General features: G+C 41.7%; 1 long non-coding RNA gene across 2 annotated transcripts; it reads right to left on the bottom strand.

Moving 5' to 3' along the window:
- Window positions 1-3,656: 3,656 nt before the first annotated feature.
- On the bottom strand, window positions 3,657-55,069 carry LOC148779037 (uncharacterized). 2 transcript variants are annotated; one of them, XR_016047730.1, is made up of 4 exons: window positions 54,832-55,069; window positions 54,438-54,736; window positions 4,223-4,257; window positions 3,657-4,018 (listed from the first exon to the last, which is right to left on the bottom strand). It is a non-coding gene; the product is annotated as an uncharacterized LOC148779037 (long non-coding RNA). The 2 variants fall into 2 exon arrangements; XR_016047731.1 differs by lacking the exon at window positions 4,223-4,257.
- Window positions 55,070-55,271: the final 202 nt, after the last annotated feature.

Here is a 55,271-nt window from a genome sequence, read left to right as displayed (position 1 = left end):
ACGAATCAAAAGATATAAGCCTCAAAAGTTTCAAGGTCCAAAATAACCAAATTACCCCTGGATCCAGCTAGAACGCCTCGCACGACACGTCACTCCTCGTGCCGAGCCACACGAGGCTCCGTGCCTCGCGTGTCGCACACTTAATGGGCCCAAATGCAACCTGGTTGACCATGGACGTGTTTTGACTACGAATTTTTTATCAAAAAATCTGAAAAAATAAAGAAAATAATCTAATCCTTGTTGGCTATATGGCCTTTCAAGGCCTTAAATCCAAAAATCTTTCGCTCAGTGGGAGTATGAGAGAGAGTGAGTTTGGGTACTTGGAGAACTAGGACCCAAATTCAAATACCTTGAGTTACATGAGGCAATAAGTGTTTCACGATTAGAGAGAAAGATCTCTCGAGGATGTGTAGGGGTCACCTTCAAGTCAGGGCTATATTAATTAGTATGCCTCATGGTTGGTTTGATTGGGCTAGGGCTAAAAGAAGCCAAAGAGTAGGAAAGAACCTCAGTATTTTTCGAGTATAAGCATTGTGTGGAATGGTCATGACTTATGAGACATAAGTTTATACCAAGACACAAGACCACTCCACGTCATGTGCGCTTGCAATCGCATGGGAAGTCACCCTTCTAAAGTTTGATCCAACTAAGAAGAGCTATTGCACATGTGGTTTGAGATGACCCCTGCATTTAAGCACTTATGGGTCCCATGGGGTGCATTGCAAATATGATGTAAAACTTGATTACGGTGACTTTGATGTGACCAAATTATGGTCACTGCCATAGACTATGGAATATAAACATTGGGTCATCTTGAAATAAAGTGGAGCACCGTTCTAGACTAGCGCAATAGAGTACTCTAATACATAATATTAAGCCTAGAGATCTCATTTACCGTTGTCCCAGTTTATTTTGATGAGAAAAATGTATTCATGATGAAAAATCAATTAGGGATTTTTTTTGGAGTTCTTGAGAAATTTTTTATTTTTTTTAAATTAAACAAGCTCCCATTTTATATATTGTTTGGGAAAAATTCCAAATAAAGACATCTTGGTGGGGTCCATGTGGCACCCACGTAGCCATAGGGTGGCCACATGGCACCCCCCCCCCCCCCCCCCCCACAGCCCTACCTATTGATGATGTCAACACTAAGGGGCTTGGTCCTCTTTTGGAATTTGTGAGATTGTTCTTTTATGTTATATAGTTTTCAATTAAAAACATTTGTTTTATAAGTTATTTAATCAATTTTGTCACGTGTTTTTTCACACATCTGATCTTGGTGTCATGTGTGCAAGGCTAAGGCTAATCAACATATTATGATTCCAAGCCTAACCCATGGGAGAATTTGAGGCTTTTTATGTGGCTACATCTCATTGGCCAAGTACACGAGAACTTTATAAAATGCCACTTTTCAATCGGCTAAGCTATAAGATATTTTTCTTATAACGATATATTTTTCATATAACCCTACAGGACTAGTGAGAAAATATTTTATGGGACAAGAACCTTATGGTAAAATGGCTACCCTAGGGTTTTTCATGGAGTGATAAAGATATGGAAATCGCATTCACTTATCTTGATGGTTAGATGTGGATGTGTGGCAAGGATCCATGTCTTCTTTTGTGCCACAAATGAAAAGTATCAAAGGTGTAGATTACTTCACTCACAACCACTTTACTATAGATACATAAGTTAGATTCATTAAACCCTAACCCTACATAATTGCAACTCTTAGGGGCCGTTTGGATACCTGGAAATATATTGTCTGTGAAATATATTACTGCCGTAATACATTACTTGCAAATGGATTGTTATTATTTGGGTCGTATTTAGATGCAACTTGAGAAATACATTGTTACTATTTTGCTATGTATGGAAGAAATATGGGAAATGCATTACCAACATTTTATTATTTCTTTCTTTTTTGTTAACAAAATTCCACAGAAATGCGAAATTAAAGTTATCATCACACTATTCCAAAAAGATTTTCTAATAATAACATCATCACTATTCCAAAAAGATTTTCTAATAATAACATGTACCATACTAAAGTCATGATGACACCATTTCCTACTTATTTTGTATGTCTTTGCTACTTACATGGAATCACATGTCTTCTAACATGATTAGACTTTGGTTTCAACATGATAAGTCATTGGAATAATATGATTAGAATAACATGATTTTATTGTGATAAACCTTATTTTTATTTATTTTCTATAGAAGTCTTTAAAATGTCTCTCTATATAATTTCAAATAAACAATAAATTTATGATACCAAATTCAAAATCTTTATAGTACAAGTTAAAAAATGGGAAGAAGTTTGGTTAGTAAACTAGAAGGTTTGGTAATTGCAGTAGAAAATTTTGAGGCATTGAAAGAGATTAAAGAGGTATCTTATTTCAATTGAGCTTTTACTAATCTCTTATGGGAATTATATTGTATGAACTTTTTTATTATGAGTGTGTAGGGCTTACCAGGGCTCTCCTGCTTTTCTCTTTTCAGATTAGTAGTAGCGACTCTCATGTTTCTCTCTCTTCAGGTTAGGAGCTGAAAGGAAAAAGCCAGATTAAAGAGAGAGGGAGCAACTTATGCAAACCCATTATTAGGGCTTAAGGGAGAGAGGGGGCGGGTTTAGAGAGGAAAGGAGCACATATTCAACCCAGTTATTATGGCTCAACCAGAGGGAGAGTAGGGCTTAAGATATGGCTCAAGAAGAGAGAGTAGACGTACCAGTGAATGAAGAAATAAGTTAATTAGACGAGTTTGAGAGAGAGAAAATGGCAGCTTACTATTTTTTTTATATGGGGATAGGGAAGAGAGAGAAGTGGGTAAAAGATTTCCCAAAGATTACCTGTTAAGGCTCGTAATAGATTTTTCATCCCTCAGTGATATTTTTTTTTGGGAAATATCGGGTAATCTCTTTTCATTTCCTTATTATTAAAGTGTACCCTGAAAATGTCATATTTCCGTATAATATATTGTCATGTAATAGATTTTCAAGTAAGTAAAAAAAAGAGAAAAAGATAAAGATATCCACACCCCTGCTTTGTATTTTAACCTTTGAGTTTCAACGCTTGAAGTGCAAGCTTCCATGGAGTTCCCATCTTCATATGGTGACTAACAAGTTACAGACTTTACACTTTGATGTAACCATATGGTTCATTTTCCTTTCATTTTGAGTGTTATCTTCTTCATATTTTGGCCGATGTAATTCTCAAATCTCAGTGCTTTCTTCATGCCATTAGCTTAAGTTTCCATGATTTTTTATGATCATATTAAATTATGCCATATCCCCTTCCATTTGTATATTTCAGATTAAAGTCTCATCTCCTAAACACCATTTCTTTCATGACTTTTTCTGCAATTTAGAGTGAATATATTAGATATATCAGTGAACATTTCATCCTCTTTGAAAATCCTACTAGCATAAGTATTTGAAAATTTGTTATATGATACACTACACCATGGCCACATTGTTGGATATATGTGAATCCATATTTCCAATAGGATAATTTGCGCTTTTATGAAGTTCCTATTTTTATGGGTGAAAAGCCTTAGATTTTAGGAAAGGCATTTACATGACACTTCGATTCCTTAATGGGCCGTTTGGATACCTGACAATCTATTACATGGAAACATATCACAAGGAAATATAAGATTTACCATGTTTGGGTACACTTCAATAATAAGAAAATAGAAATAAATTACACAATATTTCCTCAAAAAAACGTCAAATCTATTATGCAAATACGTCAAATCTATTACGCGTAGAATGACTGTGAAATCCATTACATGCTTAACAGGTAATCTAACTACGCATGTGTCTTACCCAAAAAAAATCCTCTATCTCCCATGATTCTCCCTCTCTCTTGTGCCATCCATTATCCCGCGATTCTCCCTCTTTTGTGTACATCCTCCCGCCATGCCATCCATTCTCCCACGATTCTCCCTCTCCTGTGTACATCCATTTCTGCTCCACTTATATGTGTTTCCACCCGCATCTATTTCTACACTCCTGTGCACATCCATTTATACATCCCTTTATCCCCAATTTAAGTTGTAACCCCCATATGAAGGGCTCAGCTTTCATATCAAAACAAAAATAATAAAAATAATAATTGGTAATCAATGAGAAATTACCCAACACGATCATAATAAAAAATTTCACCCAACATAATCCTCATAAGATATCAGTAGAAGCTCAATTGAAATAAGATACCTCTTTAGTCTCCTCCAATGCCTCAGAATTTTGAGCTGCAATATCAAACCTTATAGTTTACTAATCAAACTTCTTCTCATTTTTTACTAATCAAACTTTTTCTCATTTTTTAACTTGTACCATAATGATTTTGAATTTGGTATCATAAATTTATTGTTTATTTGAAATTATACAGAGAGACATTTGAAAGACTTCTATAAAAAATAAATAAAAATAAGGCTTATCACAATAAAATCATGTTATCCCAATCATATTATTCCTATGACTTATCAGGTTGAAACTAAAGTCTAATCATGTTAGAAGACATGTGATTCCATGTAAATGCCAAAGGCATGCAAAATAAGTAGGAAATAATGTCAGGATGACTTTAGAATAGTAAAAGTTACTATCAGAAAATCCTTTTGGAATGATAATGATATTATTATTAGAAAATCTTTTTGGAATAGTGTGATTATGACTTTAATTCTGCATGTAAGTGGAATTTTGTGACAAAAAAGAAAGAAATGATAGTTTATAGGCAAGTGTTGGTAAAATATTGGTAATGCATTTCCCATATTTCTTCTAGACATAGCCAAACAGTAGCAGCGTATTTCCCAGGTTGCATCTAAATACTATCCAAACATTAACAATCCATTCTAGGTAATGTATTACGACAGTAATATATTTCACAGACAATATATTTTCAGGTATCTAAACGACCCCTAAAGGATTCCTAATATCATAGGTATGAAATCTTTATGGTGCTCTCACGTGACCATGGTGAAGGAAAATATGAGTTCTAAATTCATATGGAGATTTATAGTTATCATATGGAAGATTTGGATTGGCCTCATGTGTAAACTCTTATGGGTCTCGTGGGTTATCTATAAAAGCTATGGTTTTGTAGAGAGAGAAGATATGTGGGAAAGGAAAAATCAGGAGAGAAAAGGTTAGATCTTGAGTCCTTAGGTGAGATTCTAGTGAGGGAAATACTTTGTTTTTAGGCTTGAGAGAGACTCATGTAAAATAGTGAGAGTTTGAGATATAAGAATCAAGATGTTCAATGGAGGCATATGCACCATCTCAGGTGTCGTACATGTTCCAAGTCTCAGAAGGAGCCTTTTGTCCTTGAGAAAATTTGATGAGTAAGGTTTAAAATTTACATGTGAAAATAAATGTCTAAAAATTTCAAAAGGAGCACTAGTGGTTGCGAAAGGAGAGTTAGCAGGCAATCAGTACAAACTTGTTGGTGAAACAATTTTGGGAGAGGCCAATATTGTAGAGGTGGACTCTGCCGTGATGTGGCATGCATGTTTGGGTCATATGTGTGAGCGTGGACTCAATGGTGCTTATCGATAAAAACCTTCTCCCTAGTTTAAAATATTTTAATTTTGATTTTTGTGAGTCATGCTTACGTAGAAAGCAAAGCAAATTGTATTTTATTTTATCCACCACTAAAAGTATGGATATTTTGAAATTGATTAATTCATTCACATGGGAATCACTTGTTGTTTCTATAGGGGTGTTATATATTTTGTCACTTTTATTTTAAGAAACGTGTGGGTTTATATGCTAAAAAATAAATATGATGCCGTCAGTTGTTTCCAAAAATTTAAGGCCTTAGTAGAAAACCAGAAAGGTAAGAACATCAAATGTCCAAGAATTGATAATGCGGAGAATCTTGGTCTGGTGAATCTAATAATTTTTGTAGTGAGCATGGTATTGTTAGGCAAATGACAGTTCTTAGAACATCTAAGCAAAATGGTGTTGCAGAGGGAATGGATTGCACCATTATGAAGCATACCAAGTATATGTTCAATATTGTGCGGTTAGAGCAATGTTTTTGGGCAGAAGCAGTTCATATAGCTTGTTTCGTAATCAATAGGTCTCCCAATTTTGCTATTGAAGAGGTTTGGATAGATAAACTTGCTGATTATACTTTTCTTCGTGCTTTTGGTTGTGATGCATATTCTTTGATTCCAAAGGAGAAAAGATCTGAGTTGGATAAAAAATCCAAGAAGTGTGTTTTTCTTGAATGTGTTGATGGTACAATGGGTGTAGGATCATATTGACCACAAGGTTATAATTAGCCGAGATGTTATTTTCAATGAAATTTCATGCAGAAAAAGAAAGATGAGCCAAATGCAAAAACTATTGAGGTCGAATGCACCCATGATAACCAACGAGATAGTGGTCAGGGCCAAGAACCTACATTGTCCAAGAGCTTGAAGAATATTTAGGTGATCTTGAATTAAGAAGATCTGATAAAACTAAAAAGGCTCATGTGAGGCTTAACAATTATGTCTTATCCTATACTTGCCTAACAGAGGAGGGTGAGTCAATTTATTTTCTTGAGGCATGTAAGTTCATTGAAGTCGGTTAATAAAGAAGATCTATGGAAGAAGAGATAGAGGCCCTGCAAAAAAATAAAACATGGGATCTTGTCGAACTACCAGAGAAGCGAAAGACAATTGCTTGCAAGTGGGTCTTCCAAAAGAAAAAAGGTCCTAATAAAACTATTGAAAGGAACAGAGCTAGATTGGTTGTGAAAGGGTATGCTCATAAATCACATATTGATTTTGATGAGATTGTTTCTCCTGTTGTGTGCATGTCCACTATTAGAGTTGTTTTGACTACAACTGCTATTCTTGATTTATAGTTGGAATAATTAGATGTGAAAACTGTATTTTTGCATGGTGACTTAAAGAAAAAATTTATATAACCCAACCTGAGGGTTTTATTGAGAAAGATAAAGAGAATTTGGTGTGTAGGGTCAACAAATCGTTGTATGGGTTGAAATAGGAGCCCAGGTGTTGGTACAAACAATTTGACTCTTTCATGTTGAGCTTGAATTTTTGTAGATGCGAAGCTAACCATTGCGCCTATTTTCATGGCTATGGTGATGGACGTTTTATTATCTTGTTATTATATGTCAATGATATAATTGTTGCAGGACCAAACAAACAGAATATTTCAACACTTAAAGCACAATTGGCTAGGTAATTTGAGATGAAAGAATTGGGGGCGGTTAACCAAATTCTTGGGATGAGTGTACTTATAAGGATAGGAAGAAAAGGAAAATTTGATTAACTCAAAAGAGTTATGTGGAGAGAGTTCTACGACGCTTCAATATGCAGAATGCCAAACCAGTTAGTACCCCATTTCTTATGCATATGAAGCTGTCTTCGAAACAAATTCCTAGCATCGAAGTAGAGAAGACACAGATGTTTCGAGTACCGTACTCATATGCAGTAGGGAGTCTCATGTTTGCCATGGTCAACACCAGACCTGACATAGTACAAGCAATGGGAGTTGTGAGAAAATATATGGCCAATCCTGGTCATGATCACTAGATCGTTGTGAAATGGATCCTTCGATATTTGAAGGAATTTGCAATGCTGGTATTTGTTACAATGGAATGGATTTGAAAGTCACTGGTTTTGTTTATTCAGATTTTACAAGTGACTTGGATAAATGAAGGTCTACTACTGGATATATTTTTTCTTTGGGAGGTGGTGCAGTTAGTTGGTTATCAAGGTTGCAATCTATGGTGGCATTGTCTTCTATAGAAGCTGAGTATATGCCACTTACTCATGCATCTAAAGAAGCAATTTGGCTAAACAGGTTACTTGGCGAGTTTTGAGTTGTACAAGAAGGTATACCGTTTTATTGTGATAACCAGAGTACCTGGTTTTTAGTAAGCAATCCAGCCTTCTGTAATAAGACTAAACATATTGATGTTTGGTATCATTTTATCCGTAATGTGGTAGAAGATAAAAAAGTATTATTGCAGAAAATTCATACTAATGACAATCCAGCAGATATGTTGACTAAGCCCATTGGGAAAGGAAAATTCACTTGGTGCAGAACTTCCTTGGGGCTTGTGGTTACTTGATGATTAGTAACCGGTGGGCAACAATTTTTGGGAGAAAACTAGTCACAATAAAAACATGTCTTCAAGTGGGAGAATTTTGTATATATGCGAATGCATATTTCCAATAGGATAGTTTTCACTTTTATAAAGTTCCTAATTTTATGGGTGAAAATCCTTAGATTTGGGAAAGGCGTTTACATGACACTTAGCTTCCTTAAAGGTTTTCTAATATCATGGGTATGAAATCTTTATGGTCTTCTCACGCTATCATGGTGGAGGAAAATATGAGTTCTAAATTCATATGTAGATTTATGGTTATCCTATGGAAGATTTGGATTGGCCTCACTTGTAGCCTCTTATGGGTCTCTTGAGTTCTCTATAAAAATCATGGTTTTGTAGAGAGAGAAGATATGTGAGCGAGAAAAAATCCAGAGAGAAAAATGTTACTTCTTTAGTATTTGGGTGGGTATTCTAGTGAGAAAAAGACCCAGATTTTGGGCTTTAGAGAGAGAGAGCATGTAATCCTTTGTCTTCTCCATGTTTACATGGTGTTTTGTTATTAGTGGAAGAGAGATATGCTGCCCCATGCTTATCGAACCACGTTAATCTTTGTGTCTCTTTTCTTTTTCTTTTTTGTACTATTTTTCTTTCGCTAGTTTTACTTAACCTTGCTTTTCATCCTCTACACAGATATATGTTTCTTGTCTAAGTCGATTGGTCTCCATCTCTTCGATTGTTTTGATCTTTAAAACTCAACATCTCTCTTTCTCGCTCTCTATCTCTCTCTCTCCCTCACACACACACACATTTTGAACATTTCTAAGTAGTAAGAATGCATGATTCTATAGTTAGAGTGAAGTAAACCCTTGAGTTTTTCAAGCCATCCATGCTTTATAATATGAAGTTTCTGAAAGATCTAACTCGTGATCTGGACATTAAGGGTTTAATTGTTGGCTTCCCTTTACATTTTTGGCACTCCATTCACCATGGTTTTAATTTCATATGAGTTGTGAGTCATTAAGTTTTGAATTCATATTGATCATGATGTATGTTTGATGATGGCAAAGTTACAAGTGGAGTCTATGAAGTTCTTATGTAAAATGACATAGTTTGCTTGTTTATGTATCAAGCGTTTTAAGATTTTATATTAGGGATACCATTGAGTTATAATATTGAATTTTCAAGTGATATTAAGGGCTCGTTTGGATCCTAGGGTAAACAAAACCATGTTTTGGATCATAACATGGTTATGCAAAACCTGGTTATGCCAAAACATGGTTATTGAGAAATGACTGTTTGGATAGCTTGTAGATAATACATAGGTTATGCAAATCCTTTGGGCCATCTATTTGTGTAACATGGGTTTACACTATTTAAGACACATTTGGTAGGTATGAAAAATTTTCAGGCAAAATATTTTCATGTGAATATTACGTTACACGTATTTGGTATGCAACAATATATATTAAAAAATTTCCCATTATAAAATTTTTAACCAAAACTTTAAGGAGAGAAATTATATCAAATTTTAGAGGAAAAAAATACCTAAAATTTTTTGAGATAATTTCTCTCTCTAAATTTTTGTTAAGTCATTTCTCTCTCTAAAACTTTATATAGTTTCACTCTCTAAAGTTTATACAGTTTCACTCTTTATACTATCTCTCTAATACTTGAAATTTAATGTAATTTCTCTTTATAATTTTTGAGGTAGTTCTTTTTCTAAAAAGTTTTAAGTTGTTTCTCTCTCTAAATTTTGATGTAGTTTCTCTCTCTTAAACTTAAAATTTGATATAGTTTCTCTCTCTAAAAATCATAAGATAGTTACTATCTAAAAAGTTTCTGTTGTTCATCTCACAAAAATTTTAAGATACTTTTTCTTTCTAAAACTTGATATTTTGAGAAGTTCTTCTCACTAAAAATTTTTAGATATTTCTCTTTCTAAAAAAATTTAAGTGGTTTTTCTCTCTAAAATTTGATATTGTATCACTCTGTAAAATTTTACAATAATTTCTCTCTAAAACTTGAAATTTGAGATAATTTCTTTTTCTAAAAAATTTCAGGTAATTTTTCTCTAAAATTTGATATAGTTTCTTTCTCTAAAATTTTAAGATTTATTTTCTCTTAAAAAATTGAAAATTTAGATAGTTTCTCTCTCTAAAAATTTTAGATAGTTTCTCTCTCTAAAGATTTTGGGAGTTTCTTTCTCTTAAAATTTGAGATACTTTCTCTATCTAAAACCTAAAATTTGAGATACTTTCTCCCTCTAAAATTTTTGAGATAGTTTCTCTCTCTAAAAATTCTCAAGTAACTTCTCTCTCTAAAATTGGATTAGTTGCTCTCTCTAAAGTTTTAAGATACTTTCTCTCTCTACAAATTCAAATTTGATACAATATTAATTTCTAAAATTCTTGAAATAGTTTATCTATAAAAAATTCAGGTAGTTTAGCGCTCTAGAATTTGATATATGTTATCCCTCTAAAATTTTAATATACTTTATTCATCTAAAATTTATATTTAATATAATTTATCTCTCTAAATTTTTTTAGAAAGGTTCTCTCTCTAAATTGTTTTACGCAATTTCTCTCTAAAATGTAATATAGTTTCTCTCTCTAAAATTTTAAAATACTTTCTCTCTTTGAAATTTAGAAGTGTTTTAAAAGCAATCTACATAGATTGTGATGCTGGCACTACCAGTGGACTAAAAAAAATCACATTTAAAAAGATCTGTATCGTTTCTGAGGACATATTTTGAGTGACCGCACATTCTCTACTTTTTCATAAATTTAACTCGGTTTTGCAAAGATTCAAGTTGATCTCTCTCTAAGATCGGCACATATCGGAGCGTAGCTAGTGTGACGCCTACTGTGGGTCCCTTGAGCTTCTAAACCTATGAAATTTTTCTTTAAAAACACTTCTTGAAATTTTACAATAGCTTTTTTTGGAAAAACATAAAATTCAGAGGGTAAAAAACACCAAGAAATCCACAAGAGAGCCCCATTTTTTTTATCCGAGGCTCACTACTTTGCCCGAGACACCCCGTATTGTGGTAGTTGCATAAGGCAACATTTGTCGTGCAGCCAGACACGGCCCGTGTCGCACTGTACGGACTACCCAAAAACAATTTTGGCAAATTCTCCCCACTTTTGGTGATTTTTGGCACTTTCTTATTCTCTATTTTTGTTTTTTGTAAAATAAAAAAAAAGGAAAAGGATAACAAAAATAGGATTTTCTTAGATTTCTTGTTGTTTATTTTATCAAATTTTGGTTTGCCTTATAGGTCTGCCTTGGATTTCTTCCTTTATCCTATCAAGACAAATATTTATATTTTACTGAAAGATAATTAAATAAAATAAGATAGTTTTGAAAATATTTCTTCTTATTAGATTCTATCTTCTCTTTTTAGAACTTATCTTCTTCTTTTTCTCCATAAAAAAGATGGACCTTTTTTCTCTCAATCTTTATCTTATTTAGAAACACCGTTATCTTCTGTAGAAGCATCTTTATTGTGTTTAGAGGCTTCTTTATCTTCTTTAGAAACATCTTTATCTCTTTTTTCAAAATACATCTTTATCTTATTTTCAAAGGCTTTAAGACTAAGTGGTATACCGATAAAGGTTTGGAAGTGCATGGTAGATATTGGCATTGACTGGCTGACGAAGTTGTTTAATAAGGTGATGAGAACAGAAAAAATGTCAGATGAATGAAAGAAAAGTATTGTGGTACCTATATACAATAACAAAAGAGACATACAAAATTGTGAGAACTATCGGGGGGATCAACCTTATAAGTCATACTATGAAGGTTTGGGAGAGAGTTATTGAACAATGCCTAAGGCATGAAACTAAGTGTATATGAAAATCAATTTGGTTTTATGCAAGGAAGGTCAACAACTGAGGCTATTTTCCTACTCAAGCAACTGATTTAGAAGTTTAGGGTGACTGGAAAAGACTTCCACATGATCTTTATTAATCTAGAGAAAGCTTATGATAGAGTGCCTCGAGATTTGATTTGGCAGGTGTTAGAAAAGAAAAAAGTTTCTAGATACTACATTGACTTGGTGAAAGATATATGATGGAGCGCTAACCAGTTTAAGAACAAATAGTGGAGAGACAAGTGAGTTTTCAATGACAATAGTTCTACATCAAGGGTCAAAATTGAGCTTGTAACTCTTTGTCTTAGTCATAGCTGACTTAACTAAGCACCTATAGGATGAGGTACCGTGGTGTATGTTGCTTGCAGATGATATAATTTTGATCAATGAGACCCGAAACAGTGTGAACACAAAATTAGCACTTTGGAAGGATGCTCTAGAATTCAAAGGTTTTAAAATTAGCCAGACTAAGACAGAGTATATGGAATGCAAGTTTAGTAATAATCGGAGTAGAGAAGAGGAAGTAGTTAAAATTGAAGGTTAGGAAGTACAAAAAATACCATACTTTCGATACTTTAAGTCAATAATCTAGGAAAATGGTGATATTGAAGATGTCACATACAGAATTAGAGCTGTGTGAGCAAAGTGAAGATGTGTAACTGGAATTTTATGTAATTGTTGTATACCAATGAAGCTGAAGAGCAAGTTCTATAGGACAGCTATGAGACCAGCTTAGATTTATGGAGATGAATGTTGGGTGGACAAAAAATAATATACCATAAAATGAATGTAGCAGAGATGAGGATGTTGGGATGGATGAATGACAAGACAAGAAGGGATAAAATTAAAAATGATTCCATTTGAGAGAATTTAAGAGTGGCACAAATAGGCGATAAGTTGGAAGAGAGTAGACTTAGGTGGGCTGGCCAAGTGTGGCGCTGACCAAGTACCATACCTATTAGGAGGTGCAAGTTAGTTCAAGTGAAAGGGCTTAAAAGGATAAGGGGTAGGACTAAAAGGACGTGGTTGGAAGTAGTTCAATAAGATATGGGAACTTAGAGCCTCACTGTGGATATGGCCTTTAATAGAGTAGAATGACGAACCAAAATTTGTGTAGCCTATCGCAATTAATTAGAAAAAGGTTATGATGAAGATGATGATCTAATTTTCTCAAATATACCAAAAAAGATAAATTCAAAAAATATTTTCGCGCATCTTTAGATTAGACCTTATCCTTTTTACCTTTGACCATATCTTGCTAGACTAGATCTTCTCTTTATTCATGCTTATCTTGCATTAGTGATTATGTTGTCTTTGAATGAGCCTCTTGATCACAGACTACATGCACACACATTACTGAGTTGATTTTCCACACTTACCACACGCTTCAAACAAACCAAAATCTTCAAAATTTCAAAATGTCCTATACCGACCAGGAGTCGTGCCAGAACCTAGCTTCGGACGTAGGGCATTGGGGTTATTCAGCATTGCAGCAATGCACCTCTCTGGGGAAACTCGATCATGAATGCAAACTCACTTCTAAGTAAGGACCGACTTCTCGTAGTTATTGTAGCTAAACTGTATGTGGTCTCCTATATCATCCTAACTCATTTAAGCTTTTTATTTAGTTATGAATGCCACTTAGCCAAACCTACCCATAGTAAGTAACAATGCGTCAAAAAAACTGGATGGGCCTCGATCTCATTGGAATCAGATGACCGCGTGAGGATACAGATGTGTGAGTCTGGCTCACGATCGTTCCCTCGAGAACCGCAATGTATGAGGTGCATATGCGAATATATATCAACTAATAAGAGAGGATTATGGGGTGTGAGGTGGGACTTACCTCACAATGGGTTCGTGACTCGCTCAGGCGTTTTGTATGTACCCTCTTAGATCACGATGGAAAGCCCCCTATCCTGAGGCTGGTTCAGCTCTAGTCCCCTTGCTCGCACTCTATGGCTCATGAACACACACACATAAGGTTGTCAGAAAAGTGGGTCAGAAGACCCTGACTTGCCATTAGAGATATATATATGTAAAACGATGGGGTGATATGAGACTGTTTGTCAGTTTGGCAGCCTTTTGGAGCCATCTTGTCAAACGGTATCATATGAGTAAACAAATAAATAAATAACATGAAGTGGGTGAAATTATAGTAGAAGAGATGGTGTGGGGGTTGAAGCAATAGAGAGTTAGGGAGAAAAGAAGGAGGAGTTTATAAGAGATGGGAGAAAAGGGTTTTAAGAGAGGAGGGAAGGGGAAAAGAGAATGAGGTAGAAAGAGAGAAGAAGAAGGACGAGAGAGAAAACAAGAAAGAGAGTGAGAGAAATCAAGAGGAAGAGAGAGAAGAAGAGAAAGAGGGAGAGCAAGAGAGAGATTGAGAGGAGGAGGAGAGAGAGAGCGAGAGAAAATGAGAGAGAGGAGGCGAGAGAAGAAGAGAGAGGCAGAGAGAAGAAGAGAGAGAGGAAGACAAAGAAATCGAGAGAGAGAGGAGAAAGAACGTGAAAAATCGAGCGAGAGAGGAAGGAGAGGGCAAGAGAGAAAGAGAGAGAGATCAAGAGGAGGAGAGAGAGGAAGGGAGAGCAAGAGAAATCGGAAGGAAAAAGAGAGAGCAAGAGAGAAAAAGAGCAAGAGAGAGATTGAGAGGAGGAGAGAGAAGCCGAGAGAAAGAGGGGTGGGTCATTGTTGAAGTAGAGAGAAAGAGAGTGAGAGTGAAGGAAGAATAGAAGGGGAGGGGTGGGCCAACAGCTTAACCATAGACTCGGTAGAGAGAGAGTGAGAGAGAGGGAAAAAGAGAGGGTGAGGGGTGGGTCAGTGGCTTAACTGTCGGCTCGATAGAGAGAGAGAGAAAGAAAAGAGGGTGAAGGTGAGAGCTGCCTGCTCGAAAGGGAGAGTGAAGGACAGAAGAAAAAGGAGGGGGGCTAAGGTGAGGAGCCGCCGGCTCGAACAAGCGAGAGAGAGAAAGAGAGAGAGAGAGATAGAGAGAAGAAAAAAAGGGGGTGAAGGTGAGGAGTCAACAGCATGGCTGCCGTCTCGAACGAGAGAGAGAGAGAAGGGAAGTAGAGAGAGAAAAGGGGAGAAAAGAGATAGAGAGATAAGAAAGAGAGAAGAGAAGGTGGGCCGACGGTGAGTCATGTGAGAGAGAGAAGAGAGAGAAAAAAGAGAAAGAGGAAGAAAGAATGAGAGAAAGAAGGGAGAAAAGAGAGAGTAGAGAGAGGAGAGAGAGAGGGAGAGAGAAGAGAGAGAGGGATGGAGAGAAAGAGAGAAATAAAAGAGAGAGAAGAGAAGGTGGGCTGATGGATTAGCCACCGGTAAGGTTAGTTGTGAGAGAGAAGAGAGAGAAGAGAGAGAAGAAAGAGAGAAAGAGAACGATGAAGAAAGAGAGAGAAAGAGGGGAGAGAAGGGAGAGATGAGAGAGAGAAATGAGAGAAGAGAAGTTGGGTCGGTCGCTAGTAAGAGAGGGAGAGAGAAGGGAGAAAGAAGAAAGAGAGAAAGAGGAAGAAAGAGAGACAAAGATGGGAGAAAAGAGAGAGAGAAGAGAGGAGAGGGGAGGAGAAAAGAGAGAGAAGAGAGAAGAAAAGGTAGGCCGACGGCTTATCCATTAGCCCAGTTAGCCATGAGAGAGACAGAAAGAGAAAGAGGAAGAAAGAGAGAGAAAGAAAGGAGAGAAGAGAGAGAGGAGAGAAGGGGTTGAAGGCTTAGCCGTCGGCCCGGTTAGTCATGAGAGAGGGAGACGGAGAGGAGGAGGGAGAAAGAAGAAAGAGAGAGAAAGAGAAAGAGGAAGAAAGAGAGAAAGATGGGAGAAAAGAGAGAGGAGAGAGAGGGGAAGGAGAGAGAGGGAGAGAGGGAAAGGGGAGAGAGAGAAAAGAAGGCGAGCCGATAGCTTAGCTGCCATCCCAGTTAACCGTGGGGGAGAGAGAAGAAAGAGAGAGAAAGAGAAAGAGGAAGAATGAGAGATAAAGAGGGGAGAGAAGAAAGAGGAGAAAGGAGAGAGAAGAGAGAGGAGAAAAAGAGAGAAAGGATAGAGAAGAGAGAGGGAAGGAGAGAAAGAGAGAGAAAGGGGAGGGAAGAGAAAGAGGGAGAGAGAGAAAAGAAAGAGAGAAGAGAAAAGGCAGGCTAATGGCTTAGCAGCCGGCCCGCTTTGCCTTGAAAGAGAGATAGAGAAGAGAGAGAAAAGAAAGAACGAAAAAAGAGGAGAGAAAAGAAAGGGAGGAGAAAGAAAGGAGAGAGAAGAGAATGCGGCTCGACGACTAAGGTTAACAGTGAGAGAGAGAGAAGAGAGAAGAAAAAGAGAAGAGAGAAAAAAAAGAGAAGAAAGTGGGGAGAAAACAAAGGGAGGAGAGAGAGAGAGAGAGGAGAGAGAAGAGAGAAGCGAAGGAAAGAGTAAGGGGTTACCTAGTAGGGTCCTTGGACCAGACCGGTAGCTAGGTTGAGAGTGAAGAGTTCCAGGTGAGAAGTGAGGGATTCCAAGTGGTAAGTGAGAAGTTCTAGAGGTAGTGGTTTATGGGCAAAGTTTTCTCTCTCCTCTCTTTGGGTGAAAGGGGTAGAGAAAAAAATTGCAAACCAAGAGAAACTCAATTGACTTTTTAGCTTAAGGGCCAAGTCTCATTAATCTCTCATCCCCCTCATTTGAACTTAGGGTTACAAATTATTTTATAGCACCTCCTTGAAACAAGGGTGAATGCTCAAAACTAACCTAAATTGTTAAAAGATACATTTTCTATTATTTTAATTTGAATCCCAGTTTTAGGGAAAAATAATCATTTTGGGCCCATCCACAATCTCAAAAATGGTAAGATGGTCCCCAAACAGAGGCCATAGGCGATAGTGGTCATTTGGGGAAGTTTCGGGTCATTCCGACAAAAAGAATACCGCGAAAGTGATGGTATCGGCAAGGCGATCATTTTGACATATCGTTTTATCCTTTTATCGAAGTGTTGAGCTCTTAGCAAACTCTATCAAAAGATGGGGAATTTGTGATCTTAGATCTCGGATCTTATCCATTCCTTGGCGTTTTAAGTCTATCTTTCCATCGTGAAACGACGGGGAAGTCGTCACGATCGTTTGGTGACCAGAATGGCTTGATTTGGTGACCGGACCGCCACTTTTCGAATTAGGGAAGTTGTCAGAATATGGATTTCGATCACCGCAAAATACCTTTTCTTGCAACATGGAAATACAGCCTTTTTAATCACTTATCACGTATGATTTTTACTTTGGATCAAAGCCCTCGACATCACGATCGCAATGGACTAGTTTTCAAGTTGATCTAAGGTTGGGGCTTTGTGATATAACCATTTGATTGAAGAGATATCCTTTTTGTAAAAGTCTGCAACACATGAGTTTTCTCAAGCAATTTCTCTATAAGATTTCTTACGTCTAGAGTCGCACCATGGGCCCTGCCATATATCAAAACGTGCGTGCCGATGAGGCGAATATCCTCCTGAAATTTGAGCTTGATCTGACTTAGGATGAAAGAGTTATGGGCTTCAAACGTGATACTGAAATCATATTACACAGTTTTCATCAATGGCAACTGGTTCACCGAGGGTGCACCAGAATAACAGGTTACCGTTTTTGGGTAAGTTGGTCACATAATTGTCTAGAAGTGTTTGAATGAGCTGAAATTTGATATCTGAGGGTTTTCAGACCTCTTGAATCCAATGGAAGTGGTTTGGTATTCATCTGAAGATCTGGGGATAGGGCTATTGTTATAAGGTGAATTTTCAGCATGTAAGAGGTCGAATCTGCAAACTGGTCTTGTCTCTGATCGACCTTATTGTCGTCGGATCGCGACGAAACTTGGTGGGTATTCTTAGGGATTCAAGTGCTACCTCCACGTGCTTTTTGGGACCTATCGATTGCCTTTCAAAAGTTTGCTCCATATCAGGGTTTATTTCATTAGTGCTTCTGTGGTCCGCGGGCATTTTGGTACTTGTGGGACTAGGCAGTGATTGGTTTCCTCCTTATTCGTATCGAGGATAAAAGTGTCGAAAAATACCCTAAAACAACTTGCCCTGCCGAATGTTGTGCTTCGAGAGAAGCGAGAAAGACAACATTTGAAATCCAAATTGGTCCTCTGGCTTTCGTTTTTCTTCTCAGCCATTGGCATCAGCACGACTGACAAAGGGGGAATCATGCAAGCTTCTTCGCTAGGAGATGACCGAGGTTCTTCAACATCTGGGGGCCATGTTGAAGGGCTTGTAGACCCAGGGGTGTCAAGACTTTGAGGGGGAGATGAGAATTGAACTACTGGTGGGGCCCTTGCTTAAGGGCTTTCTTTCCACTTCAGGAGTCCTTCTTTTTTGTTCCAACAACTGGGGGCCTTGCTTAAGGGCTTGTTGACCCAATTAGTCAGAATCAGGGTTTGTCTGCAGTTGGGGGCCTTATTTAAGAGCTTCCTTCCCAACTAACCAGTCTTTCTTTTTTGTCTTTTGATGGGGGCCTTGCTTAAGGGCTTTCTTCCCACTTCAAGAGATGCTTGTGCTTTGGATAGATAGTCGAGGGCCTTAATTGGGCCAGGGTTTGGAGTTTATTTGATAGGTGGGGTGCCTCTTGGGGCCCCAGTCTATCGGATCCAATCAGGGGCTTTTTGTCGGCCATCATTAAAAGTCTGGACCATCGATAGGTGGGGATTTTGGCGAGGCGGTCTCTTTGGGGCTTGAAGCCCCAGTCTTACCGGGTCTAGTCAGGGGCTTTTTGTTGGTCATCCTGAAAAATCTAGACCATTAGCAACTGGGAACCTTAGGGAGACTGGTACCTTGGATGTCAATAGAGGTATTGGTCTGGCTTGACAGTCAATTGCATTTTGAGAGCATCTTCGACTGGTCTGCTTAACTTTCTTGTTTTTGGTGAGATTTTGAAAATGAACTCTTCATGGAGCTCCAGCTTGCCATCTTGTTGATTCTTCTGACTTTTGGGTTCTTCTCATGGATTGACTCATACTGTCAGAATTTTCTTAAGCTCTTTTTTGTTCCAGTAGCAGGGTACCCTCTTATGGGGGGGGAGGCGAGCGCTGCATCAACATGCTTATTGATTCAAATGGCCTTTCGGGTTTTCACTTGAACAGAGGGGTCAGCAGAGGCATAGAACGGTTTTCACCAACTTTCTTCTTTTATTAGGCTCTTTTACTCGTGACTTCATGGTCACGCACGCCTTCTTTTCTTTTTTTACTCACGGTGCCCTTTTAGGTTTTCACCGAGCCTGGTTTTCTTCTTTGCAGAACACTCTTACTCATGGTTTCGTGACCATGCCCGTCTGTCATTTTTACTCATGGTGCCCTTTCGGGTTTTCACTATGCTCATTTTTCTTGTTTGAGCATGTTTGTAAAATCGAACCGGAATAGTTAATCGGACATGGGCCTGGAAGCGGTTTAACCGGCATAACCGGTAAACCAGTCGATTCAACCGCTCTAACCGGGTAAATCCCGGGTGGTCAAAAAAGTGTTGAAAAAAAGAAAAAAAAAATCTACTAAAATATAAAAAGCATATAAATAATGATTAAAACAAAACGCATTCAAGTGATGTTGAAAATTAATGAAAAAAATGGATTTTAGCCTATTTTATATTTTTCAAGGGCTATTTTTAAAATTTTTTAAAGAAGATGGGAAAATATGAAAGTGAGTATTAATGACCAAAACAATATTTAATCATTACCATAATGTGAAGAATATTTTAAAATGCATTACAAATTAAATTCTTTATTTTTGCCAATTTATATACATTTTTTTGAATTTTTTTTTTTTTAAATACCAGTTGATCACCCGAACTGCCCGAAACCGGAACTGGTTAATGACCGGTTTCGATCTAACCAAGTGGTTAGCTGTTAGATCAGGCGATTTTGCAAACATATATTTTTACCATGGTTACATGACCATATATGCTCATGTCTATTTATTTTATTTATATATATATATGTGGGTGATGGATGATGATGGAGGTGAACAGTGGTTTTGAGGGTGAAGATTGGGCAATTGGGTTAGTAACACTCATGATAATTTTAAATGAGGCTCAAAACATGGTAAGGGTTTGTTGAGGATTAAAGTGAGTTTGAAGCTGTTTGACTCACTGAGGAATGTAGTGAATTTTTATGAGAGATGAATGGGATGGTGATGGAGGGTGCAACTCACTGGGGAATAGAGTGAGTCTTCATGAATGATGGAGAGTTGATGGTGGGTTATGAAAGGTACGACTCACTAGGGACGATGTGAGCTCTTATGGGGGATGCATGGAGTGAGCATGGGATGATTCGACTCACTAGGGGTGGTGGTTTTGGTATTTTTAGGGGATACATGAGGATGACAGCTTGGGATAAATATTTAATGGGATGTTTGATGGTGTTTGGGAATTGGGATGTAATGGTAAGAGTGTAAAAATGTGTGAGATGAACGGGCATGTTAATGAGAGGGTGTTGAGAGGGGAGAGAAAGAAATACACAAACGAGGAGAGAAGTGCGTGCGTGTGAGAGAAAAGGTAAGTGTGTGAAGAAAGGAAGAGAGAAAGGTATTCACACATGTGAAAGGGGGAGGTAAGCGTACACATGCGAAAGCGAGAGAGAGAGAGGCACACAGGTGCGAGAGGGGGTGGGAGTGTGGGGGCTTGGGCCGGGGCAAGAGCCCACCTTAGCCCGTGTATGAAGAGGGGAGAGAGCGCATGCGATGGTGCACGAGAGAGAGGGTCCCGGGCCCAGGTTTGGGTGTAAGGCTTAGCCCGGCCCATTGAAGAAGAGGGGGGATGCACACCCGCGTGGAGGCGAGCATGAGAGAGAGGGTCTTGGGCTCTGGCATCAGACCTAGCTCGGCCCATTTGTGTCAAGGGAGAGGAGGAGAGAGAAAATAGGGTACATTGGGCCCGAAGGCTCGATTTGGCTGACGGATGGGGCCTTTCTTGCTCGACGAATTTTTCTGCACGTCCAAGCATCGGTTTTGTCTGATTCTGATGTCGTTTGACCCAAATTAACCATTTTGCCACTCCCCAAATTTTGATTTAAAGAAGCACCTTTAAGGGCAAAGATGTCTTTTGGTTTAATCCCTTTCCCAACTGCCGTTTTTCTTTTCTTGAAATGACCAAAAAGTGGTCATGGACTGGATTGGGATATAGGATTTATGGGGGGTTATGGAGGAAAGGTTAAAAAGGACCTTTTTTAAAGTGGGTATATAAGAGTGGGAGGGGGTTACTTTTGTCATTCTCTCATTTTAAAAATTGAAGTGAGAGAAAGTGGGGAGCCTTTTAGAGTGAGAAAGTGGGGTTTTTAAGCATGATTTAATGACGGGGACATCTGGCACTCGGGAGCTTGGTGAGCCCATTCTCTTCCGTAAATTTTTTGTCCTTCCATCCATCCTTCCTTAGCTTTTTATATGCCTTTTATTTTAACATTTGAGCATATATATTTTTGTGCTCTTTTAAGCATCTTAGCATCCCTTTGAGTATTTTTAACACTTAATTAGCACTTTTAATGCTTTTTGGGAATTTTGAGTGCTTTTTAAGTATTTCAAGTGCTTTTTTAACCTTTTAAGCACTTAATTAGCACTTTTAATGCTTTTTAGGTATTTTAAGTGCTTTTTAAGCGTTTTAAGCACTTTTTTAGCATTTTAGGTGCTATTCAAGTATTTTAAGCACTTTTTAAGTATTTTTTATACTTTTGAAGTACTTTTAACACTTCTTTGTCTTTTTTGATGCTTTTTTAGCATTTTCACTTGGATTTCGCCTGAACGAAAGGAGGCTCTACTGAGGTCCGTCTGGCTAGGTACGTCCCATAGTTCAGTTCCTGAGTATCCTCATGCCTTGAATTCTTTGGGCACCATTTTTATCAAAAGTCCGGTTTACAGGGGAGGTGCTGCTGAATTTTTGCCAAGCCATGTGTCTTCCTTCTTCTGATCTCTCCACGAGCCTTTGTGTATCCCCGAGTCATTTGTAACTTTGGTTTTTCTCGGTGTTTCTTCAGATGATGTGCCCCAAAGTAGGAATCCCCCTCGATTGGGTGAGCTTGGGACTGACTCTTTTATCGATGCCAGTCTTCTAAGAGCGGAGGCTCTATGGCTCACAAAGCATGCTCGTGCTTTACAATGGCCCCAGCGTGTCACTTTTGCTAGTGAAAGTAGTTGTTTTCTTGTCCAAGAAAATGAGGATGGGGAGTCTATTACTCGAGAAGAGAGAATCCCAATATTCCTCTTCCTGCATCGCGATTTGGCTTCTAGCGAGGATCTCCCCACCCTCGGGAAGCACATGGCCAAAACAACGTCGTTAATTTGGTCTCATGACAGACTTTGGCTGCAAAGGGAGCACCAATTTGTGAGGGGGTATAATCCTTGGACTCTTGAGGTGCTTCACGTTTGTGAGGATGTCCTTAGGCTTTCTTCTTTGCTCGCAGCGGTACAAAGTTCTGCAGGATACTTCGATCGCTGTCCGACCACCATGAAGACCCTTTTAGAGACTTGGAGTCATGTTAGCAATTCATGGCTCTTTGGTCATAGTGAGGGAGGCTGCTCTTGGACTTGTACTTTGTCGGTGGCCTACCTATGATGGGGGCTATGTATGATGAGTTTGTCTCGTAAAACTCAGTCATTTTTGGAAAAGAGCCATTGGGGGGTGAAACACCTCCCCTCGGCCTCCGAGAGATATTTGAGATCTACCAACTTCTTAGCTTACAGACCACTGATGGGCAAGTGAGCTTTGCTCGCTGGATCCGATTCTTTTATGGAGAGCACCTAGATGCTATTGAGCTCGAGTACTACGTTTTGGGTGGCAAAGGGAAAGAAAGCGCTAAAGTCGTTCGCACAACTTTCGTTCGTCAGTCTGTGATAGACGACGTTTATCTTATCACATACTTGCCTCTTTTCATATGCAAGTTTGCCCTTCCCGAGTCTAGCGATGTGATCCACCTAGGTCGTTTCTTCGTGGCCTGTGACATGGTGAGAGGGCGCTAGTATGCCTTGGCACAACCAGTGTTGTGCAGTATTTACCATGGCCTTGGGTCGATCTCTCGGGGGAAACCACACAGGGGAGGAGATGGGCTAGGGTTAGTAGGGACAGAGGCCTTCCCAAGGCATTTCAGGACAGCATTTCCAGTCCATTATCTGTTCGGCTGTCTTTCTGCGTACTTTCGTAGTACATACATGGTGAATGCCACTTTGTCCGGGACCATGTGCACTCAGCTTGTGAAGATTGCAGGTTAGAAGGCCAAATTCCAAACCCCTTGTCACGCATGAAGCCTTTTTGGAGGGGACTCATTCTTCACCTGTCGGAACCCGTTTCCTGTGGGTGGTTACATTGATCATGCTTTTCTTGACCAACTGGGTCATGAGTTAAATGGTGCCTCGACAGGTATCCCTGAATTGATGTTCCTTTTGAGTATAAGGGGGTGCATTTTGCCTTTTTGAACACTGTTTGGCTCAAAATTGGAGGCGTATTATCCTCACCGCTTTGCACGGTAACAAGGGCTAGACCAGGGGTGCCCATTCCCTATTATGTTTGAGAAGCGGTATGGAAAATAGGGTTTGAAGAGGAAGAAAGATGACTTAGGGACTTGCCGAGAGGTCTGGAAGGCAGTGCATGCAAGAACAGCTTGCGCAACCTGTCTTGATCTTAAGGAGGTGAACAAATTTGTTGTTCCCCATTATGGCAGGATGGGCCAAGCTAAAGAGGTTTACTGACATTGGAGGAGGATTACCAACAACTGGTACTAGCAAGTCAATCATCCTTAGGAGGGGGACAACAACACCTGGTGACATGACACCAAGCAGGGTAGGAATTTCAGGCTGCTTGCCTTCCAGAGGCCTTTCGAATTGGAGTACCCCCGTGACTGGGAGCAGCTTAGAGTCCCGCGTGCAATGGTGGTAGATGAGAGTCCCCACAAGTACTCGCACTTAAAGAGAGGACAGGGACCCTCTTTGATGACCTTTGCTCAATCTTTGAACAGAGACAGGGCAAAAAGGTTTGCAGTCTGGAAGGACGCCCGATCCAAGATTACAATCCCCTCATTGATACTAGCCCTCACTTTGCACTCGACACCGGCTTTCGCTATGATTGTGCTTCAGAAGGGAGAAGAAGAAGGGAAAGAAGCCAATGACTTCAGATGTGTCTGGGTTCGAGCATGCACAAGAGCCTTCTGCTCGACGAAAAAGTGTCAGATTGACTAGGTCAGCTCTTGGGTCCCAACGTTTGGCTAGTCTTTCTCTCCCAGCCTCGATTGAGACTGATGGCATGACCACGACTGTCGGGGAACACGCTGATTTTGTGTCAGATGTCACCTCTCAAGTTGTGATCCCGGTGCATGAGCGGCAACCGCTGCACCTAGTTCCTCTCAGAGGGCCAGCTTCGACTTGGGCTCCTTCTAGAAAGAGTCTGTAGAGTTGATGTGACCATTGATGATGGCATGGATGGCATTACAGGGGAGGGCCTTGATTACGACACCATGCTTGAGTCACCCATGGTCGCTTCTCACTTTGACACCACCGAAGTAGCTGAGGCCTTGGTCTTTTTGGCCTCCAACGTTGAGTCCCTCTCAGAGCCGGATGGGTCTTTAGGAGTGGGTATTGATGACATGCCTTTAGATATGGCTGATGCCTTTGCCACTTTTCCTTCGACTGAAGTGACTTCAGCTTTGAGCTCATCAACAATCAGCCCACCTTTTAATGGAAAGTCAGCCATGATCATGGGCATGCTACGGTTAGGTCTTCAATCATTGAAGGGGCGACCCCTTGCAGAACTCAGTCTTGGGATTGCCAATCTTTGTGTTGTGTTGCTGCCCTAAGTACTTTAGACTGTGAGAAGTCTTTACTCACTTTTGCAATCTTTTGTGCGAGCTGGAGAATTGGCGAGTAGAGGCCTTGAGAAAAGAGTCAGAGGCGAGTGAGCTACGAGGAGCTTAACTGGCCTCGTTGAAGGCCTCTCTTGCGCAGCATCGTGAGCAAGTAGATGTATACATCAAAAGGAAGGTTGCTCTGATATATCAAAAGTTCGACTTCAACAAGCAAGGGACAACCCATTTGACTAAGATGAGGGCCTTGAAGGTGGAGATACTGAGGATGACAGAAGAGTTCAGTGAGCTAAAGAGAGAAGTGGACCGGTTGAGAGCAAAGAGCCAGGTTTTATCTAACGAGCTGACCGGACTCAGTCGCACCCTCGAGTCTGAGACTACCTCCTTGTCACAGGTCACCCAAGCAGTGATTGATCTCAGGGAACGTGCGCAGAAGGATGTTGTGCACTTTGAGGCAGCAAGAGCAAAATCAGCAAGGTCGTTGATCGTTTATAAGGGCGCTCTTCTTCCCACCTTTCTTTTACTGCATTTCGCCCTTACTTGTATATGGATCTTGACAGGATACATGAAATGAAATACCACTTTTTTCTTATGCTTTAATCCACCTTTTCTAATTTTTGTGGTTTGCATTCTTTTTCCCTCAGTTGTTGTCTCTTTGAGAATGGTGAGCTATTGAGAGCCTCTTATGTGAACACGTTCACCCCCCACGTGTCTTTGACTTAAACACCCTTTCGGGTTTTCGTTCAAGCCCTTAGAGTGTGCTCCATTTCTGGTTTTTGCAAAGCCCAATGAGATTTTTTTTTTTTTTGTGGAACTTTTTCCCATGGATTTTACACCATACTTGCCATTTTCTTATTTTTTCTCATGATGTCCTTTCCGATTTTACTCACGATAACTGATAATGCTACAGTGCCCCGTCATTTTTTGCTTTCTTTTCTTTTGACTTTCTTACCCATGACACCCTCTCGGGTTTTCGTCATGTCCGTCTTTCGAGGAAGCAACTTTTAGGTTCATGCTGCCGGGACCGTAATAGTAGTTTGTTTTAAGGTCATACACCAAGACCTGAGGGCATGTTTTAAGGTCTTGCCTTCGAGATCGTAATCGTAGTATGCAAGGGTCAATGAGAATCTAGCTTAGAGAGGGAAGGTTCAGAAGGTGGAGGTGAAGTGTTTTTGGGTGACTCGTGGAGGATCAACTTGAGAGAGTCGAAGTTCATGAAGTGAAGGGGATGTGGGTGAAGGTTCAAAAGATGGTGGTGATGAATTGGGAAGGGCCACCATACTGATTGTATGACAAACTTCATATTGTTGGGCAGAGGAGTGAGCAATCTGGTATATATGATCCCTATTCTCACGTCATGTTGAGCAGTAGCTACCTCAATGGCTTTGAATGGAGCAATCATCCCTTTGCCACCTTTTAGTGCTTGATTGGTCTTGGGCTCATAATCCATCTTCCTCATGATTTGATCGGCTTTGTGACTATAGAGACCCCATTCTTACAGCACCTTAGCATCTTTGTAGGGAGGTCTTTAGTGGCCCCAACCACCTCAGGATTTTGGGTCTCTGAAACGAACCTCAACAAAAGCTTCGAAGCTGTAAGTTTCAAGGGGACCTCCTCTACCTTAGTCTTTCCTTTTCTAATGACTTCAGGTTGACCAAGGAGTTCTTGAGCTTGCTTCCTTAGATTAACAATGGTGGCCTGCTCTAAGTGGGCGAACTGAGGAAGAAGAGTGTTACTAAGAGCTAGAGCTGGTGATGAGGGAGTCCCAGTTGTAACCGGGTGAATCAGATCCCCTCTGGTCAAGGAATTTGGAATGTGCAAGACTTTTTAAGAATCGCACATGTAAGCTGACCTTTGCGTAAGGTAAGTGTTGTCCTCCCCTCTTAAATAGGTTGGGATGTGTAAGACCTTGTGGTCGGCTTGGCTAGCCTCAATGGTTCGGCGTGATGGTTCTGCCTTTAGGAGGGGAATGGGAATATGCAAGACTTTTTGATAGTCTGGTGTGTAAGTGACCCTAAGTGCTAGAATGTCAATGTCCACGACTTCCTCATGCTTTGTAGCAGGTTCCGGTTCTGTTTTCACTATGTGTGACTCTGGAATCGGGAGAATGGGGGATGAGATTTACCCCTCATGGTATTCGGGTGGCTCTTCCAAGGGAGAGTAGGGGACATTTACATGAATTGAAGTTAGAGGGAGTATCCTACCATTCCTCTCCTGCCTTTGGGACCTATCAAGGAGCGCTCTTTCTACATCCTCTACATTATCATGAGAAGGCCCCTCCGCATTTTTTGCAGGATCAGCTCCTACGGGTGTCACAGGCTCTTGAGGTGACTCTAGGTTGGAAAAGTAGTACTTTGCATCTGCATAATGGATTTCAGCTATGGGAAAAGGTCATTTATCAACATAAAATGCATATTGCCTCCCTTCCCAGCTGTACATGAAGCATTGGTATAGTGTGGATAGCACCACCCCTTGATGATGCATCCAGGGACGACCAAGTAAGATGCTATATGAGGTATCTGTCTCAATCACAAGGAACTGGGCATAGTCGTTCAAGACATCGATTTTGAGATGGAGACAGATATTGCTAGTTGGCTTCTCCCCTGACTGATTGAACCCCTGTACCATGAGGGTTGTTGGTGTGAGATCTCCATGCCCCAACCCTATGCGAGTGAGAATTCTTCTTGGGATGAGGTTTACTACAGAACCTCCATCGAGCATTATTCGGCTGATATGATGGGCATGTAACTCACTAGTCACAAAGAGGGGACAATTGTGGAATTTCCCTCCCAACTGAAGGTCGTCGTTAGAGAAAGGGACGAGCACACAACTGTTAAGGATTCCTGGATCCACTTCGATCCGCTCAACTTCGATCTCGTATACTTCGAGATGTGAGAGAGCTTTTATGAGAGCCATGCGGTAGTTACCTGATAACATGAGAGCGTCATAAACACTTAATAGGGCAGGGAGTCTCCTTAGGTGTCCAACCACATCATACTTGACCTTGTCATCATTCGATTCATGGACTCTCGGGTTCGCCACTGGCTTTGATGATGTGGGAAATTGTGGGACGAGTTTAGGAGGATTGTTTACGAGTGTGGGATGGCTTAATTGCACAACCAGGGTAGGTTGAGCAAGTGTGGATTGCCTAGATTATGCATCCAGGAGGGGATAGACTGGCTTGATTATGCAGCCGGAGTAGGTGGAGGCTGGTCAGATGGGTCGATTGGAATGGGTGGAGGCTGTACTGCCGAGGCAGGTGGTGATAAAATCGAGGCTAGTGTGGCTTGAGAGGGTTGAGGGTTTATGAGGAAAGTCAAGGATGGATTTGGGTATGGAACTAATGACGGTTCGGGGTAGGAGGGGTGGTGGATTGAATGGAGTATATGGGTATGGAATTAGTGGCAGACCTGGGTATCTCAAGAGTTTTGGTTGCTTTAGCTTTTGTACGAGTGGCAGGAGCTTCTTCCCATATCTCAAATCGTCTGACTTGACTATTCCCCCAGTGACTTGCACCATATGGCATGCTTCATAAGAAGAGTAACTCTGCCCTTTCGTATCTCGTCATTGTTACTCTGGGTCAGGCTCAGAGGGCCATCGAGGCTTTATGAGTCTCGGGTTCCAATATCGCTTGATTAGCTCTTTAAAGGTGGGACGGGGTTTCTTCTTGGATTTGGAGGCTAGCGCATCAGCAACCGTTAAGAATCTGGTCGCTTGTGCTATCGTCTTTTTCACCTACTTGCGATGCCCCTTGCTAGCGTTACTGGTCTTAAGTTCCTCATCAAGGGCCTCAAAGTATGGGCATTCAAGAGTAATTTTTAAGAGAGATGGGATGAGAGAGGAAGGGTTTAAATAATCGGGGATAGAAGAGGGGAGAGAGCTTTTGGGGTCGCTACTCAAGTTGGACCGAGCCAAGTAGCTTTTGGGGTCATCACCTGTATTGGACTCAATGAGGTTTTTAACGTCTTCACTCTCATTGAACGAGATCAGGGTTCTGTTTACATCATAACCCTTATCGGGCGTGGGCAGGGGATCTTTACGATTGAGGTGCTTTTTAAGTCCTCACCCGTATCAGATGAGTGGGTGGAGACATGGGTAGATGTTCCCTTTGGGATGATTTCTTGACCGGTTTGTAAGTCCAGATCGTAGCCATCATCAGACAATGTGATTAGTTCGGGGAGGAAAACCTGTAAAGTTGGCAAAGGTGGATCAGGTGGGAGGAACACAGCTTCAATAGGGGTTTGTGGTATCCTTCTCCTTCAGTGAGCGACTTGCTTGGTCTGCCTATCTTTTCCTTTCTAATTGACAGAAATAGGCTGGCGAGGCGTGCAGGGTCTAGGCGTCATGTTTGCTTGACGAATTGCCTTCCTCTTCATGGACTTCATTGTACTTCGCCCCTCGTAAGTTTGCCATTGCGGTGAAGTAGAGGGCTCATCCGAGTCAGGACTCTCAAGGGGTGCACTTTCGCACGAGGTTCATTCTTGAGTGACTTCCTGTATCACCGAGCCAGGTTCTTGAGCATGCGTTTCGTGACTCAAGATTGAGACGTCCATGGCAATTCGCCCTCTTCTTATCTTCTCTTTAATCAGGCTCGAAAGCTAATACACTGAGATATGTCGTGGCCCACTATCTGATGGTATGGGCACGAAAGATCCTTGTCCCTTGAACTATGTGCCTGGGTTGCTGCAATGGATGAGGAGAGATCACTCCTTGGACCATCATGGAGAATATGGCGGGGAGAAGGTCGAGTGGCAACTCATTGGAATGCAACCCTTCAACTTGCTCTTCTTCCTAAACTACGACCATGTGAGAGGCTTCAGCCGTCCCAAACACCTTCTTGAATCTATCTGACTGTATTTAACCTTTCTGAATTAGTGCCTCAATGTGGTCCTTGAGAGTGAAGCAATCCTGGAATGGATGCCCCAACATCTGGTGATATGCACAATATCTCTTGTTATTTACCAGCCCGGATTTGTCTAGCCTTTTTGCCTCGAGAAGGGCAAGCATTCCTTATTCCAATAACATTTGGAGGAGTGTTGGAACCCACTCCTTGTCGAAGCTATGGACTTTGTTCCTCTTTTCTTCTCAATAGTCCCTTTGATAGAGGCCTTGAGGTGGTGGCACCTTGTTATAGGGTTGTGACTGTTGCTGCCCTTATTGAGGGGTCTCTTGATTTTTCAAAGGCAATAAGCCACTAGAAGTATCCAAGGTCTAAAGAAGGGTTTGGTCAACATCCTGTTTGGTCACGGAGACAGTGACTGATGCACTACTCGCACCCCTTTGTTGGTTGCTCCGAGGGCTAGTGCGATTATTGTTAGTTCATCGCCTGGCTCCCCCATATAAGGTTCGCAACGAGGCTCCTTCGTGGTGCTTAAAAAAGCTTTCTATAAGAACTGCCTTGGAAATCAGATCCGAAATAGTAGAGGGGTTCGAGGCTTCAACATGCAGCGAGATCTCAGGTCGCATATTGCGGACACAAGTCTATATTGCGTCGATCTCTGACATAGGGTTGCCTTGGTATGTGACCAAGTCTTTCCACCTGGCAATGAATTGATCAACGGGCTCGTCTGGACCTTGGGTCATGATAAGCAGTTATATGATCTGTACTTCCCTCTCAACCTTGTAGAAACGCTTATAGAACAAATGGTCCATTTCCTCTCAGGTTTGAATAAAGTTTGGAGGGAGACGAGCATATCATCTGAATGTCGGTCCATCTAGGGTCTCCACGCATTGATGGAGAAGGAGTTTATCGTCTAAGGCCATTTCTTGGCATGCTGATATAAGTACGCAATATGCTGGTGGGGTGAGCCCGTACCATTGAAGACTAGGAGTCTCCCTTTCTGGTAGTTTGTCAAGAACGACAATAAGTCGATGAATGCAAGGTAGGGCTTTTGATAAAGAGTTGTCTCCTGCACCCCAGGGATCCATTTGTTTCGTAGGCTGTGGTTGACCATGGCATCAATGCCAGCCTCTGTAACTTCGTGAGGGAGGGCTTGAGATGGCATTAGGGGATAACCATACGTCGACGGTGGAGGAGGTTACCTAGGGAGCTCATCTGTGGAGTGGGACAGCTGTGGCGAATTGGCCCCATGGTGGGATAAGTTAGTTGGAGGCCTGACGTTTTCCACCTGATTAAGCCTCTCCACCATTCGATTGATGACCTCTTCAAGTTGGGCTACGTGATCTTGAGGCTCATCATTGGTTTGATTAATAACCATGACCTCAACCCTCTCCTCGAGGAAGGATGTCTCAGGCATAGCAGGGGCTCTGTGCTGCTAGGAGACTTCGTCCGAGAGGCCAGTCAGAAGGGGTTGGGCGTGCCCCGACTGAGCTTGGGCTTTGTTGGTAGACCTGTCATCATCAGTTCGTGACGGTCTTAGGACCGTGGATTCTGACGGCTGGGGTCATCTCCCACAACTTCAATAACCATGCATTGCTACCCCTTCTCGTTTTGGATTTCGTTGCCATCTGCAACAGGTAGAAGGGATTCTCTTTAAGGGGGTCAATAGGTTCAAGCACTGCCGGTGCCTCGGGCTTCTCCCTTTGAATGAGCCGCACACCCTTCTTGTGCTTGATTCTCAAATTCCAGTATACCTTCTCCCAAAACTAGAACTGAGAGCAGGATTGCAGACAGTTGACTCTTCTTAAGGAGGCCAAGGCCACCTCCATCATTCGAGGCAGGGAATGAATACCTGAGAGGGCCGATTCTACAGCTTCCTTGAGCAGCCCTGGTTTGATTGTGAGGGATGGGAGAGATTGAACTTCCTTTACCATTGGAGCTCTACCCCGAGCTCGTTTTTGAGAGCCAATGGTCATATGTGAATGTTGAGGGGACTAAAGAAGAGTACTCGGTAGAAACATCTTCGAATACCACATGGCCAATGGTCTTGACGGAATAGACGGGGTGAACAAGGGATCTGGCACGCACCAGTGGCCTTTACCCTTGGCGCTTGAGGCTATCCGAGGGTTGCATGCGTGTGCACGACTTACAGAGGGCTTCCGGGTGACTTGGGAGTTAGCCCCTGCTTGATCAAGAGGCTCGGCTTTAAGAATGTCGATCCCACAAGCCGTTGTACATGATGAAGCAGTCTTGTGACCACCCCTCATGGGATATGCAGATATGTCCGAGTGAGGTCGACGTGGAGGTCTGGCTTTGGTACCACCCAAAGCTGAGTGATAGAGATGCAACATGCTTTGTGAGGCAACCTTTGGGTCGCTACGTGTGTGGGGCTAGGTCTTAAGAGAGCCAGCTTTTGATGGTGGATAGGGGGAGTCTTGGGGCTGCTTCGAGATGTGGACCTGGCGACTGTGCCGCTAGTCTTTGCAAGTGGGTGAGAGGGAGTGGCTTTGAAGCCTCCCATTTGTGTCGAACCATTAGAAGTGGTGGCTCAGAATGACTGAGAGTGGGGGGTGGCCGCATGATAACCCACATAGGCAATGACAGGCATTCTACCAATTGCAGAAGATAGATAGGTGGCCTTTCGGCTGCCCCGAGCAGTGGTACCGGCAAGTAACTTGTCGAGAACTAAGTGAATGTTAGAAGAGGTGGTTGTAGTACCACCGATGCAAGTGACACCAACGGGTGAGATGTTGATGCCGGTAGATGCAGAATAAGGGACTTGAGAGTCCCTTCTTACCCCAAGCTGGGTGAGAACCCGAAAGCACGAGACTTGGTTGACACTCAAAAGAAACGTAGGGAGCGAGGTTCGTGGAACCCCGCCCCAAGGGACAAACTCACGAGTGTAGGGAGGACGAAATCCTCAACTCGAACGTAGGGACTAAATAATCCCGAAGACATGTGTGAGTGTGTGTGAAGAGCAAAATTCTTGGATAGCAGACTAAACTAGCAATGGGGTAGCGATGTCCCCAATGGAGTCACCAAGCTGGTTGGGCCACAATCTCGTTGAGTCGGATGATCACACGGGGATCCAGATGTGTGGGTCCGGCTCGAGATTGCTCTCTCGAGAACTATGGTGTGTGAAATGCACATGCAGACAGGTACCAACTAATGAGAGAGGATTATGGGGTGTGAGGTGGGATATAACTGGTGATGGGTTCGTGACACACTCAAGCGTTTTGTGGGCACCCTCTTAGATCACGATAGAAAGCCCCCGAGCATGAGGCTGGTTCGGCTCTAGCCCCCTTGCTCGCATTCTATGGCTCATGAACACACACATACATAAAGTTGCCAGACAATTGGGTCAAAAGACCTTGATTTGCCATTAGAGAGATATATATGTAAAATGATGGGGTGAAAAAAAAGATTGTTTGTCAATTTGACAGCCTTTCAACGTCGTCTTGTCAAACGGTCTCATATGAGTAAATAAATAAATAAATAACATGAAGTGGGTGAAATGATAGTAGAAGATATGGTGTGGAGGTTGAAGCAGTATAGGGTAGGGACAAAAAGAAGGGTTTATAAGAGATGGGAGAAAATGGTTTTGAGAGAGGAGGGAAGGGGAAAAGAGAATGAGGTAGAAAGAGGAAAGAAGGAGGAGATAGAGAACGAGAAAGAGAGAACGAGAGAAACCGAGAGAAAGAGAGAGAGCGAGAGAATGAGGGAGAGCAAGAGAGAGATCAAGAGGAGGAGAGAGAGAGGGAAAGAGAGCAAGGAAGCGGTAAAGCAAGAGAAAATGAGAGACAGGATGAGAGAGAGAGGCCAAGAGAAGAAAAGAGAGAGGAAGAGAGGGCTAAGAGAAGAAGAGAGAGAGGAAGAGGGAGAGCGAGAAAAACTGAGTGAGAGAGTGAAAGAAATCGAGGGAGAGAGAGGGAAGGAGAGAAAGAGAGAGCGCAAGAGAGAGATCGAGAGAGAAAGAGACCAAGAGAGAGATTGGGAGGAGGAGAGAGAGATCAAAAGAAAGAGAGAGATTGAGAGGAGAGAGAGAGAGCAGAAGAAAGAGAGAGAGAGCGAGAGAGGGAAAAAGAGCACGAGAGATCGAGAGGAGAGAGAAGCTGAGAGAAAGAGGGGTGGGCCGACGGCTCAACTGCTGGCTCGATAGAGGCAAAGACAGAAAGCAAGGGAGGAAGCGAGGTAGAGGGGTGGGTCAGTGACTTAGCTGTTGATTCGGTAGAGAGAGTGAGTGAAAGCGAGGGAATAAGAGACGGAGAGGGGTGGGCTGATGGCTATTAGAGAGAGAGAAAGAAAGAACGGTGTAAGTGAGGAGCCGATGGCTCAAAAGGGAGAGAGAGGGAGAGAAGAAAAAGGGAGTGAAGCTGCGGAGTCGATGACTCGAACGAGAGAGAGAGAGAAGAAAAAAAGTGGGTAAAGGTGATAAGTCGGACGGCTCGAATGAAAGAGAGAGAGAGAGGAAAGAGAGAGAGGGAGATAGAGGGGAAGGAGAGAGAGAAGGGGAGGGAAAAAGAGATAGAGAGAAGAGAAGGTGGGCCGACGGCTAGTTAGTCACGAGGGAGAGAGAAGAAAGAGAGAGAAAGAGAAAGAGGAAGAAAAACCAAGAGAAAGAGGGGAGAAAAGAGAGAGGAGAGAGATAGAGGAAAGAGAGAAAATAGAAGGAAGAAGAGAAAGAGAGAAGAGAAAGCGAGCTGGCGGCTTAGCCACCGACATAGTTAGTCATGAGAAGAGAGAGAACAAAAAAGAAGAAAAGAGAGAGAGATATATATATATATAAAGAGATTAGAGAAGAGAGAGAGGAGAGAGAGAAAGGAGAGAAGAGAAGGAGGGTCGACGACCGGTTAGTCGTGAGAGAGGGAGAGAGAAGAAAGAAGAAAGAAGAAAGAGAAAGAGGAAGAAGCAGAAAGAAAGATGAGAGAAAAGAGAGAGGAGAGAGAGGGGAGGAGAGGAGAGAGAGAAATGAAAGAGAGAGAAGAAAATACGAGCAGATGGCTTAGCCATCGGCCCGGTTAGTCGTGAGAGTGAGAGAGAAGAGAGAGAAAAAAGATAGAGAAAGAGAAAGAGGAAGAAAGAGAGACAAAAGAGGAGAGATAAGAGAGAGAGGAGAGAAAAATAAGAGAAGAGATGGGGGCCGACAGCTTAGCCGTCAGCTCGGTTAGTCGTGAGAGGGGAAAGAGAAGGGAGAAATAAGAAAGAGAGAAAGAGGAAGAAAGAGAGAAAGATGGGAGAAAAGAGAGAAAGGAGAGAAGGGAAGGAGAGAGAGAGAAAGGGGAAGGGGAGAGAGAGAAGAGAAGGCAAGTCGGTAGCTTAACCGCCGGCCTGGTTAGCTGTGAGAGAGAGAGGGAGAAGAGAGAGAAGAAAGAGAGAGAAAGAGAAAGATGAAGAATAAGGGGAGAGAAGAGAGAGGAGAAAGAGAGAGAAAGGAGAGAGGAGAGAGAGAAAGTGAAGGGGAGAGAAAGAGAGGGAGAGAGAAAAGAAAGAGAGAAGAGAAAAGGTGGGTCGACGGCTTAGCGGCCGGCTCGGTTAACCGTGAGAGAGAGAGAAGAAAGAAAGAAGAAAGAGGGTAGAAAATAAAGGGAAGAGAGAGAAGGAGAGAGAAGAGAGAGAAGAGAAAGCAGGCATACAGCTCCAGCTTGATTAACCGTGAGAAAGAGAAGAAAGAGAGAAGAAAATAAAGAGAGGAGAGAGAGAAAGGAGAGAGATGAGAGAGAGAAGAGAAGGTGTCGCTAGCTCGATTAACTGTGAGAGAGAGAGAAGAAAATGAGAGAAAGAGAAGAAGGGAGGAGAGAGAAAGAGCAAGGGGTTACCTATTGGGGTCCTTGGACCGGAACGGTGGCTAGGTTGGAAGTGAAGAGTTTCAAATGGGAATTGAGGGATTCCAAGTGAGAAGTGAGAAGTTCTAGGGGTAGTGGTTTATGGAAAAAAATTTCTCTCTCCTCTTTTTGGATGAAAGGGATAGAGAAAAATATTGCAAACTAAGGGAAACTCAATTGATTTTTGAGCCTATGGATCAAGTCTCATTAATCTTTCATCCCCCTCCTTTGAACTTAGGGTTACAAATGATTATATAGCACCCCCTTGAAACAACGGTGGATGCTCAAAACTAACCTAAATTGTTAAAAAATACATTTTCTACAAATTAAATTTGAATTCCTTTTTTGGGGCAAAATGACCATTTTGCCCCTACCCACAATCACAAAAATGGCAAGCTGATCCATGAAAAGGGACCATAGGCTACGGTCATCATCTGGGGCCCATTCTGGGCCTTTCCGGCAACCTTTCCACAAAAGGAATACTGCAAAAGTGATGGTCACAGCAAGATGATCGTTTTGACATATCATTTGATACTCGAATTGAAGTGTTGAGCTCTTGGTAAAATCTATCAAAAGATGGAGAAATTGCGATCTTAGATCTCGGATCTTGTCCATTCCTTGGCGTTTTAGTTCGATCTTTCCATCGTGAAATGACAGGGAAGTTGTCACGATCGTTTGATGACAAGAATGGTTCGATTTGGTGACCGGACCTCCACTTTCCGAATTAGGGAAGTTGCTGGAATATGGATTCCGGTCGCCAAAAAATACCCTTTCTTACAACTTAAGAATGCAGCCTCTTGGTTCACTTATCACATATGATATTTACTTTTGATCGAAGCCCTCGACGTCACTGTCTTAATAGACCCATTTTCAAGTAGATCAAACGTCGAGGCTCCGTGATATGACAGTTTGATTGAAGGGATCTCCTCTTTGCAAAAATTTGCAACACATGAGTTTTCTTAAGTGACTTCTCCATAAGATTTCTTCCATCTCGGGTGGCAACATGGGTCGTGCCATATATGAAAACGTGCGCGCCAACGAGAAGAAGATCCTCCTGAAATTTAAGCATGATTTGACTTAAGATGAAAGAGTTATGGTATTTCAAAGGTGATCCCGAAATCATATTACATAGTTTTCATAAATGGAAACTGGTACACCGAGGGTGCACCAGAATAATGTGTAACTAACCCTTTTTGGGTAAGTTGGCCACAAAATAATCCAAAATTGTCAGAATTAGCTGAAATTTGATATGTGGGGGTTTTCGAACCTTCTAAATCCAATTGTAGTGGTCTGGTGTTCATCTGAAGCTCCTGTTATATTGCTGTATTTATCAGGTGCATTTTCAGCATGTTAGAGGCCGAATCTGAAAACGGGTTTTGCCTCTGAGCCACCTTATCATCGTCGGATCGCTACGAAACTTAGCGGGTGTTCTTAGGAGTCAAGTGCTACCTAAACATGATTTTTGGGACCCATCTATCGACTTTCAAAAGTTCGCTCAAGATCAGGGTTTATTTCATCAGTGCTTCCGTGGTCCGCGGGCATTTTGATACCCGCGTGCGTAATCCATGATTGGCTTCCTCCTTATTCGCATTGGGGATACAAGTGTAAAAAAAGATGCTAAAACACAAACCTATTTTGATTGCTTCCTGTGTTGCACAGTAAGTCCAGTTGCCATGGTTGTAGTCCATGGCGACTCAGATACTGAGTATATTGCATCATCTAGACCACTTAATTTTACTAGTTCTACAAGACCTCTTGACTCAGTTCTCTAGGCCTACCCTACTTCAGGCCAATCAAGGTCAAGTTCCAATGAGTCCATAATCCCACACCCAGGGCTGAACCTAGCTAGCCTACTTATCATTTAGTTGAGCCTTGTAGTCCAGCAAATTTGCATGGCTTGAGCCACCCAAAATAGTTAGGGCATTCGCCTCGAGGCTAAAGAATCAATGTTGAAATCCCCTTCATCCTTTAAGCCTAGGGGAGATGCTGCCCAATCAGGGGCACATCACCCACAAATGTCTCAATCTAGGGGAAAGGCTTGCTCATCCTCCAAGACTAGGGGAGATTCACCCCAACTAGGATCGCATCACCCACAAATGTCCAGCTCGCTCCAGGGGAGATGGTACCCAACTAGGGCTGCATCACTCATAAATCTCTCAGTCTAGGGGAAATGCTGCCGAATCGGTGGTTCATCCCACACCATCATCCAAGGTTAAGGGAAATGCTGCCCAATTAGGGTCGCACTTCCCATAAATGTCTAATTCTAGGAAAGATGCTATCGAAAATTTACACCATCGACAACACCCCGGTCCCCCTAACTGGCTCGACTTACGTTGTCAACTAGATCTAAGCCGTCCCACTCAAGGCGAGAATCTAACCCAACCAGGTCAAGGTCTTTCAAGGACCCATTCTAGGGGCTCTAGAAGTCAAAATTGGGGTCGTCATGGCTCATCCAATGGGGACAAGCACCTCGAGTTCCCTAGGTTTGATCTAGGTCTCCCTGAGTTCTATGATTCCTTTGCAACTGAAGACATAAAAAACCGTCCTTAGGTCAAGGTTTGCTTCATGCATGCTAGCCTTGTTGAGCCACGTGCCCCACCTAGGGCCTCAAGTCACCGTTCTGATCAGAGTCAGGGAGCTTCTCTTGCCCCTGACCAGGAAAGTTATGTAAGTTCAACCCCGTCGATAAGTCGGCATTGCCAAACTTGCCATCCTATGCCTCTTGTAGAATTGGCTCGGCCATGGGACCATCAGTCCAAACCTAACCTTCTCAAGTCATGTATTGTCAACCACCGGTGCAGCTTCTTCAGGTTGCCTCGATCCCATACCATTACTCCAAGGTGGCTTATTCAACCCTTATACCAACTCAAGATCCTCCAAGTCAGGCGTACCAATTGGCTCCATATCCTCCAGCCGCACCATCGGCCTCCAATCACCCTTACCCTGAATATCATGGACACCATGCCTCGGTACTTCACTTCTAGTTCCCGACCCTGACTTATCAACCCCGGCTCCTCCAATCTAAGTCACTTCTCAAACCTATCAATACTATCCCTCGATCTAGGCAACTCCACCAGCATTGATTCCATATTAGGCTTTGATCGCCTCGGCTCAAGCACCGTCACATATGAAATTCTGTACCAGGCTCCAGCCGCTTGGCTCAGACACCTTTTCCTACGCTGGTTCCATGTCAGGCTCCAACTGCCCCGACTCAAGCCTCCTCACTTGTGTCCCCTCCTAATGCGGCTCCAACGACCTTGCAGTTCAGCCTGCTCCTAGTCCCGTGTAGCCCACATCAGCTGCATCTCTTGCACACCAAACTGTGCCATCAATTTCGGGCAACCAACAGACCCTTGAGGTTAAGACCCTCAGGGAGTAGGTTGCAATCAAGAAAAACATAGGCGAGTGATTCCCCGACTTTACCAGTCGATTACAGGAATGCACATCAAAGGTAATTGATTGTGTACTTCTTAAGACCTCTCAAATGAGCATGTGCCTGGAGAATTCTCTATCAAAGTACATGAACTCCTTCAGCCAAAGGCTACAGCCTTTCTCATTTCAACAAATGATCGACCAAGTTTCTTTCTACGAATGGTCGACGATCGCTGCTGCCAATGCAAAACCAGAGAATTCGACGGTGGTCGCACCATTACAAGCTAAACCATAGGGCAATAATAATAATAATAATAATAACAAGAAAAATAGCAGTAATTACAACAATAATAAAGAAATAATATTATTGCCTAGGTAGGCCAAATTGTCATGGAACCAGTTTTGCCCCAAGCACAAAAGACTAATAATCAGCTTAGGGGCACCTGTAGGACCCAATAACTTTAATGCAAACAATATTGGAAATAGGAGACGCTTTCTGGAAGTTAACCTTCTACCATTGCAGGAGCCTTTCTCCACTATATTAACCCAGATCCTGCATGCGAGACTCATTGTCCTTCCTGATCCTGTCTAACCCAAGTACGAGGTTAAGGACAAGTCTAAATGGTGTGGATACCATCGAAACCAAACCCATAGCACTAAAGAGTGTTATAACTTGTAGTGCTCCATCAGGGAACTCCTAAATACGGCCGCTATCAACCACACTCCCACCGATACACCAATGGAACCATCTAACAAAAAGATGGGAATATTTGCCAATCTGCTCCCGAATAATGACAATAAAATTTGAAAATGAACCCCTTAACGAGGCTAGACCTAACTCAAACGTCATCATGATAATTGAAGATATGCCACTTAAGGGAGACCTTGAAGTTAAAAACTATAAACATATCCAAGGGAACTCCTTGATTTCCCCTCGGGATCGCACCATCGTAAAGGATAAAGGAGTCATAGTTGATCAGAATATGTGCATAAACATGATTTCGATCAATCAAGAATGCACACCATCACAAGATCAAGAGACTGAAAATCCTGACAACTCCATACTAGGCATCATCATTGTGACAACCCTTAAGAAGCTGACTACCTCACGAGCAGAGGGAGTCATTTAAGCCAGCATGATTTACGGTTAATACCCTAGAAGAGAGGCTTAGGAATCCTCCAAAAGCTGACCGAAATCTCATTGTGTCCACTGAAAAAATGAATGAACAAGGAACAAACACAATAGGGCCTATCACGTAGTACAACCTGTCAGCTCAAGTCAAGTAAAATTCCTACATCCATCTCTATTATGGAACTACTAAAGAACTCACCCGTTCACCAGGCCCAACTCGAGGAAGTGCTGACAAGGACTCATGTCCCTACCCACACTACACTCGAAGAGTAGAGTAGCATGATTAACCTCTTGATGGGTGTATTTTTAGTCATGGTATGAGACTAAGTTTGATGCGTCAATGAATTTGAAGGCATGAACATGAGATAGACATCGAACAAATTCCATATTGATATCCTGACAGATGATGTATAAACCAAGCAAACTCAATGGGTTATGTGCCAAGATATGCTCCTAATGTAATATGCATATATGATATGTTTAAGACTTATCTTATGAATCCCCGAATATGCCTTGAAGAGTCTTGATAATCAATCAATCCATATATGCATTGACTAACCACTAATGACAGCGGGAGATGTCAAACCAACTCAATTTGAGACAGATTTTAGGATACATATACTCATAAGGCCAATATACATATCTCACATGATATTAGAGGAATTTGAAACGGTATGACATACTTTCCTAATCCACCATCAGTTAAGTATGTGCATCTTAACAAATGCCCGATCATCAAAGAAATCAAACCATCTTAATTTGAGACAAAATCTAGAATGCATATACTTCTAAGGCCAATATACGCCTCTCCACATGATATTGGAAGAATTTGATGCGGTACAATATATTTTTAATATGTTGACGATCACATGGGTGCATTCTTGCTAATGATCAATGATAAGAGACCATCAAGGCATTTTAATTCGAGACAAGCTCTGCGATATATATACTCCCAAAAGGCCACTAACGCATCTCCACATGATATTGGAGGAGTTTATTGCGATACGATACAACTTTGAATCTGTCGTCTGCCGAGGATAAAGTGTTTGACAAACAGAGCAAAAGGAAACCTTGCCATATGATATCAGAATGAGGTGTATCCTTGCAAATATATTCCATGAGGCCTTATATGTCTCTAATCCAAGAATGATACAAGTTGGATATCGTCTGGAGGTGGCTTAACCCATTGTTCGTATTAGTTGCCAATCAAAATATGCATTGATGACAACCCCAAATTTAATACTTTGGGGATTGGTTCGAAATTCTCAAGGGATCATATTCTCACCCCAAAGTTTCGCATCATCCGGAGGTGGCTTAACCCATCATCCGTATTTGACGCCAATCAAGATATGCTTTGACCGACATCCCCAAAATTGGAATTTTGGGGATTGACCCGAAACTCTCGGGAGGTTATATTTGAGGCATTATATCCCTCACCCCTAAGTTTCACACCATTTGGAGTTGGCTTAAGCCATCATCCATATTCATTAGCAGACAAACGCTTATGCGTTGTTACCAATAGCCAAGATGACATTCAGTCACCAAACTTGAGATTTTTCACTATCTACAACGAAACTTCTCATAAGACATAGACCATTTGGTTCCTAACTCGATGTCCTATCACCCTTAAAAGTGTGGCATCATATTATTCTCTTAGGGGAAAGAGGAAAGCTCTGCAATAATAGTCATATAAACTATGAAAAAACTTAACCAATGGTAGATGATATCTCCCAATATGCGGAGAGTGTCGGGCCCATATTTTGTGGAGATGTGTGCTACAGTTCCCTCCACAAGATTATCACATCCTTAATTCCATAATCTCATGTTGTGGCATAGTTGTACCTGCAACCCTTGGATTTCCTACTATAATTTCCAATAGAAACAACTTATTTTTTACGGAGCATATATCTCTCCTTCGTGACTCATTTGAAGTCAGGTCCAAACCGTTGTGTTCACCGCTAAGTCCTCTATCATCTCTCCAAATTTATAGAAAATGGACTCGACGTCATGATGAGGCAAAAGAAATATGAAGACATTAATGTTGTGAGTTGCAGACTAACCAACGAAAGATAAAGAGTAACCAAATTCCGTAGTTTCTCATGTGATGACGTGGTAAATTCTATCAGTTGTGCATTTAAATTCGAATATGAAGCAAGATAGAGACCAATCAAGGCATGTTTATCATCAACGCCACCTACAAGTGAATTCAAATTTAAATAAAGATACACACTTATCATCTTAAGCCAAATCGTGGAAGATAAAGATAAATGGTCAATGAATGGATGAGGCCTATGGATATTCATCCTTATCAATTCATGATGCCTATTTAAACCCCCCCACTTTCCAGTGAGAGGACACTCACACATGAAGAGGACGAATAGAGAGAAAAAGAGATTCTTTGCCACACACCCCTCTTTTCATTTTTTGTGCATGACAGAGAGATAAGAAGACTGACTGTATATCTGTTGTCGGTTAAGGAACAAACCCTTGATATTGCCATTTCCTGATCGCAAGTGTAGGAATCTACTAGAGAGAGCGAAGGTTGTTGATCCAAACTCTCTTGAAATCCCGATTTGAGAAGAAGCATTCCACATATTGTATCCCCTGTAAGTAGTTCAGGTATATGGTCCCAAATGCCCACGGTAGTGATGTCTTTCCATTTTGTCAATATATTTGTCGTTCTGGAATCATTATAAGCTAGATGCATGGCATGCTATGTTGGTTAGATGGCCTTTGGGCCACCCCTAGGTGTGGAGCCAGGTCCTGGAAGGCTTGGAGCCTATGAGTAAGTTAGGGTGAACCTTGGGTTGCCCCAAAGCATTAGACCAGCAGGGAATTGCTGATCCTTGTGAGTGGGTGTGAAGGAGTGGCCTTAGGCCCTCCTTTTTATGGAAGATCGCCGGCTAGGCCACCGGTGTTATGAGTGAGGATGTGTGGGGCAGCCTTCAGGCGCCCAACTGTGAGGGGCTAGCGACATAGCCACCGATATGAGTAGTGTGAGAGGTACTGACGGCCAGGCTGCCGGTACACATGGGGAGTGTTGGGAGGGGGGGGGGCGCTGGCCTTTCGACCGCCCACAAAGGCAATGGCAGATGTACTGATGATTATGGCAAGAGGAGGGGTGCCTTTTGGACTGTCATGAGAGTTAGGACTGGCGAGTGAGCCGCCAGTGGCTATGTGCATATGAAGGGTGTCGGCCTTTGTGCCACCAATGCTTTTAACAACAACGGCTTTGTCATTGGTGCCAAGAGATCAAGAGCAAGGGACCTGGGGCCTCCTTCTCGATCCAAGTAGGGCTGAAGCCTAAGTGCAAGCGATTGGACCTCCTCGCAGAAGAAGAATGGGAAGAGTTGGTTAAGAAACCCGATTCCCTTGGGATAAACTTTCAGGTACAAAGATCATGAAATCTCCAACACATATGTAGGAACTGAGCAACTCCAGGTTCATATTAAGGTGCATGATTGATGTAGTGTGTGTGGATAAACAATCAAGACCATCCTTGGGGTGGTGTGTCCCCAGTGGTGTCACCAGTTGGTCAGCCTTGGTTCTCGTCATGGCCGAGGACCCGGTGGGGGCCCTGCCCAATAAGCCTTTCTCGAAAACCACGTGCCAGAGTGTGTGGGGGTGCGAGTGCAGCTAGAACTAACAAAAAGAAAGATTTAGGTGGCGATGTGGTACCTACCTCGTGCGGTGTGGTCGAGACATACCCAGGAGCACGAGCCCTCTCGGCTCGATTTAGACCTTGCTCCCTAACCGCTCACATCCTGCCTTTAGTTCACACGCCCTTTGTGTAAACTTGGGGCCCGGAGCCCTTAGTTCACCCTTGGACGGTGGTATTGAGGTGATGGGCTTAGGGATGGTATTAGGAGGTCCGAAGAGGGTCGAGTTCAGGGTTAGATGGGGAATAAAGAGAGAACACTAGATGAGAGGTAGAGATAAAGAGACAAGAGAGGGAAGAGGGAAGGACCACTCAAAAATCCAGGAGCCTTCCAGTGTTACATCTCCTAGGAGGTATTACCGGTGGCTTACTGAAAAGGTAATAGGCAAGGAGCTTAAGTACCCCAGAGGATTTGTAAGGGCATGAGATATGGAGGGGCTGAACCCGACACTAAATACGCCTCAAAAGAGCCTCCTAGAGAGTGGTTAAGATAATGGACGAGAGGAATAAAGATGAAAGAAAGAGGGGGAAAGGAAGAGAAGAGAGAAGAAGAAAGAGGTGAGGTGGTTGAGAGAAAAGAAGAGGATCATTCAATGATCCAGTGGCCTTCTAGTGTTACCTCCCCTATGAGGTATTACCGGTAGCTTACTAAAAAGATATCATGCACAAGGCCTAAGAACCTTGAAGGATTCTTAAGGTAATGAGATATGGACAGGTCGAACCCGACACTAAATAGGCCTTAGAAGAGCCTCCTAAGGAGAGATCAGGGCAAAGGAAAGAGGGAGGGAGACAAGAGAAAAGAGAAGTAAAGGACAGAGAAAGGGAGAAGAGAGAAAGTGAAGAGAGAAAGAAAGAAAAGAGAAAGAAGGCGAAGAGAGAGGAAATGAGGGAGGAGAGAGAGAATAATAGAGACAGACAAAGAGGGAGACCGGTGGCTTGACAACTGGTCAGAGAGAGAGGGAGATATAGAAAGGAAGAGAGGGGAAATAAACTGCGTGGCTGCCGATGGGGGGGAAGAGAGAGAGAGAGTGAGTGAGGAAGAGACCGACAACTTGGCTGTTGGTGAGAGAGAGAGAGAGTGGGGGAGAGAGAGAGCATGAGAAAGAGAGAGGGGAAACCGACAGCTTGGTTGTCGGGGGGGGGGGGGGACAGAGTAGGAGAGAGAGAAAGAGAGAGGAGAGAAAGAGTAAGAGAGAGAGAGAGAGGGAGAAAAATAGACCGGGTACCTAGGGGTGAACCAGTGGCTTGAGCCTAGTGGCTAGGTCTGCTCCCAATGGTCTTTATGAGCTCTTTGAGAAATGCTAGGGAGGGTTAAAATGTATGGTTATGTAGGTATGGTGTATGGATGGGTATAACATGTAGCTAGGTATGGTGTATGGGTAAGTATGGTACATGGGTAGGTATGGTATATGGATGGATATGGTATATAGGTAAGTATGTTATATGGGTAAGTATGGTATATGGTTAGCAGTATGGTCAAGTGGGTAGAGACTGGTGGTCTAGGGGTAGCTCTTTCAATAAGTAAATATTCTCTCTCTTCTCTCTTTGGTTCTAATGAAATATGGCTCAATAAGCTCTTAATTTAAACTACAATCAAGAACCTTACAAATGAGAAACCCTTAGGCAATAAAGTCATCCATAAACATGGGTGGGTGCTCAATAAAGAACCTAACATTTTAAATGAATAAGAGTAAAATCCCATTTTTAGACAACGATGACCATTATGACCTTACCTAGAAATGTGATAATGACAAAACCAACCCTCCAAAAGGGGCCTTTTTCCTTTCTCATGGTTTAGGCTCATTTTTTGTGTGTTCGGGTGATGTTCCGAGGGATTTAACACTGTAGAAGCGTAGATCATCTCGAGGAAATCGTTTTGATATAAGATTTGCGGCTTGAATCGAACTTTTGTTTATGGTTCCAAAATGCCAAGCCCCATAAGACCTAGAAAGGTCCATTTAAGCTAAAATTTGATAAGAAGACTGGTTTCAGCCTTCTGAATCCATCTGTGGTGGTCGCATGGCCACTATAGGTCTCTGGGATAGAGTTTTAGCTATGGTGTACCACTATCATGTTAATGATATGGGCTCAAAACTAATTTTGTGTATGCTTCTCATATTTGAAGGAAACTTGGAGGGCAACCTTGAAACATCATAGGAGGCTCATGTCCTTCATTTGGGGCTGAAAATACTTCATTATCATGGTTCTTCAAAAAAAGATGTATTTTTGTGCAGACTTCTGTAGTTCATAACCCACAGGCCTGGGTCGCATTTGCTTCCTCAATCACTCGCATTTGGGAAATGAGTGCATCAATAATACACACTAACAGACGAGTCTCAAACAATCTTTACACTGCCATTGGGCCAGTTTATCCGCATAACAAAAGAAAAAAATAATGGACAATTTTGGTCCATTGCTTGTTGGTGAGCAAATCGGTGAGGATTGTAGATCTAGCATTTTAATGATGCTAACCCAATGAGGAAGTATGGCACCCCGGATGCTCAAGATCTACATCATCTCCTGGGGAGTAGTTGGTACACCATCGACTCAAGACCTGTACTCATCTTTGAATAGGCAGTCCTTTAAACCCCCAATGGGAAAAGGCTGTGCCAAGTAGAAGCTATCACCGTGAAAAAGCCTCCTCACATCAATACCATTATGGAAAAGGGCCTTACGCCCCATGATGCACAACAAATAAGGTAAGGTATTGCCCTTATGCCCCATGATGCACAACAAAAAGCCTCCTCGCATCAACACCATTGTTTGAAGACATTTTTCAGGATATTGGGTTGTAACAATCCTAAAAAAAAAAAAAAAAAGAGGAGAAAAGATGCTTTTAAATAGGTGATGGTTTGTTTGAATATGATGGTCCTTGGGGACCGTCACTATTTTCAAAAACTTTTACTTCGTTTAACTTTTGCTTGCCTGTTTTGCTTGCTTGCTTTTGCTTCCTGCTTGCAGCTGGCAACGTCCTTTAGCGGACGTGGTTTTCGTACGTTAAAAGCAGACTTTTAACGCGACACCTCAAGTATGAGGTAGAGCGTAATAAAATAATATAATAATACGTTATAAGAATTTAAATAGGGGATGTGAGCACTCCCACCCTAAAACAAAATTTTGAGATCTCTCTCTCTGGTCGAAACACAGTGAACTTCTCTCTCGAACCGAATTTTTTATCGGAAGCTCCCTCTCAAATAATTGTGGGTAAGTGACATCGTCTTCCTGAAAAATAGTCTGTTTTTAATAAATAGTGATATTTCGGTCCAGGATCTTTATTTTATAAGTTTTATGTGTAAGTGACCCCATTGTCTCGAAAAATAATCCATTCTTTTTAAAAATGAAATGAAATAATTATTTCTGCTTATTATCATGAATTTTAGGCGCGATAAATTTTATGCGCACGTGACCCCATTATCTTGAAAAATAATCTTTTTAATAAAAATTGTGATATTTTATCTATGTTAGAAATTTTGAATGCTGTAAATTAGAAAAATAAAATTATTTATTTTTCTTGTCTATTGTTAGAAATAAATGTGATATTTCTGCTTTTAGTAAAATTGTGATATTTCTTTCTACTGTTTTGAATATTTAGACATTGTAAAATTCATGTGCAAATGACTGCCTTATTATTTAAAAATTGACATTTTTGCAATTGATTATCATATTGTTGTGAAATGTTTATTTGTGAATTGATATTCCACAAATTGTGATAATTCCGTATTCTTGAATTTTTATAAGAGTTTTTCTATACATATTAAATTGGCAATTATGCTAGAATGCCTTTACAAACTGCTACCTTTCTAAATTTGAGCCCAAAATATTTGATTGGTTATTTTTGAAATATTATAGAGAGTGACTGTTATTAATGGTTTAAGTGAAATTCATATTAATGGTTCCAGTGATATGTTGAGTACATGATATTGCTGCTTTCGAATGTTTAAAGAGATTTAGAAATAATTTAAGTATGCAAGTGGACTCATCCGGTTCGCCGGTGAGGTATAAGTGGACCTATCTGGGACGCCGGTAGGGATTAAGTGGACTCATCCGGTACGTCGGTGAGGTATAACTGGACCTGCAGGGATTAAGTGGACCTATCTGGGACGCCGATAGGGATTAAGTGGACCCATCAGGACGCTGATGGGGTATATAGGTGACCTACTTGGAACGCCAGTAGGGTATTTTGTGAAATCCTTTGAATTATGTACTGCCGTTAAAAGTGTTATGAGCATTTCAATTACTCGGATTATACTTAATTATGCATTTATTGAAAGTGAAACTGTTGATGCATTTCTGTTAATAGATCTCATTTTGAAAAATATTGATATCTTTCAATCATGATTATTTTTAGGATTACGATGATCACTTACTGAGTAGCCAAACTCATCAAACTATGGTAAACATTTTTTCAGGATAACTACGGATTCATTTTGAGTGCTAGTCAAGATCAACCTTGGAAGATACTGTTGTTGTGCTAGCTTTCTTTATTTACTATGTAAGACCTCGCCACTGTAAATTTGTCCTATCAATAGATGTATATATGTTTTGTCCGTCACATCTCAGGAATAATAGTAATGTAAATTCTTGGGGTGTGACATGGGTCCCGACATTTTTTCAGCATATTGGGTCCCCGATGCGGAATAAAGGAGAAGCCGGTCAATAAAGCCTTGACATACAACAAAACTTTTGAAAGTCTCAGAATTTCCCCATAACGGGTGAGAATGCTCCTAAGGATTTCAAAAGGCCACCTACTAAGTTTTGTCGGGATCCGATATGTCTAAGGCAATACAGACAAAGAAACAATTTCGAAAAAATCAGCCTCTAGCACCCTGAAACAGACCCCATAGCTGGAACCTTATTTTCGATGTGTCAAATTCTTGTGAGACCACCGCCATTAGATCCGACATGGTCGAAAACCCCCAGAGGTCAAATTTCGACTTAAACAAACATTTCGAGACAAAGTTATGGGCAAAAGACTAAAAAAGGAGAGGCCGCACGCTATTCCCGTACGCCCTCCCTGCACCAATCTCCATTAATGGTTTTCACAGTCACGAACAACAACTTTGAAGACTCATATCTCTCTCGTTTTGAGTCGGGACACGCTCAAATTTTACGAGCGTGTTCATCTCGTCAAGACAAGCGTTATGATATGTGGCACGTCCTGTAACAATGTCCGAGCAGGGAGAAAAGCTAGAGAGAAGTTGGTGATTCGTGATCAAGGTTGCAGGAAAATCAGTAGCAGCACGACCCTTGAGCGGCCATATCACAACACTCGCATACCCAATCGACGCTAAACTAGTTGCATTGTGTGCGTAAGGTTCAGGGCTATGTCTGGTCTGAACCCAGTGCATGATAAATGGTTAGATTTGGCGTACGAAGGCGTTAAAGTTGCTGCAAAATTTTGGCCACCGGAATCTAAGTTCCAGCCAAAAACCTAAGATGGTAAAATCTTCATTCGGGCACTGAATCAAGCTGTGTTTGTTGTAGCGCGATCATGACAGCATACTCAGTACAATTCAGCAGAGAAATCAAGGAAATGCATCAAGAAACGAGCGCACTATCGATCTGAAGTTTTCAAGATTAGTGCAAGTTTCAAATCACATGATCATGGCCTAAAAATACAATTTGTGGCTCGAAGTTAGTTTCAAATTAATCGTCATTCCCAGCCTAACGAGAAAGTGATCATCTTTTAGTCAAACGGATGCCCCCCGAATCGGCCTAGGAAAATCGCACATGTTCCATGGGTGCAATAGTGACTGTTTTTTAATTTTGTGTATTGTTGGGTAGGGGCAAAACTGTAATTTTATACATATTTATCCCTCTCGCTTCTCTCTCAATATGCACGGCAATAGGAACCATCGTGCATGTCTCTCTCCGTTTATCTCTCTTCTCTGTCTTTCATTTTCTCTCTCTTTATTCTTTCCTTTCTCTTTCCTCCCTAGTCATGCACAGCGGTGCCCATCACCGAGCATGACATCCTTCTTCTTTTCTTATCTCTTGGAACATGCACAGTGAGCCAGGCCTTAACACGAGTGGCAGGCCGGGCCTCTGTCTGAGTTCCTCCTCCCTCATGTCATACACGGCGATGCTCATCACTGCACAGGACATTTCTTTCCATATTCTCTAACAAGGACATTGAACCGGGCCCCTTTCCCAAGTGGCGGGCTGGGTCGTACCTGAGTCCCTTCTGACAAGCACGACAATGCCTATTACCACGTGTCTTTCCTTTTCTCTCTCCTATTATGGACGGCAGAACCCATTGCTGTCCATGTTTCCTCTTCCTCTCTCTCTCTCTCTCTCGCCATGGACTTCGAAGCCTATTGTTGTCCATGCTCTCTCTTTCTCCCTCTCTCTTGTCATGGACGGCAGAGCCTATCACTATCCATGTACTCTCTTACACTCTCTCTCCTCTCATGGACGGTGGAACCTATCACCGTCAATGTTCTCTCCCTTCCCCCTTTCTCTCTCCTCTTTCATTGACAGCGGAACCCATCGTCGTCCTGCTTCTTTCCCCTTTCTCTCTCTTCTATTATGGATGGCAGAACCTCATCATCGTTTATGCTTCTTTCTCTTTTCTCTCTCTTCTGTCATGAACAGCAGAACCCTATCGCTGTCCATGTTTTTTCCCTTATCTTTTTTCTCTCTTCTCTCTTCTCTCTTCTTTCTTCTCTTTTCTCTCTCTTCTTTTTCTTTTTCTCTCTTCTCTCTTTTTTCCTTTCTCTTCTCTCTTCTTTCTTATCTCTTCTCTCTTCTTTCTTCTCTCTTTTCTTTCTTCTCTCTCCTCTTGTCTCTTCTCTCTCCTCTCTCTTTCTCTCTTATCTTCTTCTTCTCTTTTTCTCTTTTCTTTCTTCTCTCTTCTCTTCTCTTCTTCTTCTTCACCTTCTCTTTCCTCTTCACTTCTCTTTTTCTCTTTTTCTTCTTCTCTCTTCTCTTCTCTTTTTCTTTGTTTTTTCTTCTCTTCTCTTCTCTTTCCTTCTCTCTTCCTTTATTTTGTCTTCTCTCTCAGTCTCTCTTCTTCTCTCCCTTCTTTCTTCTATTCCCTTCTTCTCTCTCTTCTGTCTTCCTTCTTAATCTCTTGTCTTTTTTCTCTCTCTTCTTTCTTCTCTCTTTTCTCTCCTCCTCTATTCTTCTACCGCTCTTCTCCTCTCTTTCTTTCTCTCTCTGCTTTTCTTCTTTCTCCTCTCTCACTATTCTTCTCTTAATTCTTCCTCTCTTCTCTTTCCTCTCTCTCTTTCTTCTCTTTCCCTTCTTCCCTCTTCCTCTCTCATTTGACCAAGGGACAGGCTAAGTGTAGCACTGTCATAGTAGTCTCGTCGTTGAGCAGTATTACCACCGTGTCCGTCTGAGTTACCGTGCCTATCTTGCTGCCACATCAGACTTGCTATCGTGTTAGGCTGCTGGTTGGTGTTGGTTCTAACGTCGAGTAGTATTGCTGTCGTGCCGGTCTGAGTTACCGTGCCCGTCTTGCTACCACACCAGGTCAATCACCGTACTGGTCTAGCCACTGTGTCAATCTAGCCACTTGGTCAAATTTGTCTTTCTTTTCTTCTCTTCCCTCTATTCTATTTCTCCCTTTTTCTTTTATCACCCCAATCTTCATCTCACTTCTTCCCTTTCTTCTTTTGAATGCGCACGCTCGTGTGCATTTGCTCAAGGACAAGGTGGGGTCCCTTGGCCGACTTGTCTTGTAAATTAACCATGTGTGTGTGATCATAGAAACATGAGAGTATAGGTCAAGGGAGGCGATTTTGAATCAGTTGTAGGACTTGGGGGCTTCCCATCATGATCTAAGAGGGCGCCCACGCTAGTCAGCCCGAGTGAGTCACGGACCCAGGTGAGGTGTGTCCCGCCTCATGTCAAGTTCCTCTCTCACTGGTTGGTGTACCTGGCCTTGTTTCTTAATAAGGTTCCTGAGAGGGCGGTCTCAAGTCCCAGGTTCTCCTTGAAACCCGAGACACGTGCCACCAGGTCATCGCAATCTGGGGGCGAGATTGAGGCATCTAACCAGTAATGAAAAAAGAAGCCCGTATGGACATGTCCTATGGCCTTTCTAATATAAGTCGCTTCAATGAGCCCATGATATATGCTGCAGAGGATAGGCTAAGCTAGGGCATACATGTGGCCCTCGGCCATGTCACATACCATATAAAAATAGTCGGGTCTGATGGCATGACCTTGAGAGTTTGGAAGAGCAAACATACATATGAAAAGTGCAATGAAATCTGTCAGAGACAACAAGGCATCTCTACCTTAAGGGGTGGAGTTTTCTTGCTCAAATTAAAGATAGGATTCTTGGTTTCTCCTTCTGCCTTCTTCAGTTTGAAGAAGTGGGTGATCCACATCTGAAAGTGACCTTGTGGCTTTCTTGAATCGAAGCCAAATTAAAAAATTCTTCAAACATTCTTCTTATGACCTGAGGTTTCAGAAGGCCTGTATAAAACTAATCCCTAAATATCACTACATTCTCATAGGTATATTCTTCATAGTGATCACTCAAAAAGAGGGACCACCAATGTAGTGCAAGTTCAAAGGGGAGATTTCAGCCTCCCCATGATCGAAGAATTTGGTGTTGGTTAAAGAACACCAAGTCTCTAATTACACCTTGATGACATTGGTGCAACAGTCATAAGGCCAGGCAGAGCACTCACATGCATTTAACAACCATGCACTAGAGAGCTCGTTCTCGAATTCAACAAACATTGCTCTGGTGCAAGTGTAGCAATTGTGGACGTGATGACTCTCTCCTTCGCATCTAAAACCTTTTGATTCCCACTGAAGAAGATCCTCAGGTTGCTCTGGTTTCTCCACGAGCTGGTGTGCTAGTATAGGGAAGACCATGTTGTCAGCCACATTCTTATGTGCATAATAGAAGAGGTGGTTATTTTGCTTGCGGATACCTTCAAAAGACTATTTGTTAAATCTAACAAGGTTAAGGGGCTCGATTGTGTAATTAACAGAAAATGGTTGTTTTAGAAGCCTGTTGACATTGCCATTTGCCTAACATATTGGATTGTGATGGGGCAATAGAACCCCAGTGCATTCCCCTTCATAATCTTCCACTTCCTTTGGGAACACCTTGAGACACATAATGTCTAGAAGAGAAAGGAAAGACAAGTCACACATCAGCCAGCTGATATCTCAAATATATTTTTCCTTAGGTTCTAACCGAAGACCGATGCTCATGATTTTGCTCAAGCCATAGGTCCAACCTCGAACTCATTTATGATATATTCATCCTAGGATTTTGACCGACGATCGCTATCCATAATATGGTTAAAGTCATAGGTCCAACCTCAGACTCATTTCTGATGTATTCATCCTAAGGTTCTGACCAACGACTGATTCCCATGATATGGCTCAAGTCATAGGTCCAACCTCTGACTCATTTCAAATATATTCATCCTAAGTTCTAACTGACAATTGATGCCCATGATATGGCCCACGTCATAGGTCCAACCTCAGACTCATCTCAGATACACGTCTTAAGGTTCTGACTGACGACCAATGCCCATGATATGGCTCAAGTCATAGGTCCAACCTTTGACTCATCTTATATATATATTCATCCTGAGGTTCTGACTGATGCCCATGATATGGCTCAAGTCATAGGTCAAACCTCATACTCATTGCAAATATATTCAGCCTTAGGTTCTGACTGATGCCCATGATAGGGCGCGTCATAAGGTCAACCTCATACATCTCAAATACATTCTTCTTAAGGTTTCGACGAATAGCGAGTACCCCATTGAGGACACATCAAATACCTAGCCTTAGACTTGCACATCACATCCTGACTGACAAAAAATAGAATATGAGGTGGATGTCAAACTTTAACCGACGATGGATGCAGCTCAAACACAGACTGATGCCAGATGGAATCCCATCGTAATTTCTTTGATAGCCAAGGGCTCATTGTTCTGCATTGTTCTCAAAATCGCCCGATCTAACCGCTAATCACACGGTTAGATCGAATCGGGTTCCGTTTTTGGGTGGTTAGGGTAATCAATCGGTATTTTTAAAAATAAAAAATTCAAAAAAATGTATATAAATTCTCAAAAATAAGGAATTTGATTTGTCATTTTTAAATATTCTTTACATTATGGTAAAGATTAAAAATTGTTTTGGTCATTAATACTCACTTTTATATTTTTCCATCTTTTTTAAAAATAGCCCTTGAAAAATATATGGGTTAAAATGTATTTTTTTCATTAATTTTCAATTTCATTTGAATATGTTTTGTTTTAATCATTCTTTATATGCTTTTGATATTTAGTTTAACACATTTTTTGCTGTCTCGAACTTGCCTGGTTAGAGCGGTTGAATCAGCTGGTTTACCGGTTAGGCTGGTTAAACTGCTTCCAAGTCTATGTCCGGTTAACCATTCCGGCTTGATCGATTTTGCGAACTCTGTTGTTCTGTGCTTGGTGAATAGGTTATTCAGCCATCGTTAAGGATAGCTGACATTGATTAATGTCAAAGACAAAGTCTAAGTTTATCCCATGACATTTTGACCGACAATAGAGGCAAAACGCGCCTCACGAGAAATCTAAGAAATCCTGAGGGATTTTCGCATAATTTTGACAGAGTTTCCGCTCTATTTTCGCATAATTTTGACAGAGTTTCCGCTCAAAGAATCAAATCCCACAATTTTCAGAATGTCAGTGGTTGCATCAACCAAGGGTTTTGAAATACCAAAAGCCTAATGAGCCATGGCCAAAGTCAGGGCAAACACAAGAGCAATAGCCATGACCAAAGAAAAGGTAAACTGGTAAAACCCCTGAGTCATGTCTCTTGCTCGGATGGTTTTTTCGCCCAAGAATCAGGTTAAGGCTAGGGAATATAAGAGAAGATACTACTAAAAAAATGATGATTAAGATAAAAAAAAAATAGAATTGAAGCTGAGGCACTGACCGATTTAAGGGATGTCACTGGAAAAGTCAAGCCCAAGTTCAGAATCTGCAGGCTTCGCTTGTAGTGCTAAACAGAAATCCTATTTTGTTTCAAGAGGAGTCGAAGCTTTCGGAAAAGTTACCGGACTCCAATGCCAAAAGTGGTCGGAAGTCAAAACCCCTAGAAGCTAAGCGATTGAAGAAAACCGAAACCTAATGGATTAAAAGCAAAGGGAAGGTGAGGCAAAGATGCATGGCTCTTCGGTCGGTACAGATAGTTCCAAAAGCAGCTCGAAATTGATACGAAACAGCAGTTGAAGCCTGAAATGTGACCGAAAATTGAGGTCATGAGCAAGAAAACTAAAGCAGAGACCCAGGATTTGAGGACTAAGGTATCGAAGAGAATAATGGCTTGCCTGATTCACATGGATTTGGCCACAATTCATAGATTTGTTCTCTGGACTAGGGAGATGAAGAAATGTAGAAGTAAGGAAATGAAGAAGAAAGAGTGGGTGTGACGCAGGCCGTCGCCTCAATTCATGCCACTTTATTGCATGATCATCATGGCGTGAGAGGCAATTGATGGTAATGTCCCTGCATGCAGATTAAAAGACACATGGCCCTTTAAGATAACCGGTTGTCCTTGGGAAAATTGAGATAGAAAGGGGTAACGTTTTATATTTTAAAAATAAAAGAAGCTTATCTTGTACCCAAGTTTTAAGTTATCAACTTTGAGGACCTATTTGGGTACCTAGAAATCTATTACATGAGAATAGATTGCGAGGAAATATGACATTTTCTTTGAGTACACAGTAAGAAATGGAAAGAGATTATCCGATATTTTCCCAAAAATTAG

The sequence above is a fragment of the Amborella trichopoda genome, chromosome 13, assembly GCF_054954075.1.
Source record: "Amborella trichopoda isolate Santa Cruz 75 chromosome 13, AtrichopodaSantaCruz75HAP2 v2.0, whole genome shotgun sequence".
In the NCBI taxonomy this organism is placed as follows: domain Eukaryota; kingdom Viridiplantae; phylum Streptophyta; class Magnoliopsida; order Amborellales; family Amborellaceae; genus Amborella; species Amborella trichopoda.
This window is presented reverse-complemented; position numbering and strand designations above follow the sequence as displayed.